This window comes from Rhinoraja longicauda, chromosome 36 (genome assembly GCF_053455715.1).
Source record: "Rhinoraja longicauda isolate Sanriku21f chromosome 36, sRhiLon1.1, whole genome shotgun sequence".
Taxonomy (NCBI): Eukaryota; Metazoa; Chordata; class Chondrichthyes; order Rajiformes; family Arhynchobatidae; genus Rhinoraja; species Rhinoraja longicauda.
Window position 1 is genome coordinate 4,365,084 of NC_135988.1, and position 72,089 is coordinate 4,437,172.

General features: G+C 43.0%; 2 protein-coding genes across 6 annotated transcripts in view; one reads left to right on the forward strand and one right to left on the reverse strand.

Moving 5' to 3' along the window:
• The window catches only part of nsd3 (nuclear receptor binding SET domain protein 3), an 89,152-nt gene extending 78,500 nt beyond the window's left edge, over window positions 1-10,652 (reverse strand). For 2 of the 5 annotated variants that reach the window (XM_078429082.1, XM_078429081.1), the window contains exons 1-2: window positions 10,268-10,652; window positions 869-1,593 (exon numbers count right to left, since the gene is read on the reverse strand). In XM_078429082.1, coding sequence (XP_078285208.1) covers window positions 869-1,549 — 681 coding nt within the window. In that variant the 5' untranslated portion in view covers window positions 1,550-1,593; window positions 10,268-10,652. Of the gene's footprint in view, window positions 1-868; window positions 1,594-2,154; window positions 2,223-10,267 lie in introns of all 5 variants that reach the window. The other 3 variants (XM_078429080.1, XM_078429078.1, XM_078429079.1) reach the window with 2 other exon arrangements.
• Window positions 10,653-31,055: 20,403 nt separating this feature from the next.
• letm2 (leucine zipper-EF-hand containing transmembrane protein 2) lies at window positions 31,056-55,055 on the forward strand. Its single transcript, XM_078428715.1, has 10 exons — window positions 31,056-31,205; window positions 39,137-39,188; window positions 44,289-44,709; window positions 46,081-46,224; window positions 46,960-47,097; window positions 48,187-48,390; window positions 49,541-49,660; window positions 52,568-52,684; window positions 53,052-53,165; window positions 53,807-55,055. Exons 2-10 carry the CDS (start codon window positions 39,142-39,144, stop codon window positions 53,858-53,860), a joined length of 1,359 nt encoding a protein of 452 aa, XP_078284841.1. The 5' UTR covers window positions 31,056-31,205; window positions 39,137-39,141; the 3' UTR covers window positions 53,861-55,055.
• The last annotated feature ends 17,034 nt before the right edge of the window (window positions 55,056-72,089 follow it).

Below are 72,089 nucleotides of genomic sequence, written 5' to 3' on the forward strand. Positions count from 1 at the left end.
TTCAAATCGGATAATGCTGTATTTATCTACAATCGAGCTAAACTCAAGTCCAACAGATAGAGCAAAGGGAAGAGGTAGGGTGGAGATCATCAGAAAAATAATTGACACCAAGGGTAGTGGAACAGATATCCAAAGCCCTGTCCAAAAGATCAGTTTGAGGTCTTGTAGAAGCAGGAATTGAGAGGTTTGGGGAGGAATAACCTGGATAGCTGAAAGGTAAAGGGAATAGGGAGGGTGCCCAAGAGAACTGGAGATAAATAATTTGTAGAGGGTTGTATTACGGGTTATTTATAAGTTGTGAGGTTCGAGGTGGAGGGTATTGTCAACATGGCCATCACTGTCATTCTATGTTCCATATTGTGAATAAATCTCTATGTTCCTAGATCAAGGGTCAATGTAGGTCATCAATCATCAGAAGTGATAATAACAAGTAGAGAGATACAAGATCAATAAAGAAGGGGGAAAAAAAGTGCTAGTTCAGAAGAAAGGTCACTTCAAAATACACTCTGACTGGACATGAATGTAATGAGATGAAGGAAGGACTACTCTAAATAAAGAAAAGGCCCAGAATGTAATAACAAGGAACAGCAGATGCTGGTTTATACCAAAGGTAGACACAAAATGCTGGAGTCACTCAGTGGGTCAGGCAGATCTCTGGAGAAATGGCTTAGAATGGTTTGTTCAATTGTGCCAAAGAATTCTGACAGGCTCTAGTAGTAAATAAAATGAATTTTAAAACAAATACAGTAAGGAACAAATATTTCACCTGATTGGAAAACCGCTTTGAATGTTTACGGAACCAAACACCAAGAGGAACAAGAAAATTACGTTACAATTTCTGGGATATTTGACCAAAGTGAGGCTGTACCTTATTTACAGAGCTTCCACAGTGCGTCTTGCTTTCCACATGCTCCACCTTGATGGCTTTATGTTCCTGCCTCTCAGTACTGACAGAGTCATGTTTACTTCTCTTCTTTTTCTCCCTTTTTTGTTTGCGAGCCATTGCGGATTCAGCAGCCAGAGCCTGCTGCTCATTGAGAAGATCTCCGCAAAGCGAGGACTCAAATAGCGTCTTCCCATTGTGGTAAGTTTTAGTTATTCGCAGCTTGATCTCTGGAGAGCCCGTCTTCTTCGGAGTCACAGGTTCAGGAACAGGCGGAGAGGGCACTTTCTCCTGGATTTCCGGCTGTTTGACCAAGTAGTTTTCCCCCAAGTAAAAGTCACTGGAGCCAAAATTCCTATAAGTGCCGTAACCATTGACAGAGCCATTGGGGAGTTGGGAATATGCTGGGTATTTTCCTGGTGATTCATACATATTAACAGTCGAGTAACCATTGGTAACTGGTGGAATAGTATCAGCTCCAGAAGCAGGATAGGTAAAGCCTTGTTGTAGGGAAGCCTCATACGATTGCCCTCTGTCTTCCCCAATGCCACCGCTGGCATTCAGGACGTCAGGAACCTGCCTCATATTGGCTGAATCAATAAGTTGTTGTGGCAGTTGAATCGTGTTTCCCATGATACCTTTCATGAATGTGAAGGAGAAATCCATCGTGTTGCCCCAGCATCCTCAACTTTCCCTCTCTCCTGTTGAGCCTGTGGAATAATGAGAAATTTTCAGTGTTAAAATTCACCCACTGTGAGCCGAACAAGCTGTAACTCGCAACAACGTTCCAGCAATATTAAGATATGCACAACATAACCCACAACTCCACATCTATTCACCAAATTCACAGCATTACACAAGTCAACCAAAATTATTTTGACTGATTTTGACGTGTATTTCCTGAATGCTCCAAGTCTTCCATTATATTCCAGATCTTTCTAAAAATAATTAAACCTCAACCCCGACATGTGATAGGAAAATTCTATGAATTATCATTTAAACAAAAGATGCAAAGTACGATGTAAAACTTTAAAACTCTATTAAGGGTAATAATACAGCAAATTATTATTCATAAGAAACGCTGGGCATTCAGAAATGCTGGGTACTCATAAGAAAACTGCTTCCTAAATACAAGCAATCTGGGACTTTTTCCTACATCAAAGATATTATACAAATGTTTATGCCATTTAATTCCATTTCTTGGCTCTGCACATATCTTTTTACGTTGGTCTTATTCTAGTACTCTCTATTTAATGGTCTACTTCACTCACCTTCTAATGCTTTATGTTGTAAAGTTGCCCACATGACAGAAAATGGGTGGACCGCTCCATCTAATCTCCTGAAATTTAAGCCATTTTTTCTTATATCATAACCAACAGAAATTAGAGCAGATATTCAAACACTTAAAAATTCTGAATGTTTCTTTTAGATATCTGCACCTCCACCCCTTTTACTCTTTCAACATTTTGCGCCAATATGTACATGTTTTCCCTGAGAGAAATACCATCTCATATTACTCTTGGGAAACTACACTGTCCATTGCCAAATCATTCTTCTTCTCACAGGGAACTTGACACTCTGCAAAGCTTACAAATGCAGTTAAAATGAAAAAAAAAAAAGAAAAAGATGTCCTGGGCCTCTTCCAGTCAGATTGAGGCCCAGCGCAAATTGGGGAAACAGCACCTAATTTTCTGCTTGGGCAGCTTACACCCCAGCGATATGAATATTGACTTCTCTAACTTCAAGTAGCCCTTGGTTTCCCTCTCTCTCCATCCCTCCCCAGTTCTCCGACCAGTCTAACTGTCCTGATTAAATTTTATCTCTGCATGCTTTGTTGTCACCTTCTCCTAGCTAACAATGATCTATTCTACATTTTTGGCCTACATCCCCTTTGATGTCTTATTTTCACACCTGGTTTCCATATCTCTGTGTCTCCATTTCCCCCAACTATCAGTCAGAAGAAGGGTCTCGACCTGAAATGTCACCCATTCTTTCTGTCCAGAGATACTGCCTGTCCCGCTGAGTTACTCCAGCATTTTGGGTCTATCTGCAGCAAACTGACTGCTTGCTCTGCTCCATTGTCACTGATGTGCAAGTGATTGTGATATGGCAGAATCTGCGTGGTTACAGCTTTCTTCACCTACATGCATAACCATAAGCAAAGGGAAACACCAAAGATCAAACCATCAGGTACAAGATGCACAGCAGACTACAGAATAACTGAGATCAAAAACACATAGTATGAGGAAAGAGTGAACAAGAAAGTCTTCCATGGCAAAATTATTCAAAACAACATGGTACACTGTTACAGGAATGTATGCTTTATATACAATTAGTCTCAAGTTATAAACTCAGGGGAAACTATGCATCATGAGTGGCCAAGTTTTAAATGGGGAGTAGAAGACTTTAATGCGCACTTGCACAGGTGAGTCGCGGGATGAGTAAGTATTCCATCATCTCAGAAGTTCTGTTGATAGTGTGACTTTATTCATGTGATTTTCAGTTTGTGTGTGGACACCCAAACAATATACTGCTGAGGTTAAAAAGTTGTGAAACTCTGTTCACATTTACACTCCCATAAAACAAAATATTAACACAATATCAGAGAAAAAATAAAAAATGTTATGCCCAAGAGTAACAGGCCAAGGCATTTATCAATTACTGAAAATAATTTAAAACCACATTCCCAGAGCACCTACGATCCTCATTATCAGAAGCATTTTAGCCCAGAGGAAACACCCCAAGAATCAGTGACGTAGGAACCTGATGTTTAATGGAAGGAAGTGATTTGTGACTGCCATTCAAAATGGGAGTTTTCTTTAGCTGAATCGCTGATTTACAGTAAAGCAGCTAGCATTGTCCTGACATTTTTTGATCATGGGAAACGCAGAGAAGAGCTTGTTGAAGGGAAGAGGGGTGATAGAAAGGAAAATATAGAAATTATATAAATATATATATCTCTTCCTTTAAATATTTAATAATAATTTTCAAAAGGAGAAACTGGAACATATCGCTTTTTCAACTGCCAGATAATAAAACAGGAAATCAAAATAAAATGAAAATGCACGCAGCGTGTTTTATGCACTGGTTGAAGGTGATAAGACTCGAGATAAAAATCACTGGTGAACATTTTCTGCAAATCCCTGACAAGGCACTTCAGAAGCAGACTCCTTATCAAAACATTTCTAAGCAGTTTTGTGGAATCAGTGCACTTCCTTTTCCATTCCACAAGACATGCCTTTGCAGTCAATTTCATGCCGTAGATGCAAGAAAAACTGCCGAGAACCTTTGCTATTTTTACAATGACAGCAATTACCAACTTCACGGGACCATTTATGCAACAACGGTGTAGCTATAATCCGATAAGGAGTTTCAGAAAATGTAATATATCAGCTGTCAATCTTATTCCATTATCAATGAGAAAACTGATGTAAAGGAAAATTAAATTTCAAATGTGAAATTCTAAAATGCTCCCTTCAAAATTAAAACAAAAATCACTGTTAGAAATGACTAATTTTGCAAATACAAAGGTAGTTGTAGGCATTTTCAACACATTATAGTTGACAAATCAAATTCCAGAATATGGCCTTTTCATACTGCATTAAACTCTGCCAATACATCTTCCATCATTTTCAAATATGCAGTTCCTTTCATAATTATATATCAGCAATAATGCAAAGTAGTGTATGAACAATATTTTAGATAAGCACAAAAGTGCTTTTCATTTTGTTTCTTCTCTCAAAATAAAGTGAAGCTTGACTTGCATATGTTAAGTTTCATTCAGACCACCATTCCATATTGTCATTTGTACAGAAATCCCCAATGACCTTATTTGGGCACATCCCTCATCCAGAGATCTAATGGGTAAATGCACCAGTCCCCAGATATCTGGAAAGTACACAGACTAATCAATGCAAAGATGCCTTATTCAAAATGTAATGATAACTTACTTAAGAGCTACTAAATTTATATTTCCCCAGTAAGTCAAGCTTTGGGGCAATTATATTTCCTTTTTATGCAACTTGGAATTACTGTTAGGAAATCCAGGTTTAGAGATAGAAGCACTTGGTCTCACAGGAGGGATCCTGTGGTTATAAATAACTTTTGGAAATCCAACTCATTCTCCGATTCTTTTTTAAAGTATTTTTCAAACTGGTAATAATAATAATAAGAATAATAATAATAATAAGAATAATAATGTTTTGGAGTATTCATTAATAGCTAGATAGTATATATTCCTTTAGTTTAATTATTTGCAGTGTTCGGGTGATTATTCAATGAAAAGAAAGAATTATTGCAAATATATGTAGAGTGAAATAATGTGGTTTACTATGGAAAACAGAAGTTTCTGACTTAGAGAAATCGGCTTATGGACAGTTCTCGGGAACAGATCCCCAAGTAACCTAGGGACTACTGCCTGTATCCTCCCACTATACTCTGTCCTGATGCAGGATCTTGATCTTCCATTTGCATCTACAGACACTATTCAACCAGCTGAGTTCCTCTTGCAGTTTATTTTTTACTCTAAATCCAATACTAATTGGGTGGAAGTGATAGCAGTTGCATTATAGCAGGATTAGGGGTTCGAAAGTGATTGGGGTAAAATAAAAAATGCAGGCCTTGTTCTGCTGATCATGGCAGCTCCTGCAGCAACACTATAGTTATATTGAAATTAGGTTCTTCAATAAGAGGCAGGGACTTCAGGAGGGAGGAGAGAAAATTGGATTGTGAAGAGAGCGGGGGTTGGGGAGGGAGAAAGGAAACAAAATTGGAAAACCTTAGACAGCTGAAAGCTACAAGGAGACACATCACCACATAATAATAATGCAAATTGATGGTTTGCTTCAGTGAGCAACACTTGCATTCTGTGGTGTAAAACAGAATCCAAAAGAGAAATTAAAACATTCGAAGCACTGCAAGGCATCAAGAAAATGCTTGTAAACAACTCTTTTATGTCAAATAAGAAAATGTTTCTTCACCACTGTTTGCCTTCTGTGAACAGAAAATACTCTTGCTAAAGGTCTTGTTTCTTCTGACAGTGCATTTTCTCTGCCCAATAGGGTGGGGGTGGTGGGGGTAGGGAGGGGTTGGGGGGGGGGGTAGGGAGGGGTTGGGTAGGGAGGGGTTGGGGGGGGGGTAGGGAGGGGTTTGGGGGGGGGGGGGGTAGGGAGGGGTTGGGGGGGGGGTAGGGAGGGGTTGGGGGGGGGTAGGGAGGGGTTGGGGGGGGGTAGGGAGGGGTTGGGTGGGTGCAAAGAGCTGCTCAATGGTTTGTGTTATACAGCTGAACTACACAGAATGACTCAGCTGCTCATATTCTCTCCCTCTCTCCCAAAAAGGGACCAAGAACAAGGGCATGCATGTTTTCCCGAGCATGAAGCCACATCCTTCCAGATCACCTGCCCTATTCAACCACAACATTTTTCAGTAGCAAAGGTGGAGCGGATAGACCAAAACCTCAGCTGCATTCTTCTCCTTGGAATGAAACAAAAACTAAAATTGGCCCTCTCGTAAGATAACTGGGAAGCATTTGAAATTGTGAGAATGCACAACTGTACTACTTTGGCTTTGGATGCTTAAGCCAGATATCACAACATACTCAACAAAATTTTAAAACATATTACAATGTGAAAAATAAAGTTTGTTATTTTTTTTAAATTGGGATCACAGTCAAAGCGTCTTTGAGTATATGAAAAGCGCTATATAAATAAAATGTATTAAATATTTTTCACTTTGCAAATCTCAAATAACAAATAATGTCTAAAATTCATTGCTTTGCCTTGAAGAAAACAGCCAGACAGCCTGAATTGGAGGTGAAAAAACACGCCTACAGCTTCACTGGTTTTGATAATACCTTTTTGGACAAGCTAATATTGAAAAAGCTTTTATCAATTTAGTAATCACCTGCAGCCAGTCTGTAAAGAATTTTAATCATTTTACAACAATGATGCTTCTCCAGGAAGCTAAATTAGACACACTCAGTTTTTTTAAATTAAATTTCAAGATATCATTTTACTTTCTCTGATCAACAGTGACACTTCATTCCACAATATTAAAGGATTTATTGAATACTAAAATCTGTCAAAGTGCAGAATTTGGGAAGAGACCTCAATGCTCCATTTCCCCTCCCCAAATACTCTCACAGAAGAGCCATAACTGCAAGGTAAGACTAGGCTCAATATCACCTCATGACAACTACCATCCCTCATGGGCAACCTGGATGACATACATCCATTTCCAATGTCATCAGTAAAACATCGTTTGTGTACTAAACATTACATTTAGTCAGTCTGAAGAAGGGTCTCGACCCGAAACGTTACCCATTCCTTCTCTCCTGAGACGCTGCCTGACTCGCTGAGTTACTCCAGCATTTTGTGTCTACCTTCACATTACATTTAGTCATATCTACAATGCATGCCAAAGAGATAGTAAGTGGTAAAGATACCTATAGTTGTTTTGCCAAGAATACTGCATACTGATCTTATTCTCCCTAGATAAATATCTTGTGGAAATCAGGAAGTGATAAATTTTATTTATGACAAAGCAAAACTACCATAAAACTATTTTTTTCTTAATGTGATGATTAATGTCACCAAGGAAAACTGGAATGAAATCTGAATAACTTGCATCTTCACATGAATTGTTCAAAAGTATTCATGACAAAAAAACACAAAATTCCTCATGTGTTTATTCAGAACCAAGTAAAGTCAGCAAAACTTAAAAGAAAATAATTGGATAACCAAAAGGGCACAGATAATTAAGGAATGAAAATGGATCTTTTCATTAAAATCGTTTCCTGCTATATGGGTTTCCTGTCATGATAAACAAAAATTGTTACCAATTCTATAGTAATGAAAGAAGTTGTAAAGCTATTAGTGAGTATAATAACTAATATAAAACACCACATAAAAGGATAGCAGTGCTCAAGGACACAAAGGGACCCAATCAAAATTGGACATTGCACAGAAAAATATACGGTTAGAAGTAGAGGAAAGTCTAGCCATGGTCTTTCAGTTTCCCAAGGGTGCAAAAGAGGTGCAAGGGAACTGAATGATCATAGATGTTACACTCCTATTCTTAAAAGGAGAAAATGGCTCAACAAGCTTGAGGCAGTTCCACCAATGTAGACTAAGGAAATTTGATAAAATAATTCACATTGAAATTTATCAATACAATAAAATTATTAATATGTGACAAAACTAATTTTTTGCTTTTTGATAGAATTGTGATCAGTTTTGATATCTCCCGGTTGCTAGACACTTTAATTCTCTTTCCCATCCCTATACAGACCTTTATGTCCTCGGTCTCCTCCATTGTCAGAGTGAGGCTAAACACAAACTGGAGGAACAGCATCTCATATTTTGCTTGGGCAGCTTGCAGCCCAGTGGTATGAATATTGATTTATCTCACTTCAGGTAGCCCCAGCATTCCCTCTCTCTATCCCTCCCCCACCCAACTCGCACTAGCTTCTCATTTTCACACTACAAAAAGCTTACAATGGCCTATTTCCTTTATCATAGTTATTGTTTTGCATATCTTTCATTCATTGTTCTTTATCTCTCCACATCACCATCTATATCTCTCATTTCTCTTAACCCTAACCAGTCTGAAACAGGGTCTCGACCCAAAATGTCACCCATTCCTTCTCTCCAGAGATGCTGCCTGTCCCGCTGAGTTACTCCAGCTTTTTGTGTCTATCTTTGATAGATGGGTTTTGAAAATTGCTTTGATATTACAGAATTTGATAAGACATGTTAGTGAAATGGAAGTCCAAGGAGTTAAAGGGGAGATGGCAGCATGAACAGTAAATCCTGACATAAATTGAAGAGTTGTAAGGAAGAGTTTTATTTTCATGTTGATGAACAATATTACATCTGTGCTCCTTTAAATAAGCTGAACTTGGACATACCATGCATAATTGGAAAGTCTGCAGAGATACAAAACTCAGAAATACATTAGATGGTGAGGAAAATAATAGCAGATACATAAGAATAAAAGTTAATGTATATAACATATAATGAGACATTTTGTAAAGAAAAGGGCAATACAAATATGTCCAAAATTATTTAAAATTATGGTCTGGAAGATGAACTGTCATTATACATACACAAACATGAAGGTGGCTTAAAAAAATGCCTATTAAAAGATACTCAGCATCCTTGACCTTAGCGATGCATAGATTAAAAGGCAAACTGTGCTAAACTTTCTAAACCACTTGTTCAGGTGTCAACTACAACATGACCTTTGACTCTAGATAGAATGCTTCAGGAAGGATGGCAAGGCCTTGGAAAAAGTTTGGATGTGATTTACTACAATGGTACCAAGGATGAAGGACTTTGGTTCAGTACATTGACTGAAAACGACAAGTTTGTTCATGAAACAGTAAAGGTCAAGTGGAGACCTTATCAAAATTGTTTTAACTATAAAGATCTTTGAAAGATTACATAGTGAGAAATAGTTTTACCCAGCACGAGGGTGGGTAGACCAAAGACAGAAATTTACTATAACTGGCAAAGTGACCAGAGGGAAATAAAATTATTTGTAAGGTTTATAATGTAGAGTCTAGCCTGAAGAAGTACTGGAAGCAGATTTTAAAATTATATCTTAAGGGATATGAATAACTACTGAAGAGCAAAATTCTGCAGGTACATGCAAGCAAATAGGTCTGTTGACACCGTTCTTGCAATTAGGTACTTTAAGGCAAGTGGTTTCTTGTTTTGCTTACTTTTAAAAAGATAGGCACAAAATAGAATGTTACATAAAGCTACTCAAGCTCATACATATACAACTGCAACAGAAAATATAATTTAATTTCATAAACATCTTTCACTCTACCATTCTTTTGGCCTAAATGACATTAACAGTTAGCATTCCATTTGCAGTCCTTCTTAAATTTCATTCTGATTAACATGAACAGCAAAAGTGAAGGACGTCAGAGCATCACCTGGCAGAAGCACTTATCTGAATAATCTAACAGGCATAATAGATCTTTCCCCAGACAATTCTGGCAACATATTTAAATAGCAATTCAAACGAGAAAGCAAGACAGGAATCTTAAATCTCTTGTAGGGCAAGAGGGAGGAAAAAATGTTGATCACCCGGAGAAAAAAAATATTATTATTAAGCTTTTGATATAAAACTGCAACTTCATTTTGTCCCCCAGTTAGCAAGAAAGAGGCAAGTAGCAGCAATATGGCTGCCATAGGCCTTTTAAATCTAGCACTGTAACCTCCCTTCTCCATCCTCACCCCAATAAGAAAAACAATCCCAACGCTACTGAGATGTTTACTAAGAAAGATTTTAATGGTACAGCGTGTATATGTGAGTGAGGGGGAGGGACGGAGAGGTGGGAACGATGATTAAGACAAATGAGGTTGTAAATACTACCTGAGGTTTGTTCCATTCTAATCACACCCAGTGAGGCTCAGCTTGATGGGGATTCACACTAGATTAGTCCAGTAAGGGGGACAGGATGTCCAGGCCGCTTCCAGTTTAAAAGGAACTGCTCAGACAGTGCCTCAGCTCCGCTGTTGCTGAGCTGCCTGGCTCTCCATTTGGGCGGGGATGACGGTGCCGGCTGTGCGTTGCTAAGGAACGGAACGGAGGGGAGGAGAGGCTCGGCCAGGCCGGGCCAGGCGCGGAGCTCAGGCTCTGGGGCCGCCGCTCGCCAGGTTGTTATTGCCCTTTCTCTAGCTGCCGCACAAAGGCCCCGGCGGCGCGTTCAGCGCCGAAAACGCCGCGCTGCCATTTGCTGCGGGGCTCTGCACAGGCCGCTCGGCTTCACGGGAGATGTAGTTCCTCTGCTCCCCGCAGGACTGGATGTAGTTCCTCTGCTCCCCGCAGGACTGGATGTAGTTCCTCTGCTCCCCGCAGGACTGGATGTAGTTCCTCTGCTCCCCGCAGCGCCAAAATCTCCCCCACCCCTTACTGCCATTGGCCCTAGCGCTCTGCACAGCCTGCTAGGCAGCATGTAGTTCAGCTGCTCCTCTAATACTTTTCTCTCTCTTACATATACAATTTTACATTTCTCTCTAGCACCACTGAAAATTCTCACAAGCACACCACGTCCTTACTCTGACACACGCCTTATAAACAATAGACATTAGGTGCAGGAGGAGGCCATTTGGCCCTTTGAACCAGCACCACTATTCAATGTGATCATGGCTGATCATTCTCAATGGTCTGGAGAGCTGGATAGAGCTCTTGAGGATAGCGGAGTCAGGGAGTATGGGGAGAAGGCAGGAACGGGGTACTGATTGAGAATGATCAGCCATGATCACATTGAATGGCGGTGCTGGCTCAAAGGGCCGAATGGCCTCCTCCTGCACCTATTGTCCATTGTCGAATCAGTACCCCGTTTCTGCCTTCTCCCCATACCCCCTGATTCTGCTATCCTTAAGAGCTCTATCTAGCTCTCTCTTGAATGCATTCAGAGAATTGGCCTCCACTGTCTTCTGAGGCAGAGAATTCCACAGATTTACAACTCTCTGACTGAAAAGGTTTTTCCTCATCTCAGTTCTAAATGGCCTACCCCTTATTCTTAAACTGTGGCCCCTTGTTCTGGACTCCCCCAACATTGGGAACATGTTTCCTGCCTCTAACATGTCCAACCCCTTAATAATCTTATACGTTTCGATACGATCTCCTCTCATCCTTCTAAATTCCAGTGTATACAAGCCTAGTCGCTCCAGTCTTTCAACATATGACAGTCCCGCCATTCCGGGAATTAACCTAGTAAACCTACGCTGCACGCCCTCAATAGCAAGAATATCCTTCCTCAAATTTGGAGACCAAAACTGCACACAGTACTCCAGGTGCGGTCTCACTAGGGCCCTGTACAACTGCAGAAGGGCCTCTTTGCTCCTACTCAACTCCTCTTGTTATGAAGGCCAACATTCCATTGGCTTTAAAAAGACAAACCAAAATAAGGAATCATTTCTATGTTAAAAAAAAACAAAGTGCTGGAGGAACTCAGCAGTTCAGTCAACATTTTTTTTGGAGACACAGCATGGAAACAGCCCCTTCGATCTCTGCTGACCTCTTCACACGAGTTCTACATTATCCCATTTTCCCATCCACTCCTTATACTCTGGGTGCAATTTATAGTGACCAGTAGTAGGTTCCCCTCGGTCATGGCTAACCATGGGTGATGCATCCTAGTTGTTGGCTGCTTGCTCCAAACCTCGGCTAGAGCAGCGTCGCTTGTGGCTGAAGTGACCAATGTGGAGTGACAGTCTCTGTCGCAAAGGTCACATTTGTGTGTGGTTTCTGGTTTGTTGAAATTGCTGCGCTCCTCTCTGTGCGCCCGCTTGTCTGCCGCTGCGTTCATCAGTTTCTTTTCTCCCGTTTTGAGATGTTGGTTCAGGGTACCTCTCCACCTCGTGCGGTCAGCTGCAAGGCTCTCCCAGGACTCCACATCGATGTCGAGCACCTTCATATCTCTCTTGCAGGCATCCTTGTAACGTAGCTGGGAGCGGCCGATGGTTCTCCTCCCAGATGTTAGCTCTCCGTAGAGGATGTCTTTGGAATATGGCCATCCTCCATGCGGTGGACATAGCCCAACTACCGCAGCCCGAGTAGAGTGTACATACTGGGAAGGACAGCGTGAGACAGAATCTCGGCGTTGGACACTCTGTCTTGCCAGGATATACCCAGGATACGGTGGATGCTTCTAAGGTGGAAGGTGTTGAGTCTTCTCATTTATAGTGACCAATTGATCACCAAACCCACATGTTTTTGGGATGTGGGAGGAAACCAGATCACACAGAGGAAACCCACATGGTCACAGGGAAAATGTGCAAATTCCACATGGACAGACCCCCAGAATCAACCCTGGGTCTCTGGTGCTGTGAGGCAGCAGCTCCATCAGTTGCGTCACCATAAATGGGCAGTCTATTTCTCTCCACAAATGCTGACTGACCCACTGAGTTCTTCCAACAACTTGATTTTTGCTCACATTTCTAGCATATTTCTATTCTCGTACTCATGTGTGTGCTTCAGTGCAATACTGAGAGAATATTGCACTGTCAGAGATGTCCTCTTTGTGATGAAAGTTAAAGACAAAGAAATCTTCTAAAAGATAATTTAACTGAAATATTAAACCTGAGATAGACACAAAAAGCTGGAGTAACTGAGCGGGACAAGCAGCATCTCTGGAGAGAATGAATCGGTGACATTTCGGGTCGAGACCCTTCTTCAGACCTGTTTTCCTCAGTCCACAGATCCTGTCTGATGTGCTGAGAGTTACGGATTTTCTTTTTTATTGCAGATTTCTAGCATCTGAACATCTCATTTTAACGTAAAGTCCAAATGCAATGTGCTCTCTCACGTGCATATCCAAATGCTATTAACAAATGGTGCATGCATTTTTTAAATGTTATCACTTATGTAGTGGTATCTTTAATTGCTTATTATATGCAACATATGAAATATCAGTCTGAAGAAGGATCACGACCCAAAATGTCATCTATGCCTTTTCTCCAGAGATGCTGCCTGACCCGCTCAGTTACTCCAGCTTTTTGGTCTATCTTCGATGTAAACCGGCATCGGCAGTTCCTTCCTACATACGAAATATCCATCACTTGCTTAATGCTAATTGGGGAGAGGGTTGTCCTATGTGACACCTCTCGCTCACACATCATTGAAAATTCAAAGTTTATTTACATATTCATATATCCTACTAATTCACTGGGGGACATCTGGAATGTCAGAGTTGCTCACTTGGAGATGAGGTTAAATGTGGATCTGGTCTTTCAGGTGAGAATAATAGCAAAATTTTGAAGAATAATAGGAGAGTCCTTTTGATCCCTGACTAAAATTACAAAAATTAGTTTGCCTCATCAATATCACATTGCCTTTTCTTGGGAATTGCTGTGCCTTAATTAATTGCCTTATTCACCACATTATAACAATCACAATGCCCGTAAAAAGTACTTAATTGCCATTAAACACTGTAACATCTAGTAAGATGCTTTAGAAACATAGAAACTTAGAAAATAGGTGCAGGAGTAGGCCATTCGGCCCTTCAAGCCAGCACCGCCATTCAATATGATCATGGCTGATCATCCAAAATCACTATCCCGTTCCTGCTTTCTCCCCATATCTTTTGATTCCGTTAACCCTAAGATTTAAAAATGGATCTATTTCTTTCTTTATCATTCTCCTTATCCGATGAAAGATGCATGTATCACACTTCCCCAATCCATCTACTCATCCCAAGATAAGTCAATAACCTTCTCAGTCTGACAAAAGGTCCCAACCTGAAACATCGCTTGTCCATTCCCTCTGAACATCTGCGTTTTCATGCATCTCTACAAGCTGCTGTTTTGGAAGCTGACTGACAATAGATAAGCATTTCAGTTTAACTCTGAGGTTTAAAGTCACAGCTGGCAGCCAAAGACCCGTGAAATATCATTCAGGCAAAAGAAACGAAAATTACATTTCAGTGTCAAAAAACCTTTTCCCCACTCCAGCATTCCACATAAATCTACTGAAAACACATTCTCCTGAGTAGTTTTTAGTATTATCCAGGTCACCCTATACCTTGCCTGGAAGGGCCGCTGGCCAGACATTCTAAGTATTCAGTTGACAAAAGAATCTGTCCTTTGCAATCAGCAACCTCTCTGGCGCTTTACTTTTTTCCCCTGCCCCACCATTTTCTGTTTTGTTTGCCATTCCCTTGCTTTAACTGCATCTTTCCCTGGTAACTCTTTCAAAATGAATGCTTGGAAACCTTGCTGCATATTCACCCTAAAATCATTTATCCCTAACACCACCTCTGTAACATCTCCTGATCTGAATTCTGCCTCAGCTAATCTGCTGCTGAAGCTGTCAATCAGCAGTTGTACATCATCATCTCCTCCAACGGTGTACTTTTTTTTCTCACCCACAAATATAATCAATCTGCCGCCATGACTCTACTGAAAATTCTTTCCCTGAACCTCTGCACTTCTATCTTCGTTTTAAGATATTCCTCAAAATACCAGTATTTGGATATCTGCTTTAAAATCTCTTCTCTCCTTAAGTGTAAATTTTTGTTTGATAATGTTGCTGTGAAACATTGAGAAATTTTGCTATTTCAACAGTGTTCTATCAATGGAAATTGTTGTTATTTTCTGCATATTTTCCAGCTATCAATATACCTCACTTGTTACACAACTGAGAGAATTGTAGCTGAATCCCATCCCAAACTCAATCACAGGTGAAGGTGTAACAGACAAAATGAGTCCTGTTTTTATCTTGTTCCTTATCCTTGTTCCCTGGTGGATTAGGACTCATTATTTTTCAAACAATTAAATACGAGAGGGAAATACAAAGAAACATGTATTTTGTATATCACCCATCATGCCTTCAAGGCACAGCAGATTAATTTGTTTTCAAAATGCAGTCAATGTTGTGTAAGCAACAGCTCACATGATAGTTGCAAACTGCGTATGGCAAGACCCAATTAAATGATTAAATGGAAATACATTATCAATATTTGTAATTGAGGATTGAAGTTAGTCAGGGTTCTGAACATTTCCCAGTCTTTCGTGGCTTTTATTTCTGTCTTCAGGAGAGGCAGGTTAGTCATAATCATTAGCACCTTTGAAAACATTGTATTTCTATATTACCACGCTTTCAGCCTAATGTAAACACAGTCGAAGTATGAAATGGAGGCAATAATCCGAAAGCCAAACTAACATTAGGTGCCATAGATAGACACAAAGTGCTTGAGTAACTCAGCAGGTCAGGCAGCATCTCTAGAGAAAAAGGATGGTAGGAACCCATCCTTTTTCACCAGATATGCTGCATGACTCGCTGAGTTACTCCAGCACTTTGTGTCTTTGGTATAAACCAGCATCTGCAGTTCATTGTTTCTACATTTTAACATTAGGTGCTTTTGTGTTGTAAAAGCTTCCATCACACAACTCCTGGAAATGAGAAAATATTAAATTGGCAAGATTTCCATGTCATTAATTTGATCAAATCATTTACACAGAACATAGAACAGAAAAGCACAGGAACAAGGCTTTCCGCCCACAATGTCCGTGCCAAACATGTTGCCAGATTAAACTAATTTCTTCTGCCTGCATGTAATCCATATCCTTCCATTCCCTGCATATTTCTATCTAAAAACCCTTACATGCCAAGAATTCATTTATTCATTCTCAGGATACTGAAAAGGCTGCAATTTATTCTCCACCCCTAATTTGCCCTATACTGAGCTACTTGCTGGCACTTCAGAGAACAATTAGATTAAAGCCAACCATATTGATATAAAGTCCAGATCGGGTAAAGTCAGAAGATTTCTTCCTATGATGGACTTTTGTGAAGAAGATGGTTTTTACAACAATTGAGTAGTTTTATGGTTATTGTTACTTACTGTTGAATATAAATTCCTGCTTTTCTGGAGTTGGCATTCCTGGAACAATAGTCCGAGTCTCCAGAAAACTTCCATGTAATTTAATTTGTGGTACCACCAATCTGACATGTTTACTTCACTGCTACACTGACAATGCCTGAGCTGAAAAACTTTCACCTACAGCAACTGAGCTGCATAAAAGCAACTGCTTGTGATCGATAAGAAGCACAGCTGATTCAAATCTATCAGGTATATATTTGTAACTCTACTCACTTGTCAGTGTGAAGTCATTCAAATTAGTCAATATTTTTTCACCAAAAATGAGTTGTTAAAAGATTATGAAGAATAGCACCTCTATGAATTTTAACATTTTTGGAAAAGGAAATAATGCCTTTTAATACAAATTATAATTTGATTTTGTCTGTTTTCCATTTGTGCGGGTTAACAGCTGGAGGGTTGATACGTCCATAGAGGTAGAGATTACAGGACATGGTCAATTAAAAAAAAAACTTTTTGGCCCTTCTTGAAAGATATTTAAAAGTAAAGTATACAAGTTTACTCTAAATAAGTTTGCTTATTCTCATGGAATACTGCTTGAGGCCCTCAAACATTAAAAAGCCTAATGATTTTAAAAAGCCTATTTTGAGAGCTCACAAATTCTGTTGTTGTAATTTTTGAAGACAAATCTTGGGTACAAAATGTCAGCACCAAATTTTGATTATATCATAACAGCATCGATTCCATGATCAAATGAATGCTAAAAATATACTCACAGTACTTTGGCACGCATTAAGTTATTTGAAGGTCCCTGTAACTATCCACACAAAATGTATATTCTATATGAAGCTGCTTTATTCAATGCACTATACTATATCTGATTCAATGAGTCAGTTACACTCGTATTATCATTGGTAGATTACTAAATGTTCTGCTCTTACAGAGTTAATCTGAAGCGTGACTTTGCCTCAGTCATCATGCCACAGAGCTCAGTAAACAAAAATGCATTTTCTGCCATTGCTGGAAAACATAATCCCTGGGATAAGACTGTGGTTGTGTGTCAGAAAAATTAAAGATAGGTATAGTGTTACTGAAAACAAAATGTGTGTTGCTGTCCATACTTTTTTTTTCAATGGTTTCTTCATTTGGGAAGGTTCACACACCACCGGTGCAGAGTTTGGCCAAGGCAACTTGGCAGAGTACAAAATGGAAAAACATAGAAAAATAGGTGTAGGAGTAGGCTATTTGGCCCATTCGAGCCAGCACCACCATTCAATATGATCATGGCTGATCATCTAAAATCAGTACCCCGTTCCTGCTTTTTCCCCAAATCCCTTGATTCCTTTAGCCCTAAGAGCTAAATCTAACTCTCTCTTGAAAACATCCAGTGAATTAGCCTCCACTGCCTTCCATGGCAGAGGATTCCACAGATTCACAACTCTCTGGGTGAAGAAGTTTTTCCTCATCTCAGTCCTAAATGGCCTACCCCTTATTCTTAAACTGTGACTCTTGGTTCTGGACTCCCGATGTTGGGGGAGTCCAGAACCAGGGCTCACAGTTTAAGAATAAAGGGTAGGCCATTTCCTGTCTGCCAGGAAGCAAAGAGTAGGAATTAACGGGTCGAATGGTAGGTAGTGATGAGTGGGTTGCCGCAAGGCTCGGTGCTGGGACCCCAGTGATTTACAATATATATTAACGATTTCTCTATCCATGTCAATACCCTATCCCCAATACCATGTCCTCTAATTTTGCACACTAATCTCTTGTGTGGGACCTTGTCCAAGGCTTTTTGACACTCCAAAAACACCACATCCACAGGCTCTCCCTTATCCATTCTACTTGTTACATCGTCAAAAAATTCCAGATTAGTCAAGCATGATTTCCCCTTCATAAATCCATGCTGACTTTGACCGATCCTGTCACTGCTTTCCACATGTGCTGCTATTGCATCTTAATAATTGGCTCAAGCATCTTCCCCACTACCGATGTCAGGCTAACTGGTCTTTTTGAAAATAAAAGAATCCTTGTTTCCCTCTGAAATATGCTTCCTTTTAAGAATCCTTGATGGCTTAACTGTTAAAGGGATTACACCATTAAACTTCAGACTATTGGTTCAGACAGGATTCATTTTAGAGGCAATATATTTTTATTTTTAGCTATTTTCATCTTCAGTGTAACCAAATGTGTTTATTTTGCCAGCTTGGCATTTTGCCCTTCACATTCTTGGGATGCCCCTGAATATTTAAAAACTGACCAAAGACCTTTGAAAAACCAAATGCGTTGCTATTACATCTTTAATAATCGACTCAAGCATCATCCCTACTACCAATGTAAGGTTAACTGGTCTATAATTCCCCATTTTCTCTCTCCCACCTTTCTTAAAAAGTGGAGTTACGTTAGCTACCCTCCAGTCCACAGGAACTGATCCGGAGTCTATAGAACATTGGAAAATCATCACCAATGCATCCACAACTTCTAGGGCCACCTTTTTGAGTACTCTGGGATGCAGACCATTAGGCCCTGGGGATTTATCTGCCTTCAGTCCCAACAGTTTACCTAACACCATTTCCTGACTAATGTGCATTCCCTTCAGTTCCTCTCTCCCACTAGATCCTTGGTCTCCTAGGATTTCTGGGAGATTGCTTGTGTCTTCCTTAGTGAAGACAGAACCAAAGTACTTGTTTAACTGTTCTGCCATTTCCTTTTTCCCCATTATAAATTCACCTGTCTCTGATTGTAAGGGATCTACATTTGTCTTCACTAATCTTTTCCTTTTTACATATCTTAAGAAGCTTTTGCAGTCAGTTTTTATATTCCCCGCAACCTTTCTTTCATATTCTTTCCCTCCCCCTCTTAATTAAACCCTTTGTCCTCTGTTCAGTTCTAAATTTCTCCCAGTCCTGCTTGCTGCTTCCTCAGGCCAATTTATATGCCTTTTCCTTGTATTTAAGGAATGACAGATGCTATGGGGAAAGACATAAGCATACAGATGAACAGTGCATACACCACATCATCATCTACAGTACATTCACTGAAGATTAAATTCCTACGTTACTTTACCTATAGATGTGCACAGTGTCTGCAACTCATAATGTAAATTATAACCCAATTGTAACATCATAAATATCTAATAAATCATTTAATTTTTGAAGCCAATAGACCCTTATGTTGTGAAATAAAAACCAAAAGTGCTGGGAACTCTTTGTGCATCATTATCTGTGAATGGAAACAAACTCAGTGTTTCAGGTTAAGTATCATAGAACAGGACAGCATATGAACAGGCCCTTCAGCCCACAATGTCTGTGCCAAACATGATGCCATGACCAATTTTTATCTGCCTGCATTCTCTGCATATCCATATGCCTATCCTATGCCTAAGTCTCTTAAATAGCACTATCACATCTGCCTCTACCACCACCTCTGACAGCTCCTTTAAACTTTGCCCCTCGCATCTTAAAACTTTGTCCTCTATTATTTGATATTTGCATCCTGGGAAAAGGTTCTGATTGTCTATCTTATCTGAGTCTCTCATAATTTTATATACTTTCATTTGGTCTGCTTGCAACTTCCAGCATTCCAGAGAAAACAATCCAAGTCCGTCCAACCTCTCCCTGCAGCCAATGCTGCCTAATCTTTCTGGTAAACCTCCTCTGCATCCTGTCCAAAGCTTCCACATTCTTCCTGTAATTGGGCGATCAAAACTGCACACAATACTCCGAATGCGGCCCAACCAAAATTCTATGATTTTATAATCTGAAGAAGGGTCTCGACCCGAGACGTCACCCATTCCTTCTCTCCAGAGATGCTACCTGTCCCGCTGAGTTATTCCAGCATTTTGTGTCTACCTTCGATTTAAACCAGCATCTGCAGTTATTTCCTACAAAATTCTATAAAGCTATATCTTGACTTCCTGATTATTATACTCAAAGCTCCAACCTATGAAAGCAAGCATACCATATGCCTTATGGAGACAAGGAAATGCACATGCTGGTTTACATAAAAAGGACACAAAATGCTCGAGTAACTTAGCTGGTCAGGCAATATTTCTGAAGAACATGGATTCTTAAGGTCTGAAGTAGGGTCCTGACCCAAAACATCACCTGTCCATGTTCTCCAGAGATGTTGCCTGAAACGTTGAGTTACTCCCGCACTTTGAATCATACCATATGCCTTCTTAAACATGCCATTAATTGTATATTTTCCCACTTTGAACCTTCTCTCTCATCATCCATGCAGAACATGATGCTAAGTTAAACTGTAAGGGAAATGAATGGAGAAGTCTATTAGTGAGGAGACCTATGTGGACTGTTTGCAATATTATTTTAAATTATTTGTACATGTGGAACACTCAAAACCAATTAACTGGACAGAGGAAGGGGCAGTGCATGGAGGTCAAAATAAACTGATATCTAGCTTCTAAATTCTTGGTAAGGAACGATAAAATTCTCATGCAACTCAAAGAATCTTTTCCAGTGCCAACATAGAACAATATAGCACAGGCACAGGCCATTCAGCCCACAATACCTGTATCAAATATGATGCCACGTCATAAAATGATTTCCTCAGTGTATGTGATCCATATCCCTCAAATCCGTGCATATCCATGTGCCTATCTAAAGGCCTCTTAATTGCTACTATCATATCTACCTTCACCAGCGTGTTCTGGCACCCACCAATCGCACCTTAAAGCTTTGATATTTCACCCTTGGAAAGGTTACGACTGTCTATCCCATCTATGCCTCTCAAAATTTTATATACTTCAGTCAGGTCTCCCCTCTGCCTCTGAATCTTGAACAAAAATAATTTTATGTTCATAAATATATCATTTGAAGCAATAAAGAAAATGAATTTGCTCCAGCAGTGAGCAGTTTTTAATATAAACTTTTTTTATTGCAGTTTCTCTCATATATGAAAAGCTCCAATGTAAAGATTTCCATTAAATACCAAATTTTGCTTGAAGCCCCGAGGGTATCAATATTTATTTCAGTAATGGGAAAACGTACACCATTCCACAGAGACTATGTGTCAAACTGGCAAGAGACTGATATTATTGGGAATATACACCAAAAAAAAAGAAAGTAAATTACATAACAGTTCATTAACATTCTGCTCTTTTTTCATGAATGCAGGAGGAAAAAAAGTGAAATAAAGAGTGGGAAGCAATAAAATCATTTTTTGTACAAAGGCCATTTGGATGATTATTCCAACAAAGGCATTGTGCAGCACAAAATTGCAAGATCAGGCTTTGCTCAGTTCCGAGTCCTGCTTTGTTGTCGGACAAATTTGAGAAAGCCTTAGACTTAATTGGTAATGTAGTTTGGAGAATACAAAGAGGGAGAGTAGTGTAGCAAAGAACTGCAAATGTTGGTTTAAACCGAAGATAGACATAAGAAGCTGGAGTAACTCAGCGGGACAGGCAGCATCTCTGGAGAGAAGGAATGGGTGATGTTTTGGGTCGAGACCCTTCTTCAGACTAGTTAGGGATAAAGGAAACGAGAGATATAAATGATGATGTCGAGAGATAAAGAACAATGAATGAAAAATATGCAAAAAAGTAATGATGATAAAGGAAACAGGCCATTGTTAGCTGTTTGTTGGGTGAGAACGAGAAGCTGGTGCAACTTGAGTGGAGGAGGTTTAGAGAGAGGGAATGCCAGGGTTACTTGAAGTTAGAGAAATTATTATTCATACCACTGGGCTGTAAGCTGCCCAAGCGAAATATGAGATGCTGTTCCTCCAATTTGCGTTTAGCCTCACTCTGACAATGGAGGAGACCTAGGACAGAAAGATCTGTGAGGGAATGGGAAGGAGAATTAAAGTGTTTAGCAGCCGGGAGATCAGGTAGATTCAGGCGGGCTGAGTGAAGGTGTTCAACAAAACGATCGCTCAATCTACATTTGGTCTTGCCGATGTATAAGAGTCCATATCTTGAACAACGAATACAGTAGTTGAAGAGGTGCCAGTGAACCTCTGCCTTACCTGAAAAAGCTGTTGGGGTCCCTGATCAGAGTTGAGGGACGAGGTACAGGGACAGGTGCTGCATCTGCTGCGGTTGCAGGGGAAGGGATGAGTTAACCAGGGAGTTGCAGAGGGTACGGTCTCTGCGGAAGGCAGAAAGGGATGGAGATGGAAAGATGTGACCAGTGTTGGGATCACGTTGGAAGTGGCGAAAACTTCGGAGGTAGAGTGCGTAAACTAGCTAATAATCTCTCTGGGCGGCAGTGTGGAGGCCCAGATCCGCTCTTGACTGTATGTTGTATGTACAGTGTTTGTATGTTCTCCCCGTGACCTGCATGGGTTTTCTCCGAGATTTTCGTTTTCTCTCACACTCCAAAGACCTACAGGCTTGTAGGTTAATTGGCTTGGTGTAAATGTAAAAATGTCCCTAGTGTGTGTAGGGCAGTGTTAATATGCAGGGAATCTCTGGTCGGTGCGGACTCGGTGGGCTGAAGGGCCTGTTTCTGTGCTGTATCTCTAAACTAAACTAAACTAAACTCTCCCTCGCCAACCTTGTAGAAGAGAAAATTATTTGGATTTCTGATCACAAACACAAATTTTGCCTTTATGTATTATGACATGTTTATCAGATAACACCCGGGGTATAATGAGCAGTTGCCACATGAGCAGGTGCCACATGTTAGGAAGTATCTATTGTCTTTGAGGGAGTGCAGAGTGGCTTTATTTGATTGGTTTTCCTGTAAGTGTTAAAGTACTGGGAAAGAAAACACAGCATTGTATTTCCTGAAATTTGGAAGGATTAAGCAGTGTGAAAGGGGACTGATAGGATTGATACTGATACTGATCTTGCTATTAATCTATTTTTTTTATCCAAGGGATATAGGCAAAGGTGGGTATCTGATGGAAAGTCACAAATAAGCAATGATGTCATTAAATGCAAGAAGGAGATACTCATAGAAGTCACACAGCACAGAAACAGGACCCTCTGCCCAAGTTGTCAATACTGACCAAGATGCCCTTCTAAACTAATCCCATTTCCCTGTATTTGACCCATATCCCTCTATACAATACAATACAAAACAATATATCTTTATTGTCATTGTACCCAGGGGTATAAGAGATTGGGAATGCGCCTCCCATACGATGCAATAATTTAAGTAATTTAGACAGCAGCAACCCAACGAAACGAAACAGTTGTAACAGTTTTGGACAGGGTAAAGTGCAAGTTGATCTATGCGTTGTGGCCATCCGGCTCAGCAGGACCGGTTCATAGCAGCTATGGCCCTGGGGATGAAGCTGTTCTTGAGTCTGGAGGTGCGGGCGTAGAAGGCCTTGTATCGTCTGCCCGATGGAAGGAGTTCGAACAGACTGTTGCAGGGGTGTGAAGAGTCTTTGTGGATGCTGGTGGCTTTTCTGAGGCATCGTGTGTTGTAGATGCCCTCTAAGTCTGGTAGCTGTGTTCCGATGGCCCTCTGAGCTCTATGGACTACCCGCTGTAGAGCTTTCCTTTCTGCCTCCGTGCAGCTGAGGTACCACACAGGGATGCCATGCGTTAGGATGCTCTCGATGGTGCAGCGGTAGAAGGTCGTCAGCAGCTGTTGGGGTAGACCAGACTTTTTCAGTGTTCTTAAGTAGAACAGTCTTTGTTGTGCCTTCTTGACCAGCGCAGCAGTGTTATTGGACCATATTAGGTCCTCCGAAATGTGAGTGCCCAGAAACTTGAAGCTGGACACTCTCTCCACACTGTCCCCGTTGATAGAGATCGGGGCATATTCCCCGTTATGTGACCTACGGAAGTTGATGATCAGCTCCTTGGTCTTGGTGGTATTTAGGGACAGGTTGTTATCCGAGCACCAGTCCGCCAGGTTCTGCACCTCCGCTCTATAGTTTGTTTCATCCCCGTTGGTGATCAGCCCGATCACCGTTGTGTCATCTGCAAACTTGACAATGGTGTTGGTGTCGAATGCAGGAACACAGTCGTGTGTGAAGAGGGAGTAGAGCATGGGGCTCAGAACACAGCCCTGTGGTGTGCCGGTACTCAGGGTGATAGTGGAGGACAGGTGCGGGCCCATTCTCACTGCCTGCGGTCGTTCCAGCAGGAAGTCCAGGATCCAGTCACATAATGACGAGCTGAGGCCTAGCTGGTGGAGTTTGGTGATGAGCTTGGTGGGGATGACCGTGTTGAAGGCGGAGCTATAGTCTATGAATAGCATCCTCACGTACGTGCCCTGTCTCTCTAGGTGAGTCAGGACAGTGTGAAGAGCCAGAGAGATGGCGTCTTCTGTGGATCTATTTGCCCTGTATGCAAATTGATGTGGGTCCAGTGAGTCAGGGATGCTGGATTTGATGTGTGAGAGGACCAGCCTCTCAAAGCACTTCATGACTATCGGCATTAGGGCAACCGGGCGGTAGTCGTTCAGGTTGGAGATCTTTGCTTTTTTCGGCACCGGAACTATGATAGCCGACTTCAGGCACTTGGGGACCGTAGCCAGAGATAATGACAGGTTAAAGATCCTGGTGAATACCTCAGCCAGCTGTTCAGCACAGTCCTTGCCTATCCATGTAATTGTCCAAATGGCTCTTAAATGTTGTTACTGTAACTCTGAAAGATCATTCCATATACGTACCAATCTGTGCGGCAAAGTTACCCCCCAGATTCCTAATAAATATTTTCCATTAAACTCACATTAAACTTATGCATTCTAATTCTTGATTCCCCAATCCTAGTGAAAAAAGACTTTTCACCCTGTCTATGCCTCCTATAATTTTATACATCTCCATAAGATCATCCCTCAAGTACCTACGTTCCAAGGAATAAAGACCTAACTTGCGTAATCTTTATATAACTCAGTCCTTCGAGTCCTAGGAACATCCTTGTAAATCATCTCTATGCTCTTTCAAACTTAATAACATCCTTCCTAAAGCAGGGTAACCAAAACTGAACATAATGTTCCAAGTGCAGCCTCACCAACATCTTGTGACAATTGTGACATCCCAATTTCTATTTGTTCCCTTACTGATGAGTCCCAGTATGCCAAAAGCCTTTTTCACCCCCCCCCCCCCCCCCCCCCCGTCCACCTGTGACGTGACTTTCAAGGAACTACATAACCTGCTATTGTTGTTCAGTATTCACTGAGATAGTTTACTTAGTCATTGAATCGTACAACACGGAGATGGGCACTTTTGCCCACCATGACTGTCTATCTGTTTGATTCTCAGTTGCCCGCTTAAGGACTGTATCCTTCATGCCTTGCCATTTGGGTGTAAGTCCAAATTCCTATTAGACATGATTGTCTCTGCCTCAACCTCCTCCTCTGGTGGTACATTCCAGATATCAACCACTCTGTGTGAAAAAAGGTTTCTCCTCAGATTCCCTTTAAAACATCTTCCTTCCATCTTAAAACAATGCCTTCTTGTTTTCAATACATCTAACAAAGGAAAGAAATTCTGACTATCTTCCTTATCTTTGCCTCTCAAGTCACTCCTTAGCCATCTTTGCTCCAGGGAAAACAATCTTTAGTGCCATAGCGTTTTACAGCACGGAAACAGGCTTGTCAGCTCAACTAATCCATGCCAACCAAGATCACCATGATCATAATCATACTTTATTAGCCATGTGTGTTTTGCAACATGCGAGGAATTTAATTTGCCATACAGTCATACCAATAAAAAGCAACGGAACACACAAAATACATTTTAACATGAACGTCCACCACAGCGACTCCTCCACATTCCTCACTGTGATGGAAGGTGAAAAAAAATTAAATCTCTTCCCTTCTTTGTTCTTGCACAGTCAGGGGCCTCTAGCCTTCCGTTGACTCCCATAGCTGGCGGTCAGGCCCTCCATATTGGGTCGATCAAGCTCCTGCAACGGGGGGGGGGGGGGGGAATCTCAGCTCCCCGCGCCAGGTGATCTAACCCCGGGTTGGGGCTGGTCGAACCTTCTGAGTTCTTTGGAGCTTCCCGACATCGGTTTCTACCCGAAACTGCGAGCTCCTCGATGGTGAAGTCCGCAGGCCGCAGTTGAAGCGTCGATCCCAGGCAAGGGATCGGCTCCGATGGTAAGTCCACGTCCCCCGAGGTGGGGCTCAAAGTCAGTCCTGAGCAAGGTCTCCAGCTCCATGATGTTAGGCCGCAGAGCGACCGGAGATACGATCCGGAAAACAATCGCATCTCCGCCAAGGTAAGAGATTGAAAAAAAGTTTCCCCCAACCCCCCGCCCACCCCCCACGTAAAACAAACCAGAGAACATTAACACATACTTTTAAAACACACTAAAAATAACAAAAAGATGAAAAGACAGACAGACCGTTGGCGAGGCTGCCATCGCTGATGGCACCACCCGGTGATGTTTACCACAGCTAATCCAATTTGGCTGTATTTGAGCCATATCCATCTGAACCTTCACTATCCATCTACCTGTCTAAATGTCTTTTAAACAATGTAATTGTACCCGCCTCTACAACTTCCTTTGGCAGCTTGAACAATAGAACCGCCACCACCCACTGAGTGAAAAGTTGCCCTTGGGACCCTATTAAATCTTTCCTCCCCCTCACATTAAATCAATGCCTTTGAGTTTAGATTCCCCTACCCCGGGGAATACAAAAACTGTGACCATTCACCTTATCTATGGGCTTCTTTATTTCATATACTTCTACAAGGTCATCCCTCAACCTTCTACCCTCCAGGGATAAACGTTCAGTCTCTCCTTATAACTTAAGCTCTCCAATCTCAGCAACATTCTTTGTGAATCTTTTCTGCACCCTCCCTAACTTAAGCACTTTCTTATAGTTTGGCAACCAGAATTGCATGCAATGAGAACACATACATGCAATAACAGTGAACAGAATATTACATTCTACACCACACCAATATTTCGAATTAATAATTTAACAATTCTTATTTATCAGTTCAGTTTTCACAATTTGCATTGTTTATACTGTAAATGATGTTGAACGCAAATTATTTCATTGTTAAAGTCTTCTGATTCTCATTATAATTTTGAGTAACTTTCTTCACATGAAAATCAGTATGGAAGATTGCACTGAGGACAGGAAACATAAATTAATGTCTCGCCCTCAAGGCAGACACGTTAAGGAACAGTGATTGTGGGGATGAGTTGTAAGCAATCATTTTGGCCCTGCTGTCGGAAAATTGAAAATTGATTTTTTTTGTTAAGAAAGCAAATGAATCAGCGAAAATTATGTCATAGAGTCATAGAACCTTAGAGTTACAAAGCATGGAGAAGGGTTCTTCCCCTCTCTGTCTCTGTGTTGGCCATCAGAACTGCACTCAATCCCTTAGCTGTGATCTTACTTTTTATAGTATTGTCTCATGACCTCCTTGCTCTTACATTCCATGTCCCACGCAAAGAAGGGAAATATGCTGTTTGCTATCTTTATCATCTTATCTACCTTCCTTATCTGTCTATAGAGGACCCTTGAACATGTACACCAAGCATCCTCTGTTCATCGGTATTTCCTCAGGTCATATCATTCATTCTGCATATCCTAGCCTCATTAGTCTTGTCAAAAGCATCTTCTCACGATTAAATTCCAACAGTCATTTCTCTGCTCATTTTACCAACCGTTAATTGAGATTAATGTAGGATTACTATTTTAAAAATGGGTGATTGATGGTCAGCCTGGACTTGGTGGGCCAAAGGGCTTGTTTCCCTGCTTTATGTCACCACGACTCTATGTCCAACATTGTTCCGTGCCAAAGTCTACACTCCTCGATATTAATTAGACCGCCAAATTTTATGTAATCTGCAAATTTATGCATCGTAATTCCACATTCACATGCAGATTTTATACAGCAAAAAGCTGGAGTAACTTAGCACGTCAAGCAGCATCTCTGGAGAAAAGGAACAGGTGACATTTCAGGTCATGATCCTTCTTCAGACTGACAGTCAGGGGAAAGGGAAACAAGAGATATAGATGGCACATAGAATAAATGAATGAAGATATGCAAAAAGCAACAGTAATCAAGGAAAGGTAGAGCCCACCATGATCCATTGTTGACTGTGGGGTAGGCGATGAGTTATACAGACAATAAAACTCAACAGGACGACAGTGAAACTAGTACGATCACTAAGGTGGGGGAGGGCCAGAGAGAGATGGGATGCAAGGGTTACTTGAAGTTAGAGAAATCAATATTCATTCTGTTGAGTTGTTAGCTGGACAAGCGAAAAATTAGGTGCTGTTCCTCCAATTTGCGTTTGGCCTCACTCTGACAATGGAGGAGATTCCAGGACAGAAAGGTGGGAATGGGAAGGGGGAGTTAAAGTGTTTGTCAACCAGGATATCACGTACGCCAAGGCGGATGTGTTCAGCGAAACGATTGCCCAGTCTGCGCTTGATCTCGCCAATACCACCTTCGCTGATCTCCCATCATCTGGCACCCTTTTTGTGGCGAAAGCTTGAAAATTTCTGTCACTTATTTTTAACTAACCTACGAAAATCGTCCAACTGCTAGTTAATTTAGGCTTTGGTTCATTCAACTAAAATATAAAATCTGTACAGTTGCCCTAAGTGAATGATTGCTTTGGGTGATGGTAGAGAATTAGTTTTGGAAAGATGGCTTGACAGACATCCCATAAAGATAAAACCGTCCAATTATACATTTGTCGCAGAGTGTAATTGCCTACTGAAATAGGATTTAAATATTAACTAATAATACATTTTTCAATATCCAAAATCTTAAGAGTTTGAGATGGGTTGACTGGATGTATCCATAAAGGATGATTCCTTTTCTGGGGGAAATCTAGAACAAGGTGGGATAGTTTCATAATAAAGGACCTCCTTATTTAAGATAAAGATACAGAGAAACTTCTACTCTCATAATATTGAAACTCATTGCAATTCTCCACCCCTGGAGGTTGAAGTTTGAATATATTTGTGGCTAAGACAGATTCATTTTTTACACTATAAGAGAATAAAGGGCTCTGGGGATTAGGTATAATAATGTAACTGAGGCCAAAAATAGATCATCCATAATCTATAGATGCTATCTATATTCTTATTATAGATGATCCTGGGGAATGATCCCGGGGATATTCGGGCTAACGTTAGATGAGCATTTGATGGCTCCGGGCTTGTACTCGTTGGAGTTTAGAAGGATGAGGGATCTAATTGAAATGTATTGAATAGTTAAAGGATAGAGTGGATGTGGAAAGTATGTATGTTTCCACTAGTGGGAGAGTCTAGGATTTGAGTGCACAGCCTCAGAATAAAAGGTCCTATCTCAAGGAGATGAGGAGTTTATTTAGCAAGTGGGTGGTGAATCTGTGGAATTCATTGCCACGGATGGTTGTGGAGGCCAAGTCATTGGGTATTTTTAAAGTGGGGATGAACAGGTTCTTTTACAGTGGTCAATTAACCTACCAACTCACAGGTATTTGGGATTGGGAGGGAACCGGAGAACCCAGGGGAAATCCACAGGGAGAAAGTGCAAATCCCATACAGTCAGCAGCCGAGGTCAGGATTGAACCTGGTTCTCTGGCACTGTGAGACAGCAGCTTTACTTGCTGTGCCACTTGGATGATATTATAAAAGAAATAAGAGATGCTCTGACACATGGCTGACAAATTTATCCTTCCAATATTCTGTCTTTTTTGTTACAGTTAAATGTGGATATTTATACTTACTCTGAGGTTCATTTGTCTTTGGGGGAATCACCAGTTCTTCTGAGCAATTAGGGAATTTTCATTCTGGCCATCATCTTTCCATGAAAAAAAAGGTTAATCTTGGTACACCATCTGTTTTAGCAGCTTCTAGTTGTTTCTGCTGACTATCCAGTTCCTACCTTTATCCCATTATTGTTAACCTTTCAACTTGACTGCTGGGTTCAAGCTACAATAACAGATGCCAGGATGGTGGTGGAGGCAGATAAATTAGTGGCATTGAAGAGGCCTTAAGATAGGCACATGCAAGGAATGGATGGATATGGATCACGTCCAGGCAGATGCGCTTTGTTTAACCTGGCATCATGTCCAGCACAGACATTGTGGAACGAAGGGCCTGTTCCTGCGGTGTACTGCTTCTGTGTTGTAGAAGACCCGTGTCGTCCACGTATTCGGTGTAAGGTCTATTGCACACTTCAGTCAGGGAGATGGTGGTGGTTGTTCTCTAAATGCCAGCTTAATTGACATCTCATAATCAATGCGGAGATCTTGTTTCTGGAGTTGAGGTGAAAAAGACTGAGCAGTTCTCTCTTTGTTCCGTAGGTTATCTGCCACGCCAGTCAATACAAGAGCTCGTTTGAGGAGTGTTGAAGTGAAGAATGTTGAGATGTGTTTCTGGAGTTGAGGTGAAAAAGACTGAGCAGTTCTCTCTTTGTTCCGTAGGTTATCTGCCACGCCAGTCAAGACAAGAGCTCGTTTGTGGAGTGTTGAAGTGAAGAATGTTCGATGTGTTGACCCTGCCTTGCTTGCCTTCCAATGTGATTGAATAAACTCAACACTAGCAAATCATGAAGTAGAGTGCCCACAGCAATCTGCTTCCAGGACTTTGACTTGGTGTCAAATCGTGTTTGAGGTCTCTCCTATGAAGTGACCTGGGATGCTTTCCCATCCACCTATCTCTCCCTGAGCATGAATGGTCCACCACGTCCCATTGTCACCAAAGTTCCTCTAAGGATACGCCCACCCTCCCGTCCATTGGCTGCCTTACCAGTCAGACGTCACAATGCGAGTGAGCGACAGCCCTAAGATTGTACTGGACGGAAATATGTCGATCATAGGGTCTTGGCTGTTGATTGGGTGGTGGGGTTGTCAATTAGTGCAGTGGGCGGCGGTGACCTGTGACGTGTCGGGCAGGGGGGCGGGGAGCAGCGGCGGCGGCGGGAAGAAGGGGGGGGGGGGGGGGGGGGGGAGAGATAGAGTGGGCGCGCGCCGCGGTGACGGTTGGCCTCCCCCTTCCCGCGCGCTCAGCCCCGGCACCGCGTGCGTCTGGTGGCCAGACCGGCGGTTAGCGGCCCGGTGGCGCCGACACCGAGCGATCTGCGAGCGAGGGGAGTTTGGATATGGTGAGTGTCAACATGGTGAGCGGGTTGAGGAGGAGCTAGGAGACGGGAGGAGGAGCTGACAGGAGAGAGAGAGAGAGAGAGAGAGAGAGAGTAGAGAGAGAGAGAGTGTAGAGAGAGAGAGTGAGTGTAGGGTAGAGAGAGAGAGAGTGTAGGGTAGAGAGAGAGAGAGAGAGAGAGAGAGAGAGAGAGAGAGAGAGAGAGAGAGAGGGAGAGGGTGGAGGGAGAGGGCAGGGGGGAGAGAGGGTGGAGGGAGAGGGCAGGGGGGAGAGAGGGTGGAGGGCAGAGGGGGAGAGGGTGTAGGGTAGAGAGGGGGGAGAGGGTGGAGGGAGGGAGAGGGTGAAGGGGAGGGTAGAGAGAGAGGGGGGAGATAGAGTGAAGGGGATGGTAGGGAGAGGGGAGAGAGGTAGAGGGGGAGAAGGTAGAGAGAGAGAGAGCGTGGAGAGAGAGGGTAGAGGGGGAGTGGGCAGAGGGAGAGAGGATGTAGGGTAGAGAGGGGGAGAGGGTGAAGGGGGAGGGTAGAGAGAGGGGGTAGAGGGGGGCTTGAGATAGAAGGGTTAGGAGGGGGAGGGACTAGGGATGGTGAGTTATTCGGGTGAGGGCTGGGAGGGAGGATAGGGTGGGGGAAGGTAGGGACTAGAAGGAGGTGTTTAGCTGGAGGGTGGGGCTAGAAAGGGCGAGGAGGGGAGGTTTGGAGGAGTGGGGGAGCAAGCAAGGGGGCAGAGGGGCTAGCAAGGAGGGAGAGGTTAGGGAAGGATGGGGGGCTAGCAATGAGGGAGAGGGGCTAGCAAGGAGGGAGAGGTTAGGGATGGAGGGGGGTCTCGCAATAAGGGAGAGGGGCTAGCAAGGTGGGAGAGGTTAGGGATGGAGGGGCGAGGCTAGCTACCTGGATGGATGGATACTAGAGGGGGGGGGGGGGCTGGAGATAGAAGGGCTGGGAGGGGGAGGGAGGGGTGCGATGGGAATGAGGGGCTAGGATGGAGGGGAGGGGTTCGGAGAGGGAGGTACTCGGAAGGGGAGATTAGGGGGGTGGAGGATGGGGATGGGCCAGCATGGAGGAGGGAGGGGTTTGGGTGGGGGGTACTCGGAAGGGGAGATTAGGGGGGTGGAGGATGGGGATGGGCCAGCATGGAGGAGGGAGGGGTTTGGGTGGGGGGCTAGGGAGGGGAGGGACAGGGAGATTAGGAGAGGGAAGCAAGGGCAGGAGAGAGAAGGGCTAGGAGAGAGAGGGAGGGGTTAGAAGGGAGGGAGAGTCTATGGGTGAGAGACTTAAAGGATGAGGGGGGTGGTGGGAGGGGGGAGATCCCCCGGTTCTTTGAGAAGTTCCTTTGTATGGCAATTATCTTGAGTGACCCCTCATCTCACAATAAACCCCCTTGATCTAGATTATCCCATGAGTGAAAATATCTTATACACTCTTCCTGGGATCTTGTATGTTTCAATAGTTTCACCCCCATCCCAACTAACCTCCAAAGAATACAGAAACAAGGTGCTGGTGTAACTCAGTGGGTCAGGCAGCATCTCTGGAGAACATGGATAGTTTAGATCATAAAATCATCAGTGACAGGAGCAGAATTAGGCCATTTGGCCCATCAAGTCTACTCCACCATTCAGTCATGGCTGATCTATCTCTCCATCCTAGCCCCATTCGCCTGCCTTCTCCCCTTAACCTCTGTCATCTTTCGGGTCGAGACCCTTCCTCAGACCCTGAAACGTCACCTTTCATGTTCTCCAATGATGCTTGGTATAACAGGTATAACAGAGCTTTATTTGTCGTTCGGTACCGAAGTACCGAACGAAACTACATAGCAGTCATAGAAAAAAAAGAACACAAGACACATAGTCTAGTTTATTCATGTGTATCAAGGTACAGTGAAAAAGCTTTTTGTTGTGTGCTAACCAGTCAGTGGACAGACTATATATGATTGCAATCGAACTATCCATAGTGTACAAATTTGTTGGAGTACTGGTTTAAAAGAATGGAGCAATTGTAATGATTGATTGCAGATCCACTTCTGGGACCAGCACACAGAGAGTCTGCTGGCGTGGGCTCCATCTTCATGTCATGAATCAGGGTCGAGATCCTCCTTCAGACCCTGAAATGTCACTTTCCATGTTCTCCAAAGATGCTGCCTGACCCGCTGAGTTACTCCAGCACTTTTTTTTTTTTTTGTAAACCAGTATCTGCAATTCCTTGTTTCTCCAAAGAATACAGATCCAACCTCTTTACCTGCTTGTCATGGATCAATCCGTCTGCTCTAGGAATGAATCCATGATACAGGTTTGGTGAGGTGAGAAAGTGGGAGAGGAGAGGTTGAATCTGTAATGGTGTGGCTGGAGGGACGGGATGCTGGAAAGGGGAAGTAATGGGAACAGATGATGGAGAAGGAGGTGAGGGATGGGGTGCAATGAAAAGTAGAAGGGATACGAGGATGACTAGCGCTGAATCTGGGCTCAATTGCTGTGGAACAGGTCTTTATCAAAAGCACAGGAAAAAGCACTTTATCAAACAAGTTTCTTTCCTCACATGTCCACAAGCTAGCATTCAATGGAAATTAAATTGTGTTGTGAAATGGCCTGATAAGCCACCTAAGTACAGGCAATTGGGGGTGAACAATTTTGGCTTTGTCGATGATGCCCCGAGTATTTATATGAGTTTTAAAATATAAACTAATTGTTGATTACAAATTAAATATATCAGTGCAACATTAAGACTATTGATGAGAATATTTAGAACCAAGTCCCAAGTAATGCTCCTTATCTCAATGCCACTAAACAGATGACCTGTATATTTACAAATGCTGCTGGTGGAAGCCTGAATGTAATCAAATTGTACTTTACAGGGGAGATAATACTTTCTGGTGTGTGATGTGCTGGGGAACAAACTGAGAGGGATGCGGAATACTTTGTATAACTAGAAGTAACCATCTGTTTCTTTATCTTTGAAAGATTTGTTGCCACTTTGTTTTGTGGGTTCTAGTCTCATTAACTGAAATTGAAATGCCAACAATGATTTTTCACTTTTTGTAAGTTGAGCTGTGAGCTTTACAAGTTCCTTGTCTTGGCAGACATCACTAAGGATAGACATTAAGATATGTGTATGAAGGAACTGTAGATGTTGGTTTAAACCGAAGACAGACACAAAAAGCTGGAGTAACTCAGCGGGTCGGACAGCGTCTGGTAAACTGTAGGATCAGTCTGAAGAAGGGTCTCGACCTGAAACGTCACCCATTCCTTCTCTCCCGAAATGCTGCCTGACCAGCTGAGTTACTCCAACATTTTGTGTCTACCAGCATCTGGTAATGTTTTGGGTCGAGACCGTTCTTCAGAGTCAGGGGAAAGGGAAATTAGAGATAAATGAGTTAGATAGAACAAATGAATGAAAGATATGCAAAAAAGTAATGATGATTAAGGAAACGGTCCATTGTTGGGTGAAAACGAGTTACAGCCAATGAAACACCTGGATGACATTGAAACTAGTACAACAACTAGGGTCGGGGAGGGACGGAGAGAGAGGGAATACAAGGGTTACTTGAAGTTAGAGAAATCTTATTCATGCCGCTGGGGTGTAAGCTGCCCAAGGGAAAAATTACGTGCTGTTCCTCAAATTTGCATTTGGCCTCACTCTGACAATGGAGGAGGCCCAGGACAGAAAGGTCAGTGTGGGAATGGGTAGAGGAATTAAAGTGTTTAGAAACCAGGAGATCAGGTAGGCCCAGGCGGACTGAGTAGCAGATAATGTCAGTCATAGTAAAGAATCAGAGTAAGTTTTTAAAATAAAAACAGAAAATGCCTGAAACACTGATCAGGTCAGACTGCATCATGAGGATGAGAAACCAAGTTAAAGTTTCAGGTCAAAACCCATCGGCAGAACAATTGCAGAGGGGGAGTCACTCTTCAGAGTCAATGAATAAATTGCAAAGGCACATCATATGAGCAAATATAATGGAGCCAAGGAACTAAAAGAGTATAGTAGTCTTGCCAGCTTGCAAGGTGCAATGTATAGTATTTGTGATAGACATGCAATGGATTTTAGCCTATCTCCTGTGATGGATTCGGAGAGAGATCCAGAAAAAGAATGGGAGAGTCAGAAGTTGACCATGTGAAGGTGAGAGGAGCAACGGTAAAGAAACTGTCAAGTTCTGCATGAATTTACGAGGCAGCACCAATGCAGTCATTAATATACGTGAAAAGGAGATGAGGAAATGGGTCTGGATAGGATTGAAACTGTCCCTCAAAAAGATACACGGGGGGCCATGTGCTTTTGCTTTAATCTGGAATGATGAGGAGTTGGTTGAGCCTTTGCTGAAGGAAAAACTGTTGGGGTCAGACTAACCTGATGTGGGATGGAGGTGTATATGATATGGATTGTATGTCCAGGGTAAAGATGAGCCTGTTCCAGCTGGGAAATTGGAAATGATCAAAATGGCAAAGACCATCAGAGATGTTATAGATGTGAGTGAGAAGGGACTGGCCAGAGGAGACATTAAGGTCCAATGGAGTTGATAGAGTCAAGGTAGGAAAAAATAAGTTTGGGGCAAGAGTAGGCTGAAACAATGGATCTGCCAGGGCAGACCTGTGTATGGATTTAGGGAATGAGGCAGAAGCAGACGTTATGGGCCTGGGACACAATGAAGATGGAGGGAAGATCTCCCAAGGAAGTGAGGTCCATGACTTTGAAGATGACTATGGCTTGATGTTTGATGGCGAGGTCATGATCCACAGTGACATAAAAAGTGTCGAAGAACTGATGTCTGGCCTCTGAGTTTGTCCCTCAGTCAGAACAGCATTACCCTTGTCACTGGGTTTAGAACATAGAACCAAGAAAAGTACAGCACAGGGACAGGCCCCTTGGCCCACAATATCTGTGCTCAACATGATGCCAAGATAAACTAATCTCATTCGCCTGAGTGTGATTCATATCCCTCCATTCCCTGCATATCTATGTGCCTTTCTAAGGTTTCATGATGATACTGAGGTTCTTAGCAAATGGAATGCTGCAAGTTCTGGAACTACTATTGTTTGTCATCAATACTAATGGTTTGCGTGAGAATGCAGTTAGCATGGTTACTAAGTTTGCAGTCGACACCAAATTTAGTGATGTAGTGGACAGTGATGAAGGATATCTTAGATTACAACAGAATCCAGATAACCTGGGGAAGTGGGCCAAGGAGGGGTAGATACAATTTTAGCTGGACAAGAGTGAGGTGTTGCATTTTGGTAAGTTGAAGCAGGACAGGACTTCCAACTCTAGATGGTTATGCCCTGGAGAGTGTTATATAATGAATAGACTTATGGGTACAGGTACATAGTTTCCTGAAAGTGGCAACATAGGTAGACAGGATGGTGAAGAAGGTGTTTGGCACACTTGCCTTCATCGGTCAGAGCACCGAGTACAGGAATTGGAACTGTGTAAGCAGTTGGTGATACCACACCTGGAGTATTGTGTGCAGTTTTGATTGCTCAGCTATCGGATGGATTTTTGCGCAGGGTGCAAAAAAAATTCATGAGGTTGTTAATGGGAATGGAAGGCTTGAGCTCTGAGGTGAAGCTGGAAGATTTTTGCTTGGAGCATAGGAAGCTGAGGGGTGACCCTACAGGTGTAAATAAAATCATGAGGGGTGTAGATAAGATGGATGATCCCAGTTTCTTTTCTTGTGAAGGTGAGTTGAAAACTGGAGGTTCATGGTGAAAATTTAAAAGGGACCTGAGGAGCAACCTTTTCGCACTGAAAATGGTGTGTTAATAGAACAAGCTGCCAGAGGAAGCTGTAGAGACAGGTATAATTACAATGTTTAACGGTCATTTGGATATGAATGGTTAGGAAATGTTTATCATATCATATCATATCATATATCTACAGCCGGAAACAGGCCTTTTCGGCCCTCCAAGTCCGTGCCGCCCAGTGATCCCCGTACATTAACACTATCCTACACCCACTAGGGACAATTTTTACATTTACCCAGCCAATTAACCTACATACCTGTACGTCTTTGGAGTGTGGGAGGAAACCGAAGATCTCGGAGAAAACCCACGCAGGTCACGGGGAGAACGTACAAACTCCTTACAGTGCAGCACCCGTAGTCAGGATCGAACCTGTGTCTCCGGCGCTGCATTCGCTGTAAAGCAGCAACTCTACCGCTGCGCTACCGTGCCATGAGCCAAACAGCAAATGGGACTAACTCAGATAAACAGGTTGGCATGGACAAGTTGGGCTGAAGGGCCTGTTTTTATGCTCTACGACTGAGTAATAGACATTCTCCATTTCTTCCATCATATTTTTAATCATTACTTTCACTTATAATATAAATTGTGTATCCAATCAAAAGCAAATTGGAAATTATTGTTTGGTCAATTAAAGCAAGGGGTCACTCTGGCTGATTCATTTTCTACCTATCAAGGTGAGAGTATCAAAACAACTTTAGACAGTCCCAGCCTGTGCTCCAACAACAGGCTTTGTTGGAACAGAAGCTTGTTTGCTGTCATATATATATGCACAATGTCAGTCTGCATTCTGCATGTGTTGTAAATTTAATTATGTAAGATAGACCGGAGGGTGGTGGCTTCCTCCATTTACTTAATTGAAAGCAGAAGCCTTGAAACCCATTTTTATATTTGTTTTTGTGTTTTTGATGATGAGATCCTAAAATATTTACAGTTTACTGAAGATTCAAGGTAGGAATAGTCATCAAATTTTTTGCAATGAACTTGTGATTTCTGATAATATTATGTGATGTTGTTTACCAAGTTTTTTTTAGAAAAAAAAGCATATAGATTCATCTCTGGGAGTCTGGGCAATGCTTTAAATTTTCAAATGATTGACAAATCCTAATAAAATTTCAAAAGCTGAACTCTTGCACAAAGATTTTGTTGATGAGCTGATCCAGCAAAAACAACAAACATGTTCTATTTATTACATTGTTACTGCCAGTGAATAGCTTTTATAATTACATCATCAGTATTCCATTTGAAAAGCAATTATAGAAGAATTATCAATTACATATTTTTACTGCCTAGACTTTAAAACAATCTCCCTACATTTTATGCCAAATACACCTCCTCAACCGAAAACTATTGATTCCTTGTAGTGATAAAACTAGATGTCTGCCCTTCTGAATGTCACCCAAATAATTGTCCTTCCGAGATGAACCGTACTAGTGGCTGTTTGAGGGCCAGAAGAGAACCATCAAATCTAAACCCAGTTTAGTTCTGAGTTCTCAATGACCTTCATTTGTTTTTATTGTACAACTTGTTGGATGATAATGCCAGATGGATATTGCCTTTTCAACATACCATTGCTATTGTGAACTATAAAGTGCTGTAAATTCATTTGGGTGAATTATTACTGCCTTACAGAGGCAAAGTATTTAGGAATTTTCTTCATTCTAAGTAAAATTTATTTTTTTGCTAACTATTGATACAGCTGATTTGGAGAAGTTACAGGGTTAATAATCAGTAATGAATTAACATCAGGAGATATAATTTTGCCACAATTGTCTGATTGTAGAATCGGCCCTCCTGAACGTTATTATTTACAAATGCTGGCCATAAAAGAAATTCAAGTTTAAACCTAAATTCTTAATTTGCTATTTTTAATCAATGATTTTCTATATTTAGAGTTTAAAATATTATGTTTTAACTTTTTAATTTTTCCCCCCTGCTCTCTACTAAAGGTATTAGGTACAATTTACTGGATATAGTGTAACTTCGGTCCTACCTTTCATGCAGATTCTGCAGGTGAATCTGGGTTGTGATAGAGAATTATTAGGACATTTTTACTTTGTTTCACTCTGTATAAAGAGTCCCTGTTAATTGTACAGGATGAAGTTACAACTCTGGTTATTTGTGCATTTTGCAGTAGATTTGGGCTATGTGTTTTAATGCTGGATTTGTGTTTGAATATATCATTTATGGGTCACATGTTCTGTTTACAGAAGACATGGCTTATTTCAACTATTCCCTGCTCGCCTCTATGGCCAGATCAAGGTAAGATGGGCAACCATCATATTAAAATCGATTATATTACTGAGCTGTTGCATTTGAAACCTTGTCTAATGCACTCTTATAATTCTGTTTTAGTCAAATGATGCTGTTTCTTTTACTAACTGCATGTTCTTTGTCAGGCTAATTTTAATTGCTCATTTTTTTCTGCCAAAGTTCAAGTATGTAATGTTATATCATTCTAATAGGTATAAATATATGATTATGGCTCTCATTTTTATGCACCCATTCTAGTATGTCTTGTTTCCATTCTTATCCTCCATCTGATGAAAATGTATACAATGATTGATGGAAGTCGTGAATTCTCAATGCTGAGTAAAGTCCAGCAATACTCACTTATCCCGTTCTGACAGTGCATAAATGATGCATGCCAGGAGCAATTTTCTTTCTCAGACCACTGGGTGCCTGTAGTTCAGGATAATAGTACAAGGGATTTTTGAAAAATCTAAAGGATGGTGTATTAAAATATTGTGATTGGATGTTTCCAATAGTGGGAGAGTCTAGGACTAGAGGCGTACAGGTTTGTAGGTTGATTGGCTTGGTAAAAGTAAAAATTGTACCTAGTGCGTGTAGGGTAGTGTTAATGTGCGGGGATCGCTGGTCGGCGCGGACCCGGTGGGCCGAAAGGCTTGTTTCTGCGCCCTATCTCTAAACTAAACTAAAAGGTCATAGCCTCAGAATAAAAAGATATTTATTTAGGAAGGAGATTTAGGAAGGAGAAATTTCCGAGGGTGGTGAATTTGTGGAATTCTTTGCCACAGAAGGCTGTGGAGGTCAAGTCAGTGGATATTTTTAAGGCAGATATAGACAGATTCTTGATTTGTACAGGTGTCAGAGGTTATGGGGAGAAGGCAGGAGAATGGGTTTAGGAGGGAGAGATAGATCAGCCATGATTGAATGGTGGAGTAGACTTGATGGGATGAATGGCCTAATTCTACTCCTATTCTTTATGACCTTATGAACCTCCATTAAAGATAGCAATGAAAACAATCTGTGCAAAGGCCATAATTTTGTTAACATGGAAGCTGTTCCCTTTTCTTAAACAAACCAATGAATATTGCAAAATACGAAACATAGAAACATAGAAAATAGGTGTAGGAGTAGGTCATTCGGTCCTTTGAGCCAGAGAGTTCAAAGGATTCCCGCCATTCATGACTGATCATCCAGAATCAGTACCCTGTTCCTGCTTTCTCCCCATATCCCGTGATTCCGTTAGCCCTAAGAGCTAAATCTAACTCTCTCTTGAATACATCCAGTGAATTGGCTTCCACCTCCTTCCATAACAGAGAATTCCACAGATTCACAACTCTCTGGCTGAAAAGGTTTTTCCTCATCTAGGTCCTAAATGGCCTTCCCCTTGTTCTTAAACTGTGACCCCTGGTTCTGGACTCCCCCAACATGGGGAACATTTTTCCTGCACCTAGCCTGTCCAATCCCTTAGAATTTTATGTTTTTATAAGTTCTCCTCTCATCCTTCCAAATTCCAGTGAATATAAGCCCAGTCAATCCATTCTTTCATCATATGTCAGTCAAGCCATCATGGGAATTAACCTGGTGAACCTATGCTACACTCTCAATAGCAAGAATGTCCTTTGCCAAATTAGGAGACCAAAACAGCACACAATACTCCAGGTAAGTCTCATCAACTGTAGTAAGATCTCTTTGCTCCTACACTCAAATCCTCTTGTTTTGAAGGCCAACATGCCTTTAGCTTTCTTCACTGCCTGCTGTACCTGCATGCTTACTTTCAGTGACTGATGTACAAGGACACCTAGGTCTCATTGCACCACCCCTTTTCCTAATCTGAAACAAGTCTGAAGAAGGATCTCGACCCGAAACGTCATCCATTACTTCTCTCCAGGGATGTTGCCTGTCCTGCAGAGTTACTCCAGCAATTTGTGTCTTACCTTTGATTTAAACCAGCCTCTGCAGTTCTTTCCTACACAATTCGGATAATAATCTGTTGCCTTGTTCTTGCCACCAAAGTGGATAACCTCACATTTATCCACATTATACTGCATGCGCCATGGATCTGCCCACTCACCCAACCAATGCAAGTAACCCTGCAGCCTCATAGCATCCTCATCGCAGTGCACACTGCCGCCCAGCTTTGTGTCATCCGCAAACTTGGAGATGTTATATTTAATTCCTTCGTCTAAATTGTTAATATATATTGTAAATAACTGGGGCCCCAGTACGGGGGCTCACTGCCTGCCATTCTGAAAAGGACCTGTTAATTCCTACTCTTTGCTTTCTGTCTGCCAACCATTTCTCTATCGATACCCTACTCCCAATGCCATGTGCTCTAATTTTGCACTTTTGTGGGACTTTGTCAAAGGCTTTTTGAAAGTCCAGATACACCACATCCATTGGCTCTCCCATATCCATTTTATTTGCAACATCCTCATAATTTCCCCATCATAAATCCATGCTGACTTTGATTGATCCTGCAACTGCTTTCCAAATGCGCTGCTATTCCATCTTAATAATTGACTCAAGCATCTTCCCCGCTACCGATATCAGGCTAACTGATCTATTTGAAAAGAAAAGAATCCTTGTTTCCCCAGAAATATGCCTCCTTTTAGGAAATCTTGATGGCTCACCATTAAACTTCAGACTTTCGGTTCAGATAGGTTTCATTTTAGAGGCAATGACTTTTTTATTTTTAGCTATTTTCATCTTCAGTGCAACCGAATGTGTGTCAGGCGTGTACAGGCGGCAGCAGAAACTCTTTGATGTTTAGTGACAGCAAATAAAGGCAGTTCTTAACACCTTATTTATGCCAACTTGGCACTTTGCCTTTCACATTCTTGGGATGCCCTTGAATATTTAAAAACCTACCAAAGAACTTTGAAAAACCAATCACTGTTGGTAAGGTGGGAAACCTGTCAGGGATTTTTACATAATATGGTCCCAAAGGAAGTGATAGACTTTTTAAAATAAAACAGCATCTGTGTTTCCATGTTTCTACTACGACTTGTTGATTTCGTTTGTCAGCCTTTTTATGTTCTTCATCTAAGAAGGCAGGATAAACTGTGTTTTAGGTTTCATTTGAGAAATGGGTTCTCGTAATGCAATGCTTCCTCGATACAGCAATTAGTGTCATCTTAGATTATATGTTTGAGTCCAATGAGATGTAATCAGTGAGGTAAAAAATCTCAATCAGAGAATAAGGGTAAACAAGGCAACTGTTTGACATTATTTATCTAGCTGATTACCCTATCTCATTTACTTTCTAGCGTGGAAGAGTGCGACCACTGGTATTCCACAAGATTCTACTGGGATCGTTGTTGTTGTGATTTTATATGTAAATGATTTGGATGCAAATGTAGGTGGGCGGATACGCAAGTTTGCAGGTGACACAAAAATTAGTGGAGACATGGATGGTTGAGAAGTCTGTCATGATACAGCAGGATATAAAGCAATTGGAAATGTAGGCAGATAAATGGCAGATGGAGTTTAACCTGGAAAAGTGTAAGGTGTAAAAATGCAAGAGGAAAGTATACAATAAATGGTAAGACTTTTAGGAACTTTGATGTACAGAGTGCTCTTGAGGGAGCAAGTCTGTAGCTCCGTGAAAGCAGCAGCACAAGTAAATAAGGTGGTAATTAAGGCATGTGGCATTCTTGCCATCATCGTTAGGATGCTGAGTAAAGCATTGGGAAATCATGTTACAGTTGTATAAAAACAAATGTGCTGGAGATACTCAGTGGGTCAGGCATTTCTGAAAGGAAAGGACAGATGCTTTTCGGGTTGGGATCCTTCTTCAGACTGTAGAAAGGTCCTGACCCGAAACATTGCCTGTCTATTCCCACCACAAATGCTGTTTGATCTACTGAGTTCCTCCAGCACTTTTTTCCCCTCAAAATTCCAGCATCTGCAGTCTCTTGTGTTTACATTTGTATAAAACTTTGGTTAGATCAAATGAGTACTGTGTGCAGTTCTGACCACCGCATTACAAGAGATACGTGGGTGCTCTGGAGAGAGTGCAGAAGAGGTTTACCAGGATATTGCATGGATTACTGAATATTAGCTATTAGGAGAGGTTTGACAAACTTGGATTGTTTTCGCTGAAGGATTGGAGGATGAGGGTTGACTTTATAGAAGTTTATAAAATTAAAAAGGGTTTAAAATAATTTTACAGAGAAAAAATCAGCTTGATTTCAAAAGCATAAAACAAGTAGAACAAAATTGTCAAAGATTTTCACTTGTCAGGCAGCTACAGATAACTACATTTTTTCATTAGAGTACAGTTATGTTAGGGTCATGTTACACGAGAACTGAGGAAAAAGTTCAGTGTTCTTTGTGGGTTGGAATAACTTTTTTTCAAAGGGGGTGAACAGCAGCTGTATATTTTTGACGTGGGAGAATTTGGGTAACATCAGATCTCTGCAAATCAGGTGTTTTGTAACCTGGGGGCTGGCTGTATTTTACATCTTTTCCATTGTTGCAGTGAATTTATACAGCCTCTTGAAAAGCAGATTAATAATATAAATTGAAGGTCTGTACCTAAATGTCTGGTCTTTGATGTGAGATGGATAGTTATGCTAATCATTAGTTTAAGTAAGATAATTTGTACCAGCATCCATTGCCTTTAAGCTCTGCTTATTTCTTATTCCCAAGATTGCATGATTGATCCTGACTTGCTTTTTCTGAGAATCTTTGTGATGTGCTGTCTCTAAACCCCTCTAAAGGAAAGAGTTGAAAATTATAAACACAATTCAAGACGGTATAAAACTTGAAGGCGATTGTATTCTTATAGTTTTTTACTTTTGTGGTGAATGTTAGGATGAAACAACATGCAGGGGTCTTGTTTTCAGTAGAGTGTACGTACCAGTGATATGGAAATTCAGTATTGAGTGCAGTGTCCTAGATGAGTCCAGCTGCATGTCCTTTTCTAAGCAAAAATGTTGAACGCAACAGGATTTATGTTCACTGCTAGATGTCGACAATCACTTTGCATTAGTTTACTCTGCCTCACTTTTGTAAGAAAAGTAAACAAAAGCCTAGATTCTCAAATTAATCAACTATATTTTTGTATTATAGTTGTATCTTCAATTTTAAAATACTTTTGTTTTGAAACAGAGGAGCAAACTGCTTTATGCACAACACTTGGTGCAGGCCAGTGGCGGTTCTGCATTTCCATGATTTTCATTCAAACAGATTAAATCTCAGAACTGAAGAACTTGGGAGGACTCCTTCTCTTCTCTTTTGCAATCTACCTCATAATTGTACCTCTTTAGTACCTGTGTGTAACTTCCACCAGTCAGGTCGATGGCTTAAAGAACATAAACACCCTGACAAACCAAGTATTGGGAAAAAAGGTTTACTTTCGCAAACAACTGAAAAGGCTGTTGTGAAAAAATCCTTGAAAGAAAGAATTGTAAATGAACTGAAATATTATTACAATGGATTCCGATTACTTTGGACTGACATAAAGATAGCAGCAAGGATACTGTCAAGATTACTGCATGGATTCCAGCTCAGCCGGAGAGAAAGACGAAGGGTATGTAGGATTTCTGCCACCATCAACTTCTCAAACATAAATGACCAGTAAATTAATTTTATTTGAATATTTATTGAAATGGAGTAGTGTTTTTTTAATCTTCCATATTTTCCCCTCTTTTGGTGCACAAACTCCAGGTCTACATTGATACTGTCAGTGGTCTGTAGACACAAGGGACTGCAGATGCTGGCTTACAAAAAAAAAGGCGCAAAGTGTTCGAGTACGCGGGTCAGGCAATATCGGAGGATATGAATAGGCAAAGCTTCGGATCAGGTCTGAAGAAGGGTCCCAACCCAAAACGTCCTTTCATGACTTCCAGAGATGCTGCTGACCTGCTGTGTTATTGCAGCACTTTGTCAGTGATTTTCCTGGTTGCTCACTTAAGTGATTATTCTGTATCTATGAGCTGCGTGAGCTGCATCCTGCCCCATCTCCCTCCCACCTTTCATACAGATCCGTGAATTTCTTCAATGTTATTGTCACATAAATGGTAATCTTGTGGTTCCAGAACTTGATTTTTTTTTCATTATTACTGACTTTCAATCAATAATTTATGTTAAATAAATCTAAATAGAACTGATTTTAAAGACGTTTCTTGATAGTTCTGTTCTATAGTGCTCTGTGATATGAAAATCTTTACTCTGAGTTAAATATATCTCCACCCCTCCTCTTACACCACTGATAAATAGATATATGCACAATCCTGATCTTTGTCCTGCTCTTGCCCCCTGATTTCCCCTTGAAAATGAAGTCCTCCTCGATAAAATTCCTCTTCCAAATACTGCAACAATGTCCCCTCAACTCCTTTCCGGATGCCAGGCCAAGCAGCCTCCACTCTTTTAGACTTATAGAAGTACAGAGCGGAAACATGTCCTTCGGCCCACTGAGCCCACGCCAACCAGCGAGTCCCGTACACTAGCACTATCCTACACACTAGGGACTATTTACAATTTTCATGTAGCCAATTAACCTACAAAGCTGTGTGGGAGGAAACTGGAGGAACCGGAGAAAACCCACACAGTCACACGGAGAATGTACAAACTCCATAGAGACAGCACCCGTACTCGGGGTCGAACCTGGGTCTCTGGTGCTGTAAGGTTGAAACTCTACTGCTGTGCCACTGTGCTGCCCACTCTTTCAAACAAGGATTATTTCCATTAATTTCCCGACCTCAAGTGTCCAGTAGTTCTCCAGTAGCCGTAGCCTGATGAGGCTACGGACACAAATGGCTTTTGAAGCAGTGAGACAACAACTAAAATAGTTAATGCTCCATCACACCAGTGCTGTTGCAACATAGTCTTTGTGCAGTGGAATCTATAGGTAAGCTGTTGATGGTACAAATGCTCATGCATTTTTAACTGTTTGTTTCAGCTTCTACGGACCTGTGTTGACCTCTTCCGTCTAGTTCCTTTCGTGATCTTCCTGATTGTGCCATTTATGGAGTTTTTGATCCCCGTCGTCTTAAAGCTGTTTCCTGAGATGCTGCCATCTACGTTTGAGACAAAAATGAGTCGGGTTGGTGAGAATATCTTTTTACACAAAAGCTTGTGATTTGATGGAATGTTTAACTGAGATGAAAGATGTTAGTCTGTGAGAATGTGTGGCAGAAAGGAGAGTCTGGAAAGCAGAGTGAGGGAGGAGCTACCAGCCTAAACAATGGTATCTTTGGATTAATAGTGAAGCTAATACTCTTTAGCTCTATAGTGTCAGAAGGTAAACTAGAACGGAAGAACCTGCTCACTTCATCCTTTCTGACAATGAGGTGCTATTAAAATAAAAAAGCCACTTGAGCATTGGCACCAACTTATTCTGATTGCTTTTCTCTTCATCCCTCTTCTCTTCTAGCTATCTAATCTCCCACCCCCCTCCCCCAGCCAGAATCAGTCTGAAGAGGGTCCCAACCCAACGTGTCACCTACCTGTGTTCTCCAGAGATGCTGCCTGATCCTCTGAGTTACATCAGCAATTTGTGTCTTTCACTGTGATGGCTCTTCCACATCAAGAATATTTGCAATTACTTATACTTCAACTTTGTACTCCACAGGCGGTCAAAAGAGAGATCTATGCTAGGGTCCTGTTGAGGTTACGAATAATCGCACCGTTTACTTGGAATATCCATTTGAATAAGAGTGCTCATATCATGTGACATGTACCATATATGTTTTATATGATTGCATGAAATATAAGGTGACAGTGGTATGTAGGAATTTTGCCTGATGTGCTTTGGTCATTTGATTTGGGTTTTTTTCAGGAAGAAAAACAGAGGCAGACCATGGCAGCAAAACTTGAGATCGCAAAATTTCTCCAGGAAACTATTGTGGAAATGGTCAAAAGGAATAAAACAGAAAGTGGAGAAGCTGCCCAACAGTTTTCTTCTTATTTGCAGAAGGTTTGCTTCACCCATTCACACAGATCTCGCATTGTTGGATATCTAGTCAACATGTGAGAACATAGAAGTGGCAGTAGGCCACACGTCTCTTCACGTCTCTTCAAGTCTGTTCCTCCATTCAATAAGATCGTGGATGATCTCTGCCTTCTATTCGCCTTCTTGCCTGATCGACAAAATCCCCAATTTCTTTGGTGTCCAAAACTCTCTTGATTTCAACAAATAAACTCAATTACAGAGCATTCTCGGCACTCTCCAGAGTAGAGAATTCCAAAATTTTGTTACTATCTATTTCATGAAATTTCACCTCATCTCAATTCTAACAACCCACCTAGTGGTGTAGTGGTGCAGTTGCTGCCTTACAGCGGCAGAGACCCGGGTTCCATCCTGGCTATGGGTGCTATCAGTACAGAGTTTGTACGTTTTCTCTGTGACCGTGTGGATTTTCTCCGGGTGCTCCGGTTTCCTCCCATACTCCAAAGACTTGCAGGTTTGTAGGTTAATTGATTTTGGTAAAATTGTAAATTGTCCCTAGTGCGTACGATAGTGATAGTGGTGCGGATTCGGATTCGGTGGGCCAATGGGCATGTTCCGCGCCGTATCTCTAAAGCCTAAAGTAAAGTCGCTCAATTCAGGTGGGTACCTGGGAATGCCCTGCCAGGATGGTGGTGGAGGCAGATGCGACTGTGGTGTTTAAAAGATTTTTGGATAAGCACATGGATATGCAGGGACTGGAGAGGTATGGATCACATGCAGGCAGAGAAGGTTAGTTTAACTTTGCATTGTGTTCAGCGTGGACATTGTGCTGTTCCTGTGCTGTACAATCCTACATTCTATATTCTATCACAGACACTTCAACTACTCGGGTGACATTTCGGGTGGAGACCCGGCATCAAGTGCTTATGCAACATGTCGACAGTTTGTTTTCACCCTCCGCAGATGCTGCTTGACCTGTTGAGTTCCTTCAGCAGAAAGTCTGTTGCTCATTTGTGCCAGTCTTTTCACATTTGGATTAAACATTAGTTTATAAAAGGGAATGAGGGAAGTATGATGCTGAGATTGTGATCGTGATTGATTTCTTTCGATCTGCAGGTGCGACACTCGGGAGAACATCCAAGTACAAAGGACATAGTGCGCTTCTCCAAACTCTTTGAAGACGAGTTGACGCTGGAACATCTCAACCGTCCGCAACTGGTGGCACTCTGCAGGCTTCTGGAACTGCAGCCCATTGGCACAAACAACTTGCTTCGCTTCCAACTCCAGATGGAATTGAGATCCATAAAAGCAGATGATGAAGTAAGAGAAAATTGCCCTCAGCACAGGCTGCTCAACAAAAGGTTGTGACAGCAAACTAGGTTTCAAAAGATTAACGGGTCTTTCTAGAAATTCAATCGCATAGTACTTTTTTTCCCACTGCCAATCCTTTGGGGAAAAAATCAGGCTGTTTCTCCGGAGTGAGAGATAAAATTGTTTAAAACATTAGCGATGCAGTGGTGTTGGTTTCCAACACATCTCTGTCATCCATACAGCCGGCAAACTACTCTTTTGTCTCTACATAGGCGTCTTCCATCAACGTCTTCAGCATCGTCTTGTTTGGTCGTCCCGGGTTCAGTCTTCCATGGGTGGGTTGTTTGCTTGTTTGCTGGTATTTCTGGATGGTGGTGGCAATGACCAGCGAGCCTGATCCTTCTCGACCTGATCTTCTCGGTCAGAGGTGGAATCTCACCATAGAGCTGGGCGTTGGTGATGTGGTCCCTCCAACTGACATTTTGAACTTTTCTGACCATTCGGGTGTAGACACCATCGAGAGACTTAGACAGTGCTCGAGTGAGAGTCCATGCCTCACACCCATACAATAATATTGTTTCTACAGTTGCATGGAAGAATCTCAGTTTGAGACCCTTAGACATCCGAGACGTCCAGATTTTCCCCATGTTATTGAGGGCTTTCCATACGAGCGCTTTCCGGACCTTGATGTCATTCTCCGAGCTCTGCATACTCGCTCCCAGGTACCTGAATTCCTCCACTTTCTTGAGAGATGTACCACCACTGGTCTTAAGAGGCTCATGGTCACCACCGTTGAACACCATGTACTCCGTCTTGGCATTGAAGTGGAGGCCCACTTTCTCGCACTTCACCTCGGCCCTGCCGAGCAGCTCCTGTGCCTCCCCAATTTGGTCTGACAGCAGGACGATGTCATCAGCGAAGTTGAGGTCTGACAAGTTGAATCAATGTAGATGGTCAACATATACATTGTTATGCAGTATATGACTTTTTGCCACTTTTGTAAAACTATTTATTTTAAAGTATCAGATAAAGTATTAGCACAGAACAGTGTCGCACAGGAACAGGCACTTTGGCCCATAATGTCCGTGCCACACAGAGTTCAGTGAAGGAGTTTTTTGCATTTGGTTATCAATAATTGCCTCGTGTTTCTGACTTGCAGTTGATTGCCCAAGAAGGCTGTGAAGTTTTGACCGTGTCAGAACTGCAGACAGCGTGTAGAGCGAGGGGTATGAGATCATTGGGACTGACGGAAAAGCAACTGCGGCAGCAGCTCACTCAGGTGATAACACGGAGCAGCACCTGAGAAATTACTGCAGCATTTATGTTGAAGGATCACCCGCTGACATTGAATCAAGTACAAGTGTGACATATTACACTACTATCAAACATTCATCCTACTACTTAACATTTATTATTAGCAAAGTTGTAATGGCCTGAAGGTTTATAATGAAAACCTGGGACTCTGGTAGGGAGATAAACACAACAGATTCATATTTCCTTACGGTGTCACCCCCTGCATTGTTTTTTCAGATGCCATTCCAACTTTGACTGCTGTTCTTTTTCATTGGTCCATATCCCTCCTACCCTATTCATGTACCTGTCCACGTGTCTTAAATGTGGTGATTGTTACTGCGTCTACCACTTCCTCTGGCAGCTTGATTGATATACACACCTATACATACCTGTGTGGAAAATGTTTCCCTTTGAGTCCCTGCTCTTAAAGACTTCCTCTTGAGATTTCTGAAGTCTGAGAGGCCTCGAGACTGCCTGTGCACAGCAACCCAATTGAAAGTAACTTACCTAATCCTTTCTTTAGATCTTTTAGGAACCCCATTCTTCTGAATCTCTCGGTTCCTCAAGAGCATGGCCCTATGGTTAAAATCCAAGGCAAAGCCTCCATGTTTTTCTTTGGTCTCTGTTTTGAAACCTCTAGACAGTGTACAATATATATATTTTATGCTGGTTGGTGACGGTTATAAACATGTCCATCACATAGAGTACAGTATTGATGTGCATGGTAACTAAAGAGGACAGTGAAACAATCTTCCCAGTGCATCTGCAGATTGACTAAGGATGGAAGACCAGCTCTGAAAGCTTTCAAATTATTTAGTTTTAGTTTTAGAGAAACAGCGCGGAAACAGGCCCTTCGACCCATTGAATACGCACCGACCAGCGACACACTAACACTATCCTACACACACTAGGGACAATTTACACTTATACCAAGCCAATTAACCTACAAACCTGTAGACAATAGACAATGGGTGCAGGAGTAGGCCATTCGGCCCTTTGAGCCAGCACCACCATTCAATGTGATCATGGCTGATCATTCTCAATCAGTGCCCCGTTCCTGCCTTCTCCCCATACCCCCTGACTCCGCTATCACTAAGGGCTCTATCTAGCTCTCTCTTGAATGCATTCAGAGAATTGGCCTCCACTGCCATCTGAGGCAGAGAATGCCACAGATTTACAACTCTGACAGAAAAAGTTTTTCCTCATCTCCGTTCTAAATGGCCTACCCCTTGTTCTTAAACTGTGGCCCCTGGTTCTGGACTCCCCCAATATTGGGAACCTTTTTCCTGCCTCTAACGTGTCCAACCCCTTAATAATCTTATATGTTTCAATAAGATCCCCTCTCACCCTTTTAAATTCAAGTGTATACAAGCCTAGTCGCTCCAGTCTTTCAACATACGACAGTCCCGCCATTCCGGGAATTAACATAGTAAACCTACGCTGCACGCTCTCAATAACAAGAATATCCTTCTTCAAATTTGGAGACCAAAACTTCACACAGTACTCCAGGTGCGGTCTCACTAGGGCCCTGTACAACTGCAGAAGGACCTCTTTGCTTCTATACTCAACATTCCATTGGCTTTCTTCACTGCCTGCTGTACCTGCATGCTTCCTTTCAGTGACTGATGCACTAGGACACCCAGATCTCGTTGTACGTCCCCTTTTCCTAACTAGACACCATTCAGATAATAATCTGCCTTCCTATTCTTACCACCAAAGTGGATAACCTCACACTTATCCACATTAAACTGCATCTGCCATGCATCCGCCCACTCACACAACCTGTCCAAGTCACCCTGCAACCTCATAGCATCTTCCTCACAGTTCACACTGCCACCCAGCTTTGTATCAGCTGCAAATTTGCTAATGGTACTTTTAATCCCTTCATCCAAGTCATTAATGTATATTGTAAATAGCTGCGGTCCCAGCACCGAGCCTTGCGGTACCCCACTGGTCACTGCCTGCCATTCTGAAAGGGACCCATTTATCCCCACTCTTTGCTTTCTGTCTGCCAACCAATTTTCTTTCCATGTCAGTACCCTACCCCCAATACCATGTGCTCTAATTTTGCCCACTAATCTCTTATGTGGGACTTTGTCGATGGCTTTCTGAAAGTCAAGGTACACTACATCCGCCGGCTCTCCCCTGTCAATTTTCCTAGTTACATCCTCAAGAAATTCCAGAAGATTAGTCAAGCATGATTTCCACTTCGTAAATCCATGCTGTACGTCTTTAGAGTATGGGAGGAGATTGAAGATCTCGCAATGTATTACTTTGAACAGAATGGGTGTGACCTGCTTCTCTGAGAATGGATGGAACATTCACACGCCATTATCAAAAGCATTAATTTCAGCTTCCAAATTTCTCAATCTGCCGATTAGTCTCGCAGATTCAGGCACCCACAAATTATTTTACATTCTGACAGGGCAAAGCTGAGTCATCATTGGATATTTCGAGAAAGAATTGCTTCTGAGGTTAAATCCTTGTCTTAAATGCTACCACACAAATCGGAACAAAATACTGTATGCGCTTTGGAGGTGCCTGTAGGATCTCGGGTAGTTATCATTTTTAGCTGGGACCAGGGCAGGGCCGATGTGGAGTTAACCACTTATTATGGTGATGGAGCAGGGCAGACAATGCAACCAGTAGCTGGATTCATTATTAATGGACTGGACACAGCGAGATCTGTCATGCTGTTGTGCTGAGTGACCCTTTCAACAACCAATCCCAGAAAATGGTATCAGATTTTATTGCTCCGAAAGAATTCCCAAAAGAGGTACAACAAAACAAATATGCTTTTTGCCAATCAACAGTTTATTGTGTGATTTATGTTTCTGAAGAGAGGGAATAATTTTATAAAGTTTTAGAAATGAAATCTCTCCTTTCCCCGCAGTGGCTTGAGTTGCATCTGAAGGAGAATGTGCCCCCGTCGCTGCTGCTGTTGTCTCGTGCTATGTACCTGACCGACGTCAAACCAGTGTCTACTGTAGTTCAAGTCCCAGTCTTCCAGGTGGATTTTCTTTGTGGATGCTTTCTTTTGCAAAATATTAATATTTGATTTGGTATTGCTCAGATAAAGCTATTAATGAGATAAAACGTAATGTGTTCAAAATATGTCATCATGAAGCCAGGAAAAAATAGTAATTTTGACCTTGTTTGAACCTGATTCTGAGCTTGTTTACAAAGTTCTCTGTTTGTAGCAACTTCTAAGGGAGAAAATATTAATGCATTTGCCTAAAACGCAGGGGAAAAGGGGTATTGTAAAGTAGTATTTGGCAATTGTCTTTATATGCTGAAGAATGCTGCAATTGGGCGTGTGACTACACCAGTTAAATTGATCTGTATTATTTCTACCTGCTGTGGTCTTTACAATCCAGCTGGGCATTACTGGTTCCCTGGACAAAGAGCCACCAGACAAAGAGATCACTGAGAAACCAACCCCGCCAAGCTCTGAATCTCCTGACCTGGCCCCAACACTGGAAGACATCAAGGTATGAATGTGTCTGGTGAACATGTAGCATTTTGAGCAAGGTCCAATTCTGTCAAATTTTAGGCAGCAAGCAATTAAAAGTAAAAATCAGCATGTTTAATTTTATGCAAAGTGTGTCCCAGGTTTGGAATGCCTGACTTCCGGACACCCCATGTATATGAATGAGCTCCCATAAATATGAAAGGAATAATATATATTGGAACACAAATCTGCTTCAATATTGAGTGGTTTTGTGTGATTTCCAACTTATGGACATCTGTGAAAAGGAAAACTGTTCATAACCTATGGTTGGCCTGTATATTGCAAGTGCAGAGACAGTGGTGAGATGGCGTCTTGGCCTTGGGAGGGAAGGGAAGGGAAGATCAGAGTCCCTCCTCCTGGCTTTATCATCTCTGAACTGCAACTAAAATTAAAATGCAGCATTTTCCGCACGAGTGGCCATATTTTGGCGGCATTTACAAAAAGCCCAAAGTTCGGTCCATGCACTTGGTGTATTGGACCAGCTCCCGATCCAGGTAATTCAAATATTTTTTAAGTTGCTCTCTTTTACCCTCATCACCATCCAGCTACTTCTAGTCTTGATTGGTTGCAATGTGCTTTGGAAAGTTTCATGTCTTTGTAAATCCCTGGGTTTGTTTCCAGACTCGGGAAATGAAAGAGTCCCAGAAAAGCAAGGCCTCTGCAAACGGCTCGTGATGCTGCAAGGATCTCGTCACCGTGGAGATGCTGTTAAAGCAGAGTGGCCTCTTTTCTCGAGTTGGGCAATTTAAGATAACGACACCAATGGACATTAATGGGCTGGAGATATCGCCTTGACCGATGCTTCATTGCTGTTTGGACATGAGATCTGACTTACACAGCCACCTGTGTACGAAAGCTGAAGCTGAGCAGAATCATCACGCCCTGTCCAACCTGAGAAAAAGCAAAGCAATCATAAAATAATAATGTGTATGTAAACTATTGGTTTTTCTCACTTGACATAAGGTACTGCTATTGGAACTGGAACCAGGTTAAATAATCCCACTCCTGTAACTGCACAATGCACAGAAAGTCCACACTACAGTGTCAAAACAGGACCTCTGGAACATCTCGTGAATGGATTCACGCAGTGTATCTATCATTTTAAGGGGCGGGCAAAACCCAAATCACACCTTACAGTGTGATCTCTTTTTAAAAATTGCTGATTGTTGTGACATAACTGGCATATTTATACTGTCTTGGTGCAGCTACCTATTGCAGGGAACAGGGCAAATAGAAAGCACATACATTTCATGCTGTGTGACTAGCGTGCAAAATGTGGCTCTTACTGTGGCCTTTCAACAGGGATTGATCCTGTGCTGGTCGAGTGCACTGGGAGCTAGATGCCCCGCTAAGCAGGTCACTTGAAACAGAAATGTTCCTTTGCCAAACACCCCAAGTATTGCCAATACCCAGGGAAGGCAATTTATCGCAGAATGCAAGATTTTTAAGTTATTGTGTCTGGTGCTGAATATGAATTTTGCTTATCCGGTATTGTTTGGTTTGTAGAAATGTTGAAAAAGAATTGGCTCGCCATTTCCAATTTGGAGATGTACTGTTTTATTAATCCATAACTAAATAAACCCATCTTTTGTAAACCCATCTATCATTTTTTTGAGTCGTTCGAAGAGGTGATGAGCCAACACACTGGTAATGTTGCAAGGGTAAAATGAGCAAGTTCACGCATATGGAAACATATGGTTTCATTTGTTATTAACAAAACATTGACTCTATGATCCACAGCCATTAAATGAGTGTAAATTGATCGGTGGGGCCACGCCTAATCAGTGATGACACTCTGGTTCGCTGCACCAGTCCCACAGCCTGTGTCAGTTCACCTGCATGAGATAAGCATGTTTGCACCAGTGAGTAAACATGAAGCATCTGCCACTTGGCTTTGGAAGGTACAAGTGGGAACTCTAATCTAGTCCTGCTGTTTTCCTACCTGGCAATGATAAACAAATTGCATTTGTAAATGCAAACAAATATTGAAAATAATCATTAGTAATATTTACTTGCTAATTGAACTCTGGCTGTGTGCACTAATTTTAGGTATCTTTATTTAACCCATTCCAAGTCGCATTGTACAACAATGTCAGTCTTCACTCGATTACACAAACTCGAGTATAATTGCTTTGCTTTTACAATATTCCACTTCACAGCTGCAGAAAGCAGATGGAATATTAATATTTGACTAATAATTCCTAAAACTCAAGAAACTTTTAAATGAGATTTAAAACTTAAGAAACTTTTAAATGAGATAATATAGATCATCATAGTGACAATATACAGTGCCCGCCATAATATTTGGGACAAAGACCCATTTATTTATTTATTTGCCTCTGTACTCCACAATTTGAGATTTGTAATAGAAAAAAATCACATGTGGTTAAAGTGCACATTGTCAGATTTTAATAAAGTCCATTTTTATACATTTTGGTTTTATCATGTAGAAATTACTGCAATGTTTATACATAGTCCCCCAATTTCAAGGCACCATACATAATGTTTGGGACACAGCAATGTCATGTAAATGAAAGTAGTCATGTTTAGTATTTTGTTGCATATTATTTGCATGCAATGACTGCTTGAAGTCTGCGATTCATGGACATCACCAGTTGCTGGGTATCTTCTCTGGTGATGCTCTGTCAGGCCTATATTGCAACCATCTTTAGCTTATGCTTGTTTGGGGGGCTAGTCCCCTTCAGTTTTCTCTTCAGCATATAAAAGGCATGCTCAATTGAGTTCAGATCGGGTGATTGACTTGGCCACTCAAGGAGTGACCATTTTTTAGCTTTGTTGCTTTAGCAGCATGTTTGGGATCATTGTCTTGCTGTAGAATGAACTGCTGGCCAATGAGTTTTGAGGCATTTGTTTGAACTTGAACAGATAGGATGTGTCTATACACTTCAGAATTCATTATTCTACTACCATCAGCAGTTGTATCGTCAATGAAGATAAGTGAGTCAGTACCTTCAGCAGCCATACATGCCCAGGCCATAACACCCCCACCACCGTGTTTCATAGAAGAGGTGGTATGCTTTGGATCTTGGGCAGTTCCTTCTCTCCATCTTACTTTGTTCTGCCATCACACTGATATAAGTTAATCTTTGTCTCATCTGTCCACAAGAACTTTTTCCAGAACTATGTTTGCTCTTTTAAGTACTTCTTGACAAACTAATGTGGCCATCCTATTTGTTGTAGCTAACCAGTGGTTTGCATCTTGCAATGTAGCCTCTGTATTCCTGTTCATGAAGTCTTCTGCAGACAATGGTCATTGACAAATCCACACCTGACTCCTGAAGAGTATTTCTGATCTGTCGGACTGGTGTTTGGAGATTTTTCTTTATTATAGAGAGAATTCTTCTGTCATCAGCTGTGGAGGTCTTTCTTGGCCTGCCAGTCCCTTTGCGATTAGTAAGCTCACCAGTGCTCTCTTATAGACAATAGACAATAGGTGCAGGAGTAGGCCATTCAGCCCTTCGAGCCAGCACTGCCATTCAATGCGATCATGGCTGATCACTCTCAATCAGTACCCCGTTCCTGCCTTCTCCCCATACCCCCTCACTCCGCTATCCTTAAGAGCTCTATCCAGCTCTCTCTTGAAAGCATCCAACGAACTGGCCTCCACTGCCTTCTGAGGCAGAGAATTCCACACCTTCACCACTCTCTGACTGAAAAAGTTCTTCCTCATCTCCGTTCTAAATGGCCTACCCCTTATTCTTAAACTGTGGCCCCTTGTTCTGGACTCCCCCAACATTGGGAACATGTTTCCTGCCTCTAATGTGACCAATCCCCTAATTATCTTATATATTTCATTAAGATCCCCCCTCATCCTTCTAAATTCCAGTGCATACAAGCCCAATCGCTCCAGCCTTTCAATATACGACAGTCCCGCCATTCCGGGAATTAACCTAGTGAACCTACACTGCACGCCCTCCATAGCAAGAATATCCTTCCTCAAATTTGGAGACCAAAACTGCACACAGTACTCCAGGTGCGGTCTCACCAGGGCCCGGTACAACTGTAGAAGGACCTCTTTGCTCCTATACTCAACTCCTCTTGTTATGAAGGCCAACATTCCATTGGCTTTCTTCACTGCCTGCTGTACCTGCATGCTTCCTTTCATTGACTGATGCACTAGGACACCCAGATCTCGTTGAACTCCCCCTCCTCCTAACTTGACACCATTCAGATAATAATCTGCCTTTCTATTCTTACTTCCAAAGTGAATAACCTCACACTTATCTACATGAAACTGTATCTGCCATGTATCCGCCCACTCACACAACCTGTCCAAGTCACCCTGCAGCCTTATTGCATCTTCCTCACAATTCACACTACCCCCCAACTTAGTATCATCTGCAAATTTGCTAATGGTACTTTTAATCCCTTCGTCTAAGTCATTAATGTATATCGTAAATAGCTGGGGTCCCAGCACCGAACCTTGCGGTACCCCACTGGTCACTGCCTGCCATTCCGAAAGGGACCCATTTATCCCCACTCTTTGCTTTCTGTCTGTCAACCAATTTTCTATCCATGTTCTTCTTAATGATGTTCTAAACAGTTGACTTTGGTAAGCCTAATGTTTGGCTGTTGTCTCTAATAGTTTTATTCTTGTTTCTCAGTCTCATAATGGCTTCTTTGATTTTCATTGGCACAACTTTGGTCCTCATGTTGATAAACAACAATAAAAGTTTCCAAAGGTGATGGAAAGACTGGAGGAAAGACTAGGTGCTGAGAGCTCTCTTGTACCTGCATTAAGGAGGCATTTAAACACACCTGAGCAATTACAAACACCTATGAAGCCATGTGTCCCAAACATTATGGTGCCCTGAAATGGGGGGGACTCTGTATAAACACAGCTGTAATTTCTACATGGTGAAACCAAAATGTATAAAAATGGCCTTTATTAAAATCTGACAATGTGCACTTTAACCATGTGATTTTTTTTTCTATTACAAATCTCAAATTGTGGAGTACAGAGGCAAATAAATAAATGATGGGTCTTTGTCCCAAACATTATGGAGGGCACTGTACCAACCGTTTCTGAATTCTAGATTGGAAATGTTCCAACTTGTTAAATGTTGGCTCGATGTGGATGTTGTGATTGCATCATCCTGCTCCCACTTCAGCTCTTCAAGTGTTCACAAGCAGTTTTACTATTGCTGAAATGCTCATTAAAAGCATTCACATTGCTTCCTCTGCCCACGGAAATGGGAAGAAATTTGATCTTCTCTGCTCCACGCTGCCAGTGCAAGCAACAAGGTTGTCTATTTTATTATGGTCTGTTTCTGCGCTGTATCTCTAAACTAAATGAAGGTTTAAGAGGATGTTTCCAGGACCTGAGAGCCCGAGCTATAGGGAGAGGTTGGGCAGGCGAGGACTTTATTCCTTGGAGCGCAGGAGGCTGAAGGTGACCTTACAGAGCTGTATAAAATCATGAGGGGAATAGATGGGATGAATACAATCCCCCCCCCCAGTGTTGGAGAGTCAATAACCAGAGGACATAGATTTAAGGTGAGAAGGGAAAGATTGGGAGGCAACTTTTTCACAAGGAACGTGGAGGATATATGCAATGAGCTGCCAAAGGAAGTGTAGGAAAAAAACTGCAGATGCTGATTTAAATCGAACGTAGTCACAAAATGCTGGAGTAACTCAGCGGGTCAGGCAGTTTAAACGCCTCCAGGATAAAAGAGCTCTCAGCACCTAGTCTTTCCTCCAGTCTTTCCATCACCTTTGGAAACTTTTATTGCTGTTTATCAACACGAGGACCAAAGTTGTGCCAATGAAAATCAAAGAAGCCATTATGAGACTGAGAAACGAGAATAAAACTGTTAGAGACATCAGCCAAACATTAGGCTCACATTAGGGAACATGCAGTTCAGACAGCATCTCTGGAGAAGAGGAATAGGTGACATCTCAGGTTGGAATCCTTCTTCAGACTCAAAAAACAAAAGTTTTTTTTCTATTTGGCTTCACAGGTGTTTGTAATTGCTCAGGTGTGTTTAAATGCCCCCTTAATGTAGGATAAGAGAGCTCTCAGCACCTAATTTTTCCTCCAGTCTTTCCATCACCTTTGGAAACTTTTATTGTTGTTTATCAACACGAGGACCAAAGTTGAGACCCTTCTCGACCCGAAACGTCACTCATTCCTTCTCTCCCGAGATGCTGCGTGACCCACTGAGTTACTCCAGCATTTTGTGTCTACCTGCCAAAGGAAGTGGTTGGGGCAGGTACAATAACAATGTTTAAAAGACATTTGGACAGGAGCCACAGTGATCTTGCTCTAAATTCAAATCATGTGTTCCTTTCAATTCAACACAATCACCGTGAAATAATCGTGCCCATTTACTGCTAAAGAAGGACAATTTGGTCAGAATATTCATTGGTAATTAATGGAGAAAAATTGGCTTGTGTTGGAAGAATCCACAAAGTGCTGGAGTAACTCGGTGGGTCAGGCAGCATCTCTGGAGAAAATGAATAGGTGATGTCTTGGTTTAGAATCCTTCTTCAGACTGAAAGTGGGAGAGGGGGGGACTGGAGGTAGGAAATAGCCAGAACAAAACAGGCCAGCAACAGATGACCCAAGGAAGGGGTAGGGTGAAGGGATGCAATCAGTGGGACTACTTGGGTGGGGGAGAGCAGGAGGGAATGCAGGGAATACTTAAAATTAGAAAAAGCAATGTTGATACCGCTTATTGTAAAGCGTCCACCCTCGTCGTTGTACCAATTCCACTGTTCGCATCCCTGTATCCCTTCGCTTTCACCCAGCCAACAATGGTCTGTTATGAGCTCCACCCTTCCTTGGTCATCTGTTGCCTGCCTGCTTTGTTCTAGCCTTTTCCTGCCTTACTCTCCCTCTACTTTCGGTTTGAAGGGTTCCGACCTGAAATGTCACCTGTTCCTTTTCTCCAGAGATGCCTCCTGACCTGCTGAGTTACTCCAGCACCTTTGTGTCTAAAATGGGCTTGTGTTAGTTCAAAGATAGACACAAAATGTTGGAGTAACTCAGCGGGGCAGGCAGCATCTCTGGAGAGAAGGAATGGGTGATGTTTCGGGCCGAGGCCCTTCTGGTTCAGCAGCTCTGCTGCAGGAAACTGCTGTACGTTCACTGTCCACACGAGGGCAACTGTGAGCAGTGATCACTACAGCAGCCAAAAAAACAAATGGTGTAGGAAGGATTTGCAGATGCTGGTTTATACTGAAAATAGACACAAAAAGCTGGAGTAACTCAGCAGTTCAGACAGCATCTCTGGAGAAGAGGAATACGTGACATCTCCGGTTGGAATCCTTCTTTAGACTCAAAAACCAAAAGTTTTTTTCTATTTGAGTCACAGCCTTCTAGGGTGGTCTTATCACGTGCGAATCTCAGGATATACATCCTAGGAGAGCAATCGTGTGGTAGTTTCCATCCTTATTACCCAAACAAACCCAAAACATTACCTATCCATGTCCTCCAGAGATGCTGCCAGACTCGCTGAGTTACTCCGGCACTTTATTTATTTTTAGTCGACCAGCATCTGCAGTTTCTTGCAGCTCCAGTGACTAAAGATACTGACCCAGGTTGTGCCAAGATGCTGGGTTCTCTCTTTAGGAGTCTAGGACCAGAGGGCACAGCCTCAGAATAAGGGGACATACCTTTAGAATGGAGATGAGGAGGAAGTTCTTTAGCCAGAGGGTGGTGAATCTGTGGAATTCATTGTCACAGACGGCTGTGGAGGCCAAGTCATTTGGTATTTTTTAAAGCAGAGGTTGAGACCCTTACTGATCAAGAATGCATTCAAGAGAGAGCTAGATAGAGCTCTTAATGTTTGCGGAGTCGGGGGGTATGGGGAGAGGGCAGGAACGGGGTACTGATTGAGAATGATCAGCCATGATGACATTGAATGGCGGTCCTGGCTCGAAGGGCCGAATGGCTGACTCCTGCACCTATTGGCTATTGTCTAAGAATCTGTCAAAGGTTGTGTGGAGAAGGCAGGAGAATGGGGTTGAGAGGGAAGGGTAGATCAGCCATGATTGGCAGGAGTTGATTCGATGGGTCGAATGGCCTAATTCTGCTCCCGTGACCTGTGAGCAGCCGAAAGTGCAGCCCAGACACAAGGATATTGGGACACCTCATCAAAAACGTGGCCAATGAGTATTCTCAAACAGAGGCGCAGTGCTGCTGGAGCTCACTGGAGCACCGCTCATGCACCTCTGTAAAGAAAAAAAGCCAAAATAAACAACGGGGAATTTGAACGAGAGGGGAATTTAACAGTGGCCGCTCCGGCACCTAAACAATCAGTGCTGCAACACTGCTCTCAAGGAAGAGAGGAAGGCAGAGGTTGGGGGAACAGACACAAAAAGCTGGAGTAACTCAGCGGGTCAGGCAGTATCTCTGGAGAAACGGAATAGGTGACGTTTCAGGTCGAGACCCTTCAGACTGAGAGTCAGGGGAAAGGAAATGAGAGATATAGACGGTGATCTAGAGATGTAGAACAAATGAATGAAAGATATGCAAAAAATGTAACGATGATTAAGGAAACGGTCCGTTGTTGGCTGTGGGCTAGGTGTTAACGAGTTATACAGGCAATGAAACTCACCAGGGTGACAGTGAAACCAGTACACTGACTAGGGTGGGTGGGTGGGTGGGGGGGGGGGGGGGGACAGCAAGAGAGGGGATGCAATGGTTACTTGAAGTTAGATAAATCAATGCTCATACCGCTGGGTTGTAAGGTGCCCAGGCGAAATATGAGGTGCTGTTCCTCCAATTTGCGTTTGGCTTCACTGACATTGGAGGAGGCCTGGGACATAAAGGACTGTATGAGAATGGGGGAGGGAGTTCAAGCATTTATCATCTGGGAGATCACATAGGCCCACACGGACTGAGCGAAGAGACACGGGTTCGATCCTGACTACGGGTGCTGTCTGTACGGAGTTTGTACGTTCTCCTCGTGACCGCGTGGGTTTTCACCGAGATCTTTGGTTTCCTCCCACACTCCAAAGACGTGCAGGTGTGTAGGTTAATTGGCTTGGTATAAGTGTAAATTGTCCCTAGTGGGTGTAGGATAGTGTTAGTGTGCGGGGATCACTGGTTGGCGCATACTTGGTGGGACGAAGGGCCTGTTTCCATACTATCTCGAAACTAAACTAAAATTGTCATGTGACCAGATATTGCATTATAAGATGTCATACACCCCCAGAGGTGTGGGAAGGAACTGCAGTCGCTGGTGCACACCGAGGATAGACACAAACTGCTGGAGTAACTCAGCAGGGCAGGCAGCATCTCTGGAGAGAAGGAATGGGTGACGTTTCGAGACGAGGCTGAAGAAAGGTCTCTTCCCGAAACGTCACATAGAAACATAGAAAATAGGTGCAGGAGTAGGCCATTCGAGCCTGCACCGCCATTCAATATGATCATGGCTGATCATCCAGCTCAATAACCTGTACCTGCCTTCTCTCCATACCCCCTGATCCCTTTAGCCACAAGGGCCACATCTAACTCCCTCTTAAATATAGCCAATGAACTGGCCTCAACTACCTTCTGTGGCAGAGAATTCCACAGGCTCACCACTCTCTGTGTGAAGAAATGTTTTCTCATCTCGGTCCTAAAAGACTTCCCCCTTATCCTTAAGCTGTGACCCCTGGTTCTGGACTTCCCCAACATCGGGGACAATCTTCCCGCATCTAGCCTCTCCAACCCCTTAAGAATTTTATATGTTTCTATAAGGTCCCCCCTCAATCTTCTAAATTCCAGCGAGTATAAGCCTAGTCTATCCGGTCTTTCTTCATATGAAAGTCCTTCCATCCCAGGGATCAATCTGGTGAACCTTCTCTGTACTCCCTCTAAAGCTAGAATGTCTTTCCTCAGATTAGGAGACCAAAACTGTACACAATACTCCAGGTGCGGTCTCACCAAGGCCCTCTCCAGAGATGCTGCCTGTCCCGCTGAGTTACTCCAACATTGTGTAAATCCGAGAGGTTATTGGTCTTCTTGCGTTTGAGGCAGCAGAAGTTATGAAGCTGCTTCTGCTTCTGCTATCTCTGTCATCGTTCGCCTGACTGAGACAGTGTGTTTTGCAGATAAGGTTTGGAACAAATAGGTTTCATCCCTACGCCCATCAGCTTGGCTTTACCTTGCACTAAATGTTATTCCCTTATGTATCTATACACTGTAAGTGGCTCAATTGTAACCAGGTGTAGGAACTGCAGATGCGAAAAGTAGGAGTAACTCAGTGGAACCGGCAGCATCTCTGGAGAGAAGGAATGGGTGTCGTTTCTGGTCTGAAGAAGGATCTCGACCCGAAACGTCACCCATTCATTCCTTCTCTCCAGAGATGCTGCCTGTCCCGCTGAGTTACTCCAGCTTTTTGTCTCAGTCTCCGATTGTAATCATGTATCGTCTTTCCGCTGACTGGATAGCACGCAAGAAAAGGTTACACGTGACGATAAACTAATCTGATTTATACTTAAATACATTCATTCCTTTAACAGGACCCGGACACATATATGAAGTCATAATTATAGGTATTTACATCAATATTCCATTACCGTTCGCATTTTATTTATTTGTTTGATCTGAAGACGAGCCAGAGCCTGAACCATCACCTGCCCATCTTCTCCGCAGATGCTGACTGACCCGCTGAGTCACTCCAGCACATTGTGGCGTCTTTTTTTTTGTAGACCGGCATCTGCAGTTCCTTGTTCCTCGGTTTATTTATGAACTTCAAATATTAAAGCTACAAGCACACATCAACCATCGCAACCATCATTTAAAAAAAATGGCCAAAAATATCACGCTTAAATTCCTTCCCGATTAATAAACCGCAGAGCTTTATTAAACAAAAGTACATGCATTTTATTTCTGTAGATGTGGTAGTTGTGGACTTGGCCTGCATTCATTGCCCGTCCCCTTTTGCCCACAAGGGGGTGGCGGTGAGTCACCTTGAACAGCTGCAGTCCTGGTGGAGGGACCACAACTGAATGAGGTTTATTCTTCATTTATAAAACACAACATTCCTTCGTTGTTCATTAGGAATCTGGCCACTCGGAACATTAAATTAACCTCTGCTCTGCCTGACTTGGGAAAACCCAGGCACAGTCTCCATCTCAAAAGAGGGCCCTTCCTTTCTATTTAGTTGCATTGGTAAATGTTTCAATATTGGGCATCTTCACCACTTTCTAATATGTCTAGACTGTGTCTCCACCTAACGCCTCCACTCTGCTGTTTGCCCAAGAAACTCTTTCCCGCTTTAAGTCTGAAGAAGGGTCTCGACCCGAAACCTCACCCATTCCTTCTGTCCAGAAATGCTGCCTGTCCCGCTGAGTTGCTCCAGCATCTTGTGTCTAGTTTCAGTATAAACCCGCATCCGCATTTCCTTCCTACACATTAAGTTCATATTTGCTTATTTCCATTCTCCACTCCTTCATTGGCATTGGTTTATTGTTGTCACCCATATCGAGAAACAGTGAAAGGTTTAGCTTTGCGTGATATCCAGTCAAACCATCCCATACAAGAGTAAAATCCAGCCCTGCACAAGTACCAACGGGCACTGTCAACAGAGTGATACAGCATGGAAACAGGCCCTTCGACCCAACTTGGCCATGCCAACCAACATGTCTCATCTACACTAGTCCCTGCCTGCGTTTGGCCCATATCCCTCTAAACTTATCCTATCCGTGTACCTGTCCAAATGTTTCTATAATATTTCGCCTGGGCAGCTTGCAGCCCAGCGGTATGAACATCGACTTCTCCAACTTTAGATAGTTCCTCTGTCCCTCTCTTCCCCTCCTCCTTCCCAGATCTCCCTCTATCTTCCTGTCTCCACCTATATCCTTCCTTTGTCCCGCCCCCCTGACATCAGTCTGAAGAAGGGTCTCGACCCGAAACGTCACCCATTCCTTCTCTCCCGAGATGCTGCCTGACCTGCTGAGTTACTCCAGCATTTTGTGAATAAATACCTTCGATTTGTACCAGGATCTGCGTTTTTTTCTTGTATGTCCAAATGTTTCTTAACATTTGTGATAGTACTTGCCTCGACTACCTCCGTTGGCAAAAATGTTGCCTCTCACGTTCCTATTAAATCTTCCTCCCACCCACACCCCTCTTCCCCCCCCACTGGCCTCATTTTAAACCTATGCCCCTCTGGTTCTTGATTTCCCTTCTATGGGTAAAAGAGTACAAAGAGGAAAGTGTATGGAGGGCAGAATCTCATGTGACAGCGGTACAGTGTCACAGCTGCAGAGGATGTGGGTGAAAGGAAAAATAGATAAAGTGTGAAAACCACAAGGTAGTGCATAGAACATCGTGCAGTACAACAGTAGAACAGGCCCTTTGTGCTAAATATAACGCCAAGATCATCACTCTTAGCGGGCTTGCCCTCATATCAAAACTCTTCTAACCCACCGCTCTAGCTCCAGGTCCCTCAGGTCGGCCGACTTGGGGCTACTGATTATCCCGCGGTCTAGGCTTAAGCTCAGGGGTGACCGCGCTTTTGTGGTTGCAGCTCCTAGACTGTGCAACATCATCCCTCTCCCCATCAGAACTGCCCCCTCCATCGACTCCTTTAAGACCTATTTCTACTCCCGAGCGTTTGAGGCCCTCTGAGGGGGGCGCTGTGAACTGTTTATGTATGTGCTGTTATGTTTGGGTGCCATTGTATGTTCGTTCTTAGAACCTGAAGTGATGTACAGCACTTTGGTCAACGTGGGTTGTTTTTAAATGTGCTATACAAATAAAATTGACTTGACTTGACTTATGAGTATGAATGAATGAATGAATAAGTTTATTGGCCAAGTATGTACACATACAAGGAACGTGCCTTGGTGCTCCGCTCACAAGTAACAGCCCGAACATACAGTAAACAATTAAGAATAAAGCATAAAACATTAAACCATTAAGAATACAACATTAGTTTAAACATGTGAGTGAAATGGACCAGAGGAAAAAGAGGCTACAGAGAGTAGGTTAGGAGATCGGGACAACACTCTTAACTTTTGAGAGAAAGATAGACACAAAGTGCTGGAGTAACTCAGCAGGTCAAGCAGCATCTGTGGAGAACATTGATAGTCTTCTATCTCTGTTCTCCAGAGATACTGCTGACCCGTTGAGTTATTCCAGCACTTTGTGTCTGTCTTTCTCTCATACTCCACAATGTGCTGGAGTAACTCATTGGGTCAGGTAGCATCTGTGGGGAACATGGATAGTGATCGGTCCATATTTTCCAGAGATGCTGCCTAATCCGTTGAGTTATTCCAGCATTTGTGTGTATTTTTGTTTTGTGAATGTGGCTTCCTCAGTGTGTTTTAATGCCACAGCCTGCAGGACTTCAGTCTCAGAACGGGCTAGTGCTGGAGAACGGGCTGAACCATCGTGTCAGGCAACTGAACCGTCCTCTCATCAACGAGAGAGCGGTCCTGACCTCCCATCTACCTCATTAGAGGCAGGAAACATGTTCCCAATGTTGGGGGAGTCCAGAACCAGGGGCCACAGTTTGAGAATAAGGGGTAGGCCATTTAGAACGGAGATGAGGAAAAACCTTTTCAGTCAGAGAGTTGTAAATCTGTGGAATTCTCTGCCTCAGAAGGCAGTGGAGGCCAGTTCTCTGAATGCATTCAAGAGAGAGCTAGATGGAGCTCTTAAGGATAGCGGAGTCAGGGGATATGGGGAGAAGGTAGGAACGGAGTACTGATTGAGAATGATCAGCCATGATCACATTGAATGGTGGTGCTGGCTCGAAGGGCCGAATGGCCTCCTCCTGCACCTATTGTCTGTTGTCTATTGTCTATTGGCGACCTCCCATCGACCAAATCGGGTTTTACTGGACTCTATCTTGCACCAAACGTTATTCCCTTTATCCTGTATCTGCACACTGTGGACGGCTTGATTGTAATTATGTATAATGTTTCCGCTGACTGGATAGCGCACAACAAAAAACACTTTTTACTGTACCTCGATACACATGACGATAATAAACTAAACTATGCTAAGGAATTTAAGGTGAGGGGGAAAAGATTTAATAGGACCCTGAGAGGTAACTTTTTTACACAAAGTGTGGCGGGTGTATGGAACGAGCTGCCAGAGGAAGTAGTTGAGGCATGTACAATCGCAATGTTCAAGAAACATTTAGACAGGTACGTGGTTGGGACAGGTTTAGAGGGATATGGGCCAAACGCAGGGAGGTGGGACTAGTGTAGATGGGACATATTGGCAAGTTGGGTCGAAGGGCCTGTTTCCACGCTGTATCACTCTATATAAGTCTCTTTCAATGCTTTCTGATGGGGTAGGCAATGATAATGATCAACCTCTGTCACGATAGAGGCTCCGCCTCGTAAACTGAAGGTCTCGGCCGGAGACGTCACCCATTCCTTCTCTCCTGAGATGCTGCCTGACCCGCTGAGTTACTCCAGCATTCTGTGTCTGCCTCCCCCTAGTAACATAACCCAGGGGGAGGGGGGGAAAGGGGAGAGGTTGGGGTATGCGAGTCATGAATTGGGAGTTCAGTTGATGGCAGCCTTTGAAAACGGTGCAAACTACTCAGCTATGGGTAGACACAAAATGCTGGAGTAACTCGACGGGTCAGGCAGCATCTCGGGAGAGAAGGGATGGGTGACGTTTCGAGACGAGACTGAAGAAAGGTCTCTTCCCGAAACGTCAACCACTCCTTCTCTCCAGAGATGCTGCCTGTCCCGCTGAGTTACTCCGGCATTTTGTGTAAATCTGTGAGATTATGGGTGTGTTTTGCAGATAAGGTTCGGAACAAATAGATTTCATCCCTGAGCCCATTAGCTGGACTTTACTGGCTTGATTGAAACATATAAGATAATTAGGGGATTGGACACATTAGAGGCAGGAAACATGTTCCCAATGTTGGGGGAGTCCAGAACAAGGGGCCACAGTTTAAGAATAAGGGGTAGGCCATTTAGAACGGAGATGAGGAAGAACTTTTTCAGTCAGAGAGTGGTGAAGGTGTGGAATTCTCTGCCTCAGAAGGCAGTGGAGGCCAGTTCATTGGATGCTTTCAAGAGAGAGCTGGATAGAGCTCTTAAGGATAGCGGAGTGAGGGGGTATGGGGAGAAGGCAGGAACGGGGTACTAATTGAGAGTGATCAGCCATGATCGCATTGAATGGCGGTGCTGGCTCGAAGGGCTGAATGGCCTACTCCTGCACCTATTGTCTATTGTCTATTGTCTATTGTTTACCTTGACTAAACATTATTCCCTTATCATGTATCTTATACACTGTAAATGACTTGATTGTAATCAGGTGTAGGAAGGAACTGCAGATGCTGGTTCAAACTATTCAGCTATGGGTAGACACAAAAATGTTGGAGTAACTCAGCGGGTCAGGCAGCATCTCGGGAGAGAAGGAATGGGTGACGTTTCCGGTCGAGGGTCTCGACCCAAAACGTCACCCATTCCTTCTCTCCTGAGATGCTGCCTGACCCACTTAGTTACCCCAGCATTTTGTGTCTACCTTCGATTTTAACCAGCATCTACAGTTTTTTCCCTACAGATTCAGCTATGGGCCTGGGACGGGCAGATGGAGGCAGGGCTGCTCTGTGAGGTATTTGCGTTGAACCCCTGCAGAGTTATTGCTGGTCTCTTTGCCATCTGCACCAACAGGAACTGCATGCAGTTAACACAACAAGCGCCGGGCCTGCCCATAGCAGAGGGGGAGTAATTAAACGTTGGCTACAGGCCCCTGGAGACTCTTACAGCCGCACAAAACAAACCAAGAGTGGTGTGACCCATGAAACTCAGGAATGGCCAGCTCACCAAGGGGGGAGCATCTGCTTTCCACACGGAGAGACAGTGGAAGAATGCCCCAGAGCCAGGGGTAGAACACAAACGGCCTTTGTACAATCAGGTTACAGCCAGGACAGAACAACAAAGTGCTGGAGTAACTCAGCGGGTCAGGCAGCATCTGTGGAGAACATGGATAGGTGACGTTTCACAGAGTGATGGAGTAACTCAGCGGGTCAGGCAGCATCTCTGGAGAACATGGATAGGTGACGTTTCACAGAGTGCTGGAGTAACTCAGCGGGTCAGGCAGCATCTCTGGAGAACAGGTTTATTCACAAAATGCTGGAGTAACTCAGCAGGTCAGGCAGCATCTCAGGAGAGAAGGAATGGGTGACGTTTCGGGTCGAGACCCTTCTTCAGACTTGGAGAACATGGATAGGTGACGTTTCACAGAGTGTTGGAGTAACTCAGCGGGTCAGGCAGCATCTCTGGAGGACATAGATAGGTGACGTTTCACAGAGTGCTGGAGTAACTCAGCGGGTCAGGCAGCATCTCTTGGGAAAAGGAATAGGCGACGTTTCGGGGTCGAGACCCTTCTTCGGACCTGAGAGTCAGCGGAGAGAGGAACAAGAGGTGTGGAAGGTACACGGGAAGCGATCCCCCCACACCAACACCAACACCAACACCAACACCAACACCAACACCAACACCAACACCAACACCAACACCAACACCAACACCAACACCAGCACCAGCACCAACACCAACACCAACACCAGCACCAACACCAACACCAACACCAACACCAACACCAACACCAACACCAACACCAACACCAACACCAACACCAGCACCAGCACCAGCACCAACACCAACACCAACACCAACACCAACACCAACACCAACACCAACACCAACACCAACACCAACACCAACACCAACACCAACACCAACACCAACACCAACACCAACACCAACACCATCCTAGGGGCAATTTACAATTTTACCAAAACCAATCAAACTACTGACCTGTACGTCTTTGGAGTGTGGGAGGAAACTGAAGATCTCGGAGAAAACCCTCACAGGTCACGGGGAGAACGTACAAACTCCGTACGGACAGGCTCCCACAGTCAAGGAAAGGTGGAGCCCACAATGGTCCATTGTTGACTGAGGGCTAGGTGACAACGAGTTATACAAACAATGGATCTCGAGGATATTCTTGCTTTTGAAGGCATGCAGCGTAGGTTTACTAGGTTAATTCCCGGAATGGCGGGACTGTCATATGTTGAAAGACTGGAGCGACTAGGCTTATATACATTAGAATTTAGAAGGATGAGAGGGGATCTTATCGAAACATATAAGATTATTAAGGGGTTGGACACGTTAGAGGCAGGAAACATGTTCCCAATGTTGGGGGAGTCCAGAACAAGGGGCCACAGTTTAAGAATAAGGGGTAGGCCATTTAGAACGGAGATGAGGAAAAAAAATTCAGTCAGAATCTGTGGAATTCTCTGCCTCAGAAGGCAGTGGAGGCCAATTCTCTGAATGCATTCAAGAGAGAGCTAGATAGAGCTCTTAAGGATAGCGGAGTCAGGGGGTATGGGGAGAAGGCAGGAACAGGGTACTGATTGAAAATGATCAGCCATGATCACATTGAATGGCGGTGCTGGCTCGAAGGGCCGAATGGCCTCCTCCTGCACCTATTGTCTATTGTCTATTGACTGGCCGACAGTGAAACTTGTACGACGACTAGGGTGGGCGAGGGACGGGGAGAGAGAGGGGATGCAGGGGTTACTTGAAGTTAGAGAATTCAATGTTCACACCGCTGGGGTGTAAGGTGTCCAAGAGAAATATGAGGTGCTGTTCCTCCAATTTGTGCTGGGCCTCACTCTAACAGTGGAGGAGGCCCAGGACAGAAAGGTCAGTGTGGGAATGGGAGAGGGGGTTAAAGTGTTTGGTTACCGGGAGATCAGGCAGGTCAAGGCGGACTGAGCGGAGGTGTTCAGCGAGCCTATGTTTGGTCTCTCGAGAAAGGCCATTCCATGTGTATCCGCGAGTACGATCCATGGCAGCACCGGGAGCCTCGACTGGGGGCGAGGGGGTGGGGGGGGGACTCGCGATCGACCCGTGAACAGAGTGTCAGAGTGAACCCCACATTCCACTGTGTGTCAGAGTGAACCCCACATTCCACTGTCAGAGTGAACCCCACATTCCCCCTGAGTCAGAGTGAACCCCACATTCCCACTGTGTGTCAGAGTGAACCCCACATTCCCCCTGAGTCAGAGTGAACCCCACATTCCCACTGTGTGTCAGAGTGAGCCCCACATTCCACTGTCAGAGTGAACCCCACATTCCCACTGTGTGTCAGAGTGAACCCCACATTCCACTGTGTGTCAGAGTGAACCCCACATTCCCACTGTGTGTCAGAGTGAACCCCACATCCCCACTGAGTGTCAGAGTGAACCCCACATTCCCACTGTGTGTCAGAGTGAACCCCACATTCCCACTGTGTGTCAGAGTGAACCCCACATTCCCACAGTGTGTCAGAGTGAACCCCACATCCCCACTGAGTCAGTGAACCCCACATTCCCTCTGAGTCAGTGAACCCCACATTCCCTCTGAGTCAGTGAACCCCACATCCCCACTGTGTGTCAGAGTGAACCCCACATTCCCACAGTGTGTCAGAGTGAACCCCACATTCCCACAGTGTGTCAGAGTGAACCCCACATTCCCACTGAGTCAGTGAACCCCACATTCCCACTGTCAGAGTGAACCCCACATTCCCTCTGAGTCAGTGAACCCACATTCCCACTGTGTGTTAGAGTGAACCCCACATTCCCCCTGAGTCAGAGTGAACCCCACATTCCACTGTGTGTCAGAGTGAACCCCACATTCCCACCTCTTGGGGTACAGATCTTCCACAGAGTTCCCGCACGGGTGTCTCGTTGACTGACTGCCCCCACAGAGATGTGATTTTTCTCCGTATGGTATCTCCGTCCCCACTGCGGCCTAACATCGTGGAGTCGGCGGCCTTTCCTGGAGACTGACGGGCGCTCCAAGCCGCGGGAGTCTGCTGGACTTTAACATCTCGGAGCTTGCGATCCCTTTGCCGGGATCAAAGTTCCAACCGCTGGGCCTGTGGACTTTATCATCGAGAAGCCCGCCGTCTATGGTAAGAAGA

Excerpts from the sequence above, each read along its gene's own strand:
- letm2 (XM_078428715.1), top strand. The coding sequence starts at position 39,142 with ATGGCTTATTTCAACTATTCCCTGCTCGCCTCTATGGCCAGATCAAG. Across the intron at positions 47,098-48,186 it reads TTTCTTCTTATTTGCAGAAG|GTGCGACACTCGGGAGAACA; the intron begins GTTTGCTTCACC and ends TTCGATCTGCAG. Across the intron at positions 52,685-53,051 it reads TTCAAGTCCCAGTCTTCCAG|CTGGGCATTACTGGTTCCCT; the intron begins GTGGATTTTCTT and ends TTTACAATCCAG.